Here is a 72,089-nt window from a genome sequence, read left to right on the forward strand (position 1 = left end):
CCAGATTGCTCTCCAGAATGGTTGGATTCATTCACAACTCCACCAACAATGCATCAGTGTCCCAGTTTTTCCACATCCCCTCCAACATCCATCATTATTTGTTCCTGTCATGTTAGCCAATCTGACAGGTGTGTAGTGGTATCTCAGAGTTGTCTTAATTTGCATTTCTCTGATCAATAGTGATTTGTAACACTTTCATATGAGTGGAAATAGTTTCAATTTCATCATCTGAAAATTGTCTGTTCATATCCTTTGACCATTTATCAATTGGAGAATGGCTTGATTTCTTATAAATTAAAATCAACTCTCTGTATATTTTGGAGATGAGGCCTTTATCAGAACCTTTAACTGTAAAAATGTTTTCTCAATTTGTTACTTCCCTTCTAATCTTGTTTGCATTAGTTTTGTTTGTACAAAAGCTTTTTAATTTGATATAATCAAAATTTTCTATTTTGTGATCAATAATGATCTCTAGTTCTCCTTTGGTCACAAATTCCTTCCTCCTCTACAAGTCTGAGAGGTAAACTATCCTATGTTCCTCTAATTTATTTATGATCTCGTCATTCTTCATCTTCAATCCATCACTTTTCAACGAGCAAATGGGCAGAATACTTTATCTTTTGTCTGCTATGTCATAGAACTTCATTCTTGACTAAAATTTCCTTTTTCTATTGAAGATATCACTCTTCTTCCAGACTTGCACCTTCACAACCTTGGGGTTTTTCTTAGTTCCTCACTTTCATTCACCTCACAGCTAGTTACCAACTGTAATCATTTTTACTTCCATAATACCTGTTGCCCATGCATCCTCTCTGTTCACATGGGACCACCTCCTCCACCCCAGATTAGGTCTACATCAACTCTCACTTGGGCTATTAGAATAATTTCTTGCCGGTCTCCCTGCCTCAAGCTATCTCTTTACCAATCTGTCATCTACACAGCTATCAAAGTGACATTCCTAAAATGCACATTTGACAAGGTCATTCTCCTACTCTACGAATTCTAGAGGCTCCCTGTTGCATCTAGAATTATTTTATTTTTTATTTATTTTTTTGAGGCTGGGGTTAAACTCCCTTGAAGTTATTTTGTTTTTGTCTTTGCATCCCCAAATTCCAAAACAGCGCCTGTTTTATTGTAAGGTGTCTAATAAATATTTTTGCATTGATTGATTCAAGACAAGTCATCTCATTTTCTCATGAATCTGGTTCCTTTTCTGTAAAATGGGGATAATCATGTTTGTACTGCCTACTTGACTGGTTCCTTGTGGGAAAAGCTCTTTGTCAATTTCATAGAAAGGTGTATGATGGGCATGATCATGGTCATGTCCTCATGGCTAAAGATTTCATCACCAAAGGACCAATATGTATTGGGATGTGTCTCTTTTTATTTAGCTAGGCTTGCTAGTTAAGACAGGAGATTCAAGTCTGCTGATGAAATCATGATCACACTAATAAAGAGGGGAATCTTTACATTGATGAGATTATGAAGTTAGCCAAGAATGACTGTTTTCAGAACTATGGTGGATAGAAAGAGATATAAAGATACTTGATGCATTATCCTTGACCCCAGGAAGCCAGTGGTCTGCTGGGTAGGACAAACCAAACACAAATGAAACAGACATAATAATCATTATGTCACAGTGTGGGGCCAGGAGTACAGAAAGGACAGTGTGCTAGAACTGGCTTCGAGACCTGAGTTCAATTCTGACCCCAGATACTATTTGTGTGACCCTGGGCAAATTACTTAACCTGTTTGCCTCAGTTTCCTCATCTGTAAAGTGAGTTGGAGAAGGAAATGGCAAACCATTCCAGCATCTTTACCAAGAAAAGCCCAAGTGGGATCAGGAAGAGTCAAACATAAGTGGAAATGACTGAACGAAAACCTCAAAATAGAAAGATTCCAGGCTAAGAAGTTGGGAGAAGCTAGATTCTGGTCCCTGATCTACAAAGATCTAAGGTATATTCATCTCTCTGATTTCAGTTTTCTTGCATATGGACTAAAAAATGAAATTTCAATGACCAGATTATGTTATTAGATACAAATTCCATAAAAAGTTCATGAAAGATGGAGGAAACTGGAATGCTCAGGGAGTGTCACGGAGGAAATGAGAAGAGTTGAAGGGATAGGGGAGGAGGACATATCAGGCAAAATCCAGAAGGAAATGGAATGCATAGAACCAGGGCCAGTAGGAAGCCTGGAGTGATGAAAAAGTCCGCCCTAAGAATAATGAGACATACGAGAAGGTGGAAACTCCTCAAACGCTAAGCTGCCCGTACACTTTACCCCACGGAAAGAAGGGAGCCATTGAAAATACCTGAGGAAGGGAATGCTAGGACAAAGCAGCTTCTTAGAGGGGTAACGACGGAGTAGATGAATGATAGACTGATGGGGGGAGGTCAGGGGGAGGGCAAGCCCAGGCTCTCCCCCAGTCATTTCAGACCAGCTGGAGATTGTTGATGTAATCCAGGCACCGGGTGAAGGGGGCCCGACTAGAATGCTGGCAGTCGGGATGGCCGGGAGCCTGATTCTTAGTCTACAGAGAAAGTCATGCCCAAATGCAGTCACAGGACTCTAGAGAAAAAGGTTCCTGGCTTCTCGGATTGGGTGTAGTCCAGGTTGGGGGAGAAGGGAAGAGGCGCCACCCCCTCGAGCTAGGGGAGCGCTGCAGCTCGGAGCAGAGCTGCTACTTTTGTTTGAAAAAACCCAAACAAATCAGGTCCCTGTTTACATTAGAAGGAAGGGGGGGGAAAAGTGTGTGGGAAGGGGCGGGGAGAGCCTTAAAGAGGGTGGGGGTGGGAGGGAGGAGCCGAGGCGGAAAAAAACAAGAGGCCGGGCTGCTGCTGCGCAGAGCGCGCCCTTGGGAGGCTCTGGGGATGTTAATGAATGAGAAAGCGCCCTCCCCACCCCCCTCCACCCGGGGCAGCCTGTGGACTGCGGGGCGGAGGAGGGATGTCAGAGGAGAGGTTTTTTTTTTTTTTTTTTTTTAACCCTTTCAAGGATATTCATGATCAGATATGGGTCTTTCCTGTTTACTTAAAAAGTTTACTTTAAAAAAAAAAGGCGCCAGACTTACCGCGTTAATTTCAAGGAGCAATTGAAATCAGAGCCAAAGAGTTAGTCCCATGTGACCCAGAGGGAGCCTCGTGCCTAGGGTGGTGTCGGGACGTGGCGCGTATCTCCCTTCTGTACTTCGGAGGAGAGAAGCCGGCACCTTGCCGCCAGTCTCCTTATAACTAAAGTCCTGGTACTGCGTAGGTCTCCTTAAGCGGGAGCTGCGGCTCTAAGAGGGGAAGCGAGGTGAACCCGAGCCCTGGGATTCTTAAGGGGATAGCGGGCAGGTGGCTGAGGCTCAGAGGCGGGGCGGGGAGTCGTTCTCGGGTTGTCACCCCAGCCAGATCTCAGAGCTGGAAAAAGAACACAGGTGCTCAGGCCCCCGACCCGGACCGCCGCCTTTAAGGGCGGCAGTGCCTGGCGGCTGCGGGCCCCGCAGGGAGGGCCCCCCTCACCCCTTCCACGGGAGCCCATCCGCGAACCACCTGAGAGCCTTAGTTGCCAAGCTTTCGACTTTCGGGGACTTGTTTTTGTCCGTGATACATAAAAACAGGCAGAAACGAGGACAGGAAGGGTGAGAGAGGAAAGAAGCTAACCGATAGGAGACCCGGCATTCCCGGGGCGGGGACGAGGAAGGGAACGATTCCTCTTCTCGGCCGGGGAAAGGGCGAACCTGTTAGCGGGAGAGCCCACCTACGACCCGCGTCTTTTAGCCTTAGGCTTTGGGCGGCACGGGAGGAAGAGTGGGGTGAGGGCTCCTAGCCCACTTTCCCGTGGGAAAGGACCCAGTGGCGCGCTTCCCCTTTAAGAAAGTTCATCAAAGTTTTAAAAGTTTTCGTGGAAAAGGGGAAGAGGAAAAGAAAGGAGAGAGAGAAAGGAAAAAAACCCACCAGAACCCAACCCGGCGTAGTCTAGGGGGCCGGGGAAAAGTTTGAAGCCGGAGGCGTGGATTGGCTCTGGGTTCCCCAGGAGACGATGATGCAGGGCGGGCGGGGGGAGGAGTTGGCCCGGCCCCAGCTGTGGCCGGTTCTCGGCCCCCGCCCCCCCGCCGCCCGCCCCGGCCCCCGCCCCCCGGCCGCGGCCGCTGCCGGCGCACTCGCCGGTTGCTGTGAAAAGGCACAGGCGGCGGCCGTTCCGGCTCCGCTCGGGTCCCCAGCGCCTACCCGCGCCCGCACTTCTCTTTCTCTGGCTGCCCGCGCCCGCCAAACTTAATGTGACCCCATCCCAAGACGGCGGCTGCCCCACTCACTGCCCCGCACACCTCCCCCACCCCCTCCACCCCGCACTCCCCGGAGCGCACGGGCCACTGACCACCCCCTCCCCCCACTCCACTCGGGGCCCCGGCGCCGCTCCCTGCCCCCTCCTCTTGCCTCTCTCCCTCCCTCCTCCTCAGCCCCCTCCCACACCATGAGCAACCTGAAGCCGGACAGCGAGCACAGCACCAGCACCGGCACCGGCACTGGCACCGGCACCGGCATCGGCGGCAGCTTGGAAGAGGAGGTGAGTGAGAGGGCTACGAATACTTGGGCAAAGTGGAGAGGGAGTGTTGGGGCCCCGAGCGCGCTGGCAGCCCTGGGATGGAAGGAAGGAAGGGAGCGGGCTTCGTTCGCACTTCTGCTCCTCGGGGCCAGTGCTGGAGGCCTCTGAGTTGGGCCGAGATGGATGGGCGGGTGGGAGTTCTCTGGGGAAAAGATGGAATTCAGTCGCTCCCCCTGGTGTCCTCCGTTCCTTTCTTTCTTGAAAGCCTCTCCGTCCCGCGGGAAGGGGCAAGGGAGAGATGCCGGTCTCTCCGTGGCGAGGATAGCCCTTCCCGAGGAACACGGGGCGGACGGGACTCAATTCCCTGCAGGTGGGGCAAACGCCTCAGCTGGCGTGGTTCACCCTCCAAAGAGTCTCCTTCCTCCTTCCCCACTCCCTTCCCCCCTACCCTTGTTCGTCCCCTGTGGTGCTTCCCGGATGGCCTGGGACTGTTTCAGTTTGCTGGAAGGAGCTGTAGGGATTAGCCAGTTGGGCGGGTCTCCTGCTTAGGGCTTCCTTTCCTCCTGCCCCTTCCACGCTGACCTCTCCCTGTGACCTTGAAGGAATAGTTTTAACCTCTGCCGGTACCCCCAGAGTCCGGACTCCTTTACCACCGAGGGCAGTTCCACAAAAGTATGATTAGCTGAGGGACTAGGGAACTGGTGGCCTCTGTCCCTGTCTTTTTCTCCTGCCCCAACCCCCACCCCATTACCCAGCCAGTTCTGTTCTGGACAATTATAGAGACTGTTTAGGGGACTCCTGGAGGGAAACTAGTGAAGGGGAGTGGGGGTGGATATTAACTTTGACCAATGATGTGCTAAAATCCATAAGTGTGAAGCAGTTTTCTGGAACTACCAGAAGCTGAGTGGTTAATGGGATGGGGAGACTATGGAATATATGTTACAGTGGGGATAAGATAGGGCAGTGAATAGCAGCACTGGGCCTAAAAACAAGCTGAGGAAGAGGATGGGTCTTACTTGTCCGAGAATAGACTTGTCTCCAGATAGCATGCTTTTATCACCCTAGCCTCTTGCTGTGTCACTGGAGGGGAAGAGAGACTTTCCTGTCCCCATGATCTGCCAACATTCTGACTCTGACCACAGAGGCATAGGCTGATTATCCACCTTAGACTCCTTTCCTCTTGGCATAAGGGATGACCACAAGACTCTCTGGAAAAGGGGGTAGAAAGTATGTATATGGCCATCACTTTCCTCCAACTGAACTGCATTGGTTCTCCCTTACTCCACCCAGCTTACCTCTAGGGAGAGAGCATCATGTGGTGTGTTTGGCGCAGAATGGCGGCAAAGGTCCCACCCCACTAGACTGGCTTCTGCAATGTGGGAGGGACATGTAGGGCAGTGCCCACTCTTTCTTGGGAGCTAGTCTAGTCATTCTCCTTCCTTCCCCAAGATCTCTATACCGTCTTACAATAACATTCTTAAGTATCTAGGTCTTAGGGCTGTGAGGGAAGGGGGCAGAGCTTTTACACTACCCAAAATGAAGGGAATGAAATCCTAGATAATATAGGCACCTGTGATTATAAAGTAGGATGCAACCAATTTACCTTTTAACATTGCCTGCTTCTTGTCTGGTAGTAATTCATTCTTGCCCAAGTCCAGAGTTGCTTTCCTAATTCCCATGAGGCCAGAGGTTGGAGGGGGTAGTTATGTCCCTTCTGTCTCTTGGTTTATTTGGAAAGTGTTTGAAGGAAGGATGCAATGTCTCCATGGAAGCTGGTCAAATTTCCACTTTTACTGAGCTCAACAGGGGACTTTAAGATAGTCTCAGCCTTCTTTTGGCAAGAGAGACCAGTCCTGAATTCCAGCACTTTGTTGGGTGTGAGGTTAGATGAATATAGAGAGGTTAATTAAAGTGACCTTCTTGAGGTCACAAGCCAGTCTGTGGCACCCTCAAGATTATTCCAATTTGGCTGAGCTTTCCAAGAGAATAAACATCTTCGCCTGTAGATTTGTAGGATCCAGGAACCTCCTCTAGCACTGAAGAGGGTCCTGGCATCCTGGCTGGTCCCAGTTAACTATTGAGATGATTGTGTCACAGGACTACAAAAAGAAGTGGACCTGGTCTAGTTTAGTCGGGGAATTAGTTACATTGGCAGTAGTACAAGATACAATGCAGTTGTGTTGTGGAAATAGAGAGGAAAGGATGCTTTCATTTGAGGATATGGAAATACTAGATGGTTTTGTGGAAGAAATGATCTTATCAATGTGGAGATGTCAGAAGAAATGAACAGTACAAGCAAAAAGTATAGCTTCCAGCTATTATTATTATTTAGTTATTAGTATATATACTATAGTATTAATTATATAATATAATGGGTTATTAGGTAAGAGAGACAGAGAGGTTGACATCTATTTGGAGGCTGATGACTCCAAAGTTTTGTCCAAAACTAAGTAAAACATCCAACCAATCAGAGCCTCAATTTCTGTGTCTTTAAATGGAGATAATACTCACAGATCCTGTATCCAAGTTTTGGAGCTCAAATGAAACAATGTATGTAAAAATTTTTACAAAGATTAAAATGTCATTTTGGGGATATATGAGGAAGCATGGGGGACAGGAGAAGAGACTTCTGCAAAGTTAAACTGAAAATGTGATTATGACCTTTTGGAGTCTGTTACCCCATCTGTAAATTGAGGATAATGTTTATAATACCATGTCAGTTGTGAGACTCAAATGAGATAAAATATGTAAAGCATTTTACAAAAGACAATACTGTACAAGTTAATTATTGGGTACGTGAAGGAGAATAGAGGTGAGAGAAGAGAAAGTTAGCCTGAGACCACAGCATGAAAGGCCTTGAATGTCAGATTGAGGAGTTTGAAGTTCATTCTTTAAGCAATAGGAAACTCCATAGATTTTTAACTAGAAGAATGACATGATCAGAATTGTGCCTTAGGAATCTTAGCTGTGTGGAAACTGGAGGCTATCATAATGGCCTGGGGTCAAGGGTGCTAGTGGGAATGAATGGTATTAGTAGTTTTAATGTATGATTAGGATCCTAGGAGAGGGAAACTGAAGTGATTGATAAAACCTGACTGAGTGCTCACTGGCAGACACTGAAAAGGTCTCTTCAAGGTTTTCAAAGAAAACCTAGTATAGTATAATCCAAGAGTTGAGGAGACCTGATTAGCCATCTTTTGGTCCCACTCTTATTTAATGGACAAGAAAGGAAAGGCCAGAGACTGAATAGCTCAAGCTTCTTCTGGCTCAGAATTTTTCTGTTAAATCTTGCTGCTTTATGTTAATTAAGATTCTAAAGCTCCTTGGTATCACCATAAAGAAATATAATTAACTTCTATCTTAAACCAAAAAACCCAAATGTATGCAAAAGTTATTAGGAAGATGTGTGGATGCCAGTGAACTATGGCATCCTTGTGTTGCTGCCATTGAGAATGTTCAAAATTTTGTCATGTGAGTAGATTTAATTTTTGGAAACCTTGAAATCTAGTGAATAAAAAGCATGACCATGCTGGGGGATTGCTGTCTGGGCCCTAAAACAAGACATAACTATGAAGTAAAAAGAAGATCCCTCCTCTTTCCAAACTGGTTCTGGAGATACTCATAAAAGTTTTTTTATTTTTTTATTTTTTTTAAACAATACTTAGTAACCTTGGAATTAAAAAAAAAAAAAGCATGGATATATATAAAATCTAATTTGCTTAAAACAAAGGTTTTAATAAGTCCATGAACTTAAAATTTTTCTAGATAATTACTAAATATAATTTAAGTCTCTTATAATCTTGTGAATTTTATCCATTTAAACACATGATTCTGAGAAAGGGGTCCATAGAATTTAGTAGACTGCCTGAGATCCATGACATATGAAAGGTTGAGAACCTTCTGCTTTAAAGTAAGCACATTGCATTGGTGTTTGTTAGCAATATTCTGTTAGGATTTCCTTGTCACTGACATTGAAACTAGGGTTCTGGGAAATGAGGTCGGGCACACTCAGGGCCCTCCTCTTCCCTCCCACTTCTAGGCAACACTGATGGAGAGGCTCTCCAGCATATCAGAAGGCAGGATACTAACTAGCTTAGTGTTCTGTTCTTCTCTAAGAAGTAAAGGGATGGGTGAGAAGGGGAAAGAAAAGAACTAAAGCAGCAGCAATCAGAGTGTGGCCTGGGGGCCCCTGGGTGGGTCCTCTCAAAGGGTATGTGAAGACAAAACTATTTTCAAAATAATTCTAAGACATTTTATATATAGTAAATATCAATAGATAAGACTCATAAACAAAAGCTCTTTGGAGAGATCCCCAATAATTAAGAGTATAATGGTCTTGAGACCAAAAGGTTAGAGAATTGCTAGAAAGAACCAAGTCTCACAGAAGATGAAGCTCTCATCTTACTCTTTGTAGCTGACTGAATCTCCCTTGGATCAAGAGTTCATCTGTGGCTCTTATAAACCACCAGAGACCATGTGGGACTGTACTTGGAACAGGAAAACCTAGATCAAATCTCCAACTCTGTGAAAGGGGACAGACCTCTTAGTCTTTAAAATTCATTTATTTGTGATAGGTACTACAGGTATCATTATCCCCATTTTACATATCTCCCATATCTGTGGTGTGGCTTGAATGTGATGATGTATAGAATGGACTTGGCAAACTTGAAAGCACCCCAGAGGGTATCCCAGAAGTCTATAGTGCAGTTTCAGCTTATTGTCAATTATTATTGTTCCGTCTTATAAAAAGAGCCCTAGATTTAGATTGGAAGACCTACTGAATTTCAAATTCGGTCACTTAGTACATCTGTAATCTTGGGCTTTTAGGGCAGTATGCCTAGAATGGCTGAGCCTGGAGTCCAGAAGACTCATCTTCATGAATGTCAGATACCTTATTAGTGTGACCCTGAGCAAGTTAGTTAACCCTGTTCATTTCAGTTTCTTTATCTGTCAAATGAGTTGGAGAAGGAAATGGCAAAATACTCCAGTGTCTTTGCCAAGAAAATTCCAAGTGGGGTCAGGAAGAGTCAGATACCATTGAATCACCTAAAGTTACCTTAACCTTAAATCTTCCTTCTTGAGACAACCCCCGATTCAACTCGTCTGTCTTGTTTGTTCTTAGTTGTTGTCTCTCCAATTAGACTTAGCTCCTTGGGAGATGGGGGAGACTGTCTTTCGCCCTTCTTGTTATGCCTAGTGTTTCACATGGCATATTTTGTTGTTAATAGTCGTATCCTACTCTTTGTGACCCTAGAGATCATAGCACACCAAAACTGCTCATGAGATTTTCTTGGCAAAGATACTGGATTGGTTTGCCATTTCCTTCTGCAGTGAATTAAGGCAGAGGTTAAGTAATTTGCCAAGCTATTATATACCTAAGGCAGGATTTGAACTTGGGTCTTCCCCAATTCCAGCTCCATTACTTTATCCACTGAGTCATGTAGCTTCTCCTCCTAGGACATAGTAGGTGCATAATAAGTGTTTATTGACTGACTCATTTAATGGTCCTTTATACTACTCCAACTAGTAGAACATTAGGAAAAGCATTGGTGAAATGGGAAGAAGAAAGCCCAGAAATGTAGCACCTGGAGCTCATTCTTTGATAGAGGGAATGATGAGGACAACAGTGACCATAGTCCAAGTTAGGACTATGTCTGTTCATGTTAGAAATATGGAAGAGATGAAGAAAGAAGAAAATGGGAAGTCAGGATATTTGAGAGGTAGAGGGGATGGTCATGAACTGGCACTGAACTTACTTTTGTTATAGAAGGAGAGTGACTTAGAAATCCATAGATCATGATGGAGCAGGATGAAATAAATCTTAAAGATAAAAAAATGGTTGCTGGTAGAGTATTGGTGACTAAAAGGAAGGTTTGAAAAAGGGTAGCTAAAAACAATGAAAATTGAATTTTTCTCCTGATCCTATGTGCAGGAGATGTGAGGAGCAGCTGGCCTTGGAGATGGTGTGGTATCTCCAGGAGCTTAACCTCCCGTAGGCACCAGATAGAAGGGAGAAAACTTTTAAAATTCCCAAGTCTTCCAAATCACAACTGATCAGAGAAATGCAAATTAAGACAACTCTGAGATACAACTACACACCTGTCAGATTGGCTAAGATGACAGGAACAAATAATGATGAATGTTGGAGGGGATGTGGGAAAACTGGGACACTGATACATTGTTGGTGGAGTTGTGAAAGAATCCAGCCATTCTGGAGAGCAATTTGGAACTATGCCCAAAAAGTTATCAAACTGTGCATACCCTTTGACCCAGCATTGCTGCTATTGGGCTTATATCCCAAAGAAATACTGAGGAGGGGAACGGGACCTGTATGTGCCAAAATGTTTGTGGCAGCTCTTTTTGTTGTAGCTAGAAATTGGAGGATGAATGGATGTCCATCAATTGGAGAATGGTTGGGTAAATTATGGTATATGAAGGTTATGGAATATTATTGCTCTGTAAGAAATGACCAGCAGGAGGAATACAGAGAGGCCTGGAGAGACTTAAATCAACTGATGCTGAGTGAAATGAATAGAAGATTCTCTGTACACTTCAATGCTGTATGAAGATGTATTCTGATGGAAGTGGATATCTTCAACATAAAGAAGATCCAACTCACTTCCAGTTGATCAATGATGGACAGAAATAACTACACCCAGAGAAGGAACACTGGGAAGTGAATGTAAATTGTTAGCACTACTGTCTATCTACCCAGGTTATTTATACCTTCGGAATCTAATAGTTAATGTGCAACAAGAAAATGGTATTTACACACATATATTGTATTGTGTATTGTAAAATGTATGGGAGTGCCTGTCGTGGGGGGGGAGTGCAGGGAGGGGGAGGATAATTTGGAAAAATGAATACAAGGGATAATATTATAAAAAAAAATTCTAAATAAATAAGTAAATAAATAAAAGTTGTAGGGAAGATATAAAAAAATCATCTTTTGTTATTTCAATACTTATGCTAAGATGATTTACAAATAGCACATTCCAACAAATAAATTCTTCTGAAAAAAAAAAAAAAGATTCCCAAGAGTCATCTAATCCAATTTCTTATTTTATAGATAAGGAAACTGAGGATTGGAAGTGAAGTGCCTTGTCCAGGATCACATAACTAAGTAGTAGATAGCTTGAACATTAGGTCCTTGGGATCAGTCTATTTTTTCACTGCAACATTCTAGAGTAGGGTGCCAAATGATCCAGTAAAAATGGAGCATAGAGTAAAGCTGAGTTTATTATGAGCGCAAAAGAGCAGTAATAGTGCATGGTTTGACTATCTTGACTTTGGAATTCATTCTTATTGGGGATATTGAGAAGGAAAGGAGCTCAGAAGCTGATCTCTCTCTCTGGAAACGTATTGTAGCTCTGCAGGTACAGGTAGGTGTCTGTTTGGATCAGTGTGCCTTTTTCCAGTAAGAAGGTACCCTAGGAGAGAAGTCTGATAGTTAAAGGACCTTGGGTTTGGGTGAGGAAACTGGCAAGGGATCAGGTCAGGAGAGCTATAGTCAGTGAAGAAAAGTGTCCATGCTCTTCCCCCAGAGGGAAGAATACTGACCTTTAGCTGCTTTTGCCTTCTTGGAACTAGCATTAGAGTTGGAGTCCCAGGACCTGGCTATACAACTTAGTAGCTGTATGACTCTAATGTCCTTGCGACTCAGTTTTCTCATTTGTAAAATGGGTTAGGACTAGGTATCTTTGTAGTTGAAAGCTATGGTCACTCTGGCTTTTTGAGTTAATTATGTATTGGTTATAAGACCTGTTCTGGTTACATGTGATAGAAAATGTTGGACTCATAATTAGCTGATGGAGTACTACTGCCCATGTTACCTTGGGTTTGTTAATTATGTCTCCCTAACTCTACTCTCTGCTGGGAATGTAAGGGCAAAGAGAATGGCAGCAGATACAAAGATACTTCTTTGTGTCCTAATTCAGTAAGTGTTTCACTATAGTATTTTGAGAAAATGCTACTTTATTTCAAAAGTTCACTGAAATGAATATATTTGCTTCTGAGTCCTGACTTAGAAGGACTCTGCCTGTGTGTCTGTTGTCTTCTTCAGTGTCCCAGGGCTCCAAGCCCCTTAGTTGGGGGAAAAAGGGGCAATTAGCTTTCATATTTCAGACCCCCTAACTGATGATAGCCACCTTAAGCAGCTGCTTATCCAGTATAAGCAGGGATGGCTCAGTGATGCCTGCAGCCTTAATCCCCTCTCTTCCTGGTCAAATACCACAACTAGCTGAGCTGTGACTAGATCTCCTCATCCCTACAAACTCTTTTCTCAATTTGGGCTGATTAGGAAGAACTTGTGGGCATGTGTGCACACGCTTCATGTTATAGTTTGGGCCAGAGTAAGACAGATAGCATGAATTAATTTCTCAGAGCCTGGTACAGCCTCCCCAGAGCTTTAAGGTGTGACTCAAAACAGGCACCTTCCTTGGCTTAAGGCAACTTTATAGCCTGCTGGGTGAGTGCCAGTCGCACTTAAGGTATGTACAAGAAGAGGTGAATAGGTAGGAACACAATTGTGTTGGAGGTCTAGCCTTGCCATCAATAAACAATATGTTATTGGACTGTGTCCTCCTTAGTAAAAAGGACTGTCTTCTATAAGCTTCTATAAGCTATAGGACTCTCAAATGAGAGTGGATATAAAAGTACTTGGAAAAGTCCAAATCCCAGGGTAGACAGAATTAATGGGGTGCTAAAATGCAAATTTATCCCTTAACTTCTCGTGGGCTAATAAATCCCAGTAGCTTCTATTATCTTCAGGATCAAATATAAAAATCTTAGTTTGGCTTTTAAAACCCTTTACAACCAGGTCACTTCCTACACTTCCAATTGCTCCTTCTTTAACACCCTTCTCCACACTCTGATCCGTGATGCTGCTTTCCTTGCTCCTCATACAAGACATTCCATCCCCCAACTTAGTGCCTTTTCCTTGTTATCGACCATACCTAGAATTTTTCTCTTTGCCAACCTCCAGACTTCCTTCAAAACTCAGTTCAGATCCTATCTTCTACAAGGAGGTCTTTTCAGATGTTTTTCCCCCATTCCATGCCTTCCTTCTCTGAGATTACTTTTTTTTTTTTTAATCATATATACACATATATCATGTGCAATTTTTTTCATCTTATCTCCACTAGAATATGAGCTCTTTGAGATTGTGTATTTGCCATTATTTGTATTCCTGTTGCTAAGCTCAGTGCCTAAAACATAGTAACTGTTTAAATGCTTGTTAACTAACTATTAAAATATATATAATTCAAAAATACAATGCTAAATTTTTCCTATCTAGGTGACATAACAGAAGTGAAATAAATACTAAGCAGTGAGCTTCCTCTCCTGGAGAAAGAGGAGGAGGGTGGGATCCTACAAAGTTTGAGGTGCTTAGGGTAGGAATTGGACTCTTATCTCATTGATACAGGGAACTCCAAGATGAGAATTTTCTCCACCAATGTAGGTTGACATCATCTCTGCCACTTAGTCTTAGAAGTTGTTTGGCATATGGAAGCGACACAGATAGTATGTTACTGTAGAAATCTAAGAGAGGGTTTGGGGTTTTGTTTTGTTTTGGGGTTAGGTTTTTTTTTTTTTTGTCTTGAAGTCTGACTTTACCTGTTATGGTAGCTGCCTCTGGACTTTGAGGCAATATGGATATTGAGGTTACCTGGGGGACATTACAGAGGGATCCTGACTTCACCAAGCCCCTTGTGGTCTGGTGCAAGGAAGGACTTAGTGTTCATCTGAATTCAGTGAAGCCCTTTTATCCCCTCCTGAGGGAGTTTGATATACAGGATATTCTTATTCCAGTTCTCAAAATGGCCAGGTTCTCACAGGAGAGAAAGCAGTGGTGGATTAGACCAAAAACTAAGTTTCCTACAGCCCGATGGCTTGATTTGCAATGTGAGTGAATGAATTGTTCTGTGCCTTAGTTTCCTCAGCTCCTAATGGGCTCCGTCATGATGCTGTGTTCTGAGATTGATCCTGCTTCTTGTTGGCCTCTGCTTCCCAGGGACCCTATTCTTCTCCCCTCTCAATCACATAGACATTAAAGACTTTGGATTAGGGATTAATGGGAGAGTTCCCGGAAGTTAAATACATCCAAGGAAAGAAATGTGTTCCTTTGTATCTTTGTTGTATTTTGCACTCATTGGTCTAAAGGAGGTGATACAAAATCGGGATTAGAACTCTATGCTGGATCTCTGGGTGTTAGACCACAATGCTGCCATTTTACACAATTATTAAGCAGATAAATGGGGTAGGGAAAGCTCTGGTGTACCGAAGAGCTCTAGCCTGGCAGTTAGGTTCATGGGCCAACTGTCATGTGACTGTGTACACATCTTAACCTCTCTTGATCTCTTTTTTCCCCCATCTGTAAAATTAAGGGGTAAGAGTAAATCTGAGGTTGTTTCTAGCTCTAAAAATGATAAGCCGACACCTCATCTCTTACCTCAGCAGCTGTAGTACACTCATGACCAAGTTTCAGGTCTTTCATTTTCCTAGGAGAGTCATTCTATAGAACTGGATGGGCCAGGGTAAAAGCCCAGCCCAAATCACCTGTCTTTGAGGAACCAAGTTGACACTGAGGATCAAATGGTTGCTAATCATGAGCTACCAGTCTCTAAATTGATCATCTGGAATGTTATATAATCCTTGATGCAAACACCTAGCCTTTCTCTGATTCTATCCTGGGCCTTGCTTCAGGGACCATTTCAATCCTTTTCTTGCCTCCTTTTTCTTTGTTTCTTTCCTGTCCTTTGGGGAAATGATTTGTACATAGAGGATTTTGAGAATTGAATCATCAATACAGTTTGAATCATCAAACAAGTTAGAAATCCCTTCTATCCCTGCCACCATTGTACAAGGATGCAGTAGTAAGGTATGTTGCACTGTTTCCAGAGTGTTCCAGACCTGAGATGCTGGACTGAGAACCTCTTTTGCTGCTCTTCCCTATGATCTGGGAAGATGTCATTCACGGCTGGCTAAACTGAGAAGCTTGACTGTCAGAAACCATCAAAGCAGGATAGGCAATACTGCAAGCAGAGTTAGACAAGACACACACCTCCCTCCCTATCTCCCTGTGTGTGTGTGTGTGTATATCTATCTGTCTGGAGCCATCTTCCCAGGAAGTGTTCCTTTTTTCCCCATTCTAGTTGCCTAATTTCATTGCCACTAAACTAGTCCAACTCTTCTCCCCTGACCAGAGGCTCTGGCTTTTTTAGCTTCTGAGGCTGGCTGACATGTTTGCTTCTTCTAGTTGAGTGATGATACAGAAAAGCTCCCTTCCCATAAGCGGGGGTGGGGGAGGCACTGACTCCAGCAGCTAGCATTTCCTGACTTTAGCTCTTGGCTACACAACCTGGGACTCTTGAACAGCTTGGAACTAGAGGCAGGCAGGTTCTTTTTTCCCTCTCCAGCCTCTCTGGGTCATTTTGGTTTCCTTTCCTCAAAGCCAGTCTCCAAAACCCAAAGATGAGGTCCTGCCTCAGGAAGACAGTTCACTACTCACCTTGTTAACAAAGTTTTATTCAAGCATCTTAGATGTTGAGCTGGAAGGGAAATTAGAGGCTCTCCAGCCCAATTTTCTTAATCTTAGAGATAAGGAAACTGAGGCTGACAGAGATTAGGAGATTTGGATAGTGTTAATTGCTAAGTCTCTGAAGCAAAATTTGAACCTTACTCACTTCAAATTAAGCCTTCTATCTACTAAGTCATGTATTCTCTGCCTTTGTCCTTTTTGAAGGATCTTAACTGACAGAGACAGGACCCAAGCTCTTTGATTCCAAAACCAATATGCTTTCTACCCTCCCATGTCGCTTTGTGGCAGAAGATAATCTTGCAGAGAGTTCAAGATTGGGTTTTGGTGGGTTAAGGGGCTACATTGCTCTACAGGAGTAGGTATAGGTGGGAGGCCAGTGCATCCAGTCCTTTTTTGGTCTCCAAGGGCCAGGGTGGGGCTGTGCATGTTGGGAACATTATGGTCCCATAAAGCTATAGGACAGAAGTTCTAAACCTTTTTTGTGTCATAGACTCTTTTAGCAGACTGCTGAAATCTATGACCCTCTTCTCAGAAAATGTTTCTAAATGCACGTGTGTGTGTGTGTGCCCACACACACACATAAAAATATGTGGGAAACCAATTATATTGAAACACAATTCACAAACCCCAGTTTAGGAATCCCTGTTTGGTGCAGGGAAGGTGATCTGTTACTTACTAGCCTTCATTATGGTGTTGTGAGACTGATATTAGACTTGGTTCTAATTACTCTGTCTCTAATTAGTTGTATGGCCTGGACCAGTCCCTTAACTTCTGATCACCAGTATTTTATTGTTCAATCTGTCCAACTCCTCTGTGATCCTGTGAACCATGTTGTCTGTGAGGTTTTCTTGGCAAAGATATTGAAGTTGTTTGCCATTTTCTTTTCCAGTAGATTAATGGAAACAGGGGTAAGCCATTTGCCAGTGTCACATAGGTAGTGTCTGAGATTTAAACTCTGGTCCTCCTGACTCTATTCATTGAGCCATCTAGCTACTCTGATAACCAATTGACTCATCTATGAAAGGGGAATATTCCTGCTCTATTTATCTCTTAGGATTATTGACTGGATCAAATGAGGAAATGGATATGAAACTTCATTCAAAAGTATAAAGTATTTTACTATTATAAGATGATGGTATTGTGAACTTTTGTCTTGTACTAACTAGTTTGTATAATCAGATTAATTATCTGATGTATAATATTATATATTTTATATATTATACATATAATATATAAAATATATATTTTATATATTTTTTATATATTATCTATAATTATCGGATGTAATGTATAATCAGATTAATTAATTGGGAAAGAGAGAAGAAAAATAAACATCAAGGTATTTTATTTTTTTCCCTCTTTTGAGGATAGTTTGCTACAAACCAGAGATGGGACCCTCAACCTTGACTGTAGTCTAGAGGAGCATCTGAATAATACTGAAACCAGGATTGCTGAATATCCCTGTTCCTTTCCCTAAGTCACCTTTTCCCTTGTTGAGACAGCAGAAGCCTCCTTTTTTATCCCTTTGAGTGGGGAGAGGAAGTGGAATGAGATTTCACTGCTCATTGGCCCTGTGGGAGTAACTGGGGTAAGTTAGTTGAGGGCTCAGTCTTGGTGGTTAAGATGCCTGTTTTGTCCCCTTCATCCACCATTACCTCTTTCCCTCCCTCCCACCTCTTCTCTTTCTCCACTCTTCTCTACCCCCCTTCTCAACCTCCCTCTCTCCCCACTTTCTCTGCCTCTTTTTCTTGCTTACACTCAGTGCCTTATAAGTCCTGGGTTTTGCAGGCTTCATTGCTGCATTCCATCAGCCTGGCGTCAAGTGGACCAGCTCTTGGGGGAGGAAGGGGAGAGTAAAGCACAAGTAGGCAGTCTGGGACATGTCAAATATGGGACCTGGGGGTGGGGAGGGAAGAGCAGGGAGGAAAAAGGATGGACTGTTTTGTGTGTGTGTGTGTGTGTGTGTGTGTGTGTGTGTGTGTGTGTGTGTTTTCCCTGTCTTCTACAATGGTTTACTGAATAAAGGGATGTCAAGATATTCCCAAGGGATTCTGCTTTAGGACTTCTGAGGCTGATCAAGACCACCTCTCTATTCTCCCTCCCTTACCCTCCTGACACCCAAAAGAAAATGTTATAGTTTCAATTCTTCTCTACATTTTGGGAGGTATATTTGTAACCTGCTGAATGACAGATTTCTAGATGAAGCGAACTAAGGAAGAATTGGCCTTTTCCCCTAGGCCCCATTCTTGTTTTTATTCTTTTCAACAATCCTTCTGGGTGCAAAGTCATAAAATTTTGTTCTCTAGATATCTGTAGAGACTAGAAAGGTGAATTAATTCCTTTTCCAGCCAACATATGTACATACATACATACATACATTGTTAGTTCTGTCTGATTCTTCATAACCCCATTTGAAATTTGCCTGGCAAAGATACTGGAGTGGTTTGCCATTTCCTTCTCCAACTCTTTTTATAGATGAGGAAACTTGAGGCAGACAAGCTTAAATGACTTGCCCAGGACCACAAAGCTAGGAAGTGTCTGAGGCTGGATTTGAATTTAGGAAGATGACTCTTCCTAACTCCAGGCCAGGCTGTCCATTTCACCACCTAGCTACCCACTATGTGCATACATATATATATGTGTATATATTTAATATATATACACAGTGCATAGTATATAAATATAGAGTGTATGTGTATGTATGTATATGTGTGTACGATGCTTACCATATTTTACATATAGTATTATATAATATATAAGTATGTTATACATATATTATCAAACTATATAGAACATGTTTATCTTTACCTGGAAGGGAGTTTGACTAATTCTAGTCCTATCTACCTCTTGTGTCAGATTCCATGAGATATGAGAAGGGGAAGAGGGGGGAAAATTTAGAACTAAAAAAATTTGTAATGTATGTTAGAAATTATCTTTATCTGTAATTGAGAAAAACAAAAAATTTTGTTTGTTTTTCAAAAGTCAGTGTGAGAGACTTGAGAACACTGAATTCAGGAGAGCTAAGCCTCATCAAATCCAGGCTCCCTCACTGGCAGGGACTGGATCCCAGTCACTTCCTGTTGAAATCTTAATTTAATTCTGATCTGTATAATGTCTAATACTTGCACTGTCCCCCTCATAGGACCGGATTGAAAGCAAACATTAATTAAGTGTGTGTCAGATGTTGTGCTTGTAGGGAAAAACCTCTGAAGGTATTTTGTGTGCTAGAACTTTGAACTATTGTAATCATTGAGGAAGAAACCACATGAATTAGGTATGACACCAGCCTCCCAATGCCCTGGGTGGTGTTCTGCTTACACTGCCTCTGTGCATGTAGAAAGGGAATTCTGGATGTTGGCCCCCACACTCAAGCCAGTGGCCAGTGGAGACAATTAGGTGTAGAGATAAGAAATAGAGGTACACTTTTATGTAAACTTGTGGCTTCCAGAGAAGTATTTTTAAGTGGAGAGGAAGGGATTCCTTCCTAGGAAGACCCAGTAGTGGTTCCTCACCCAAGCAGGGGAAAGAAAATGCAACCCATATGATATGGGTTTTTTGTTTTTAATTTTAATTTTTTTATTTTATAATTATAGCTTTTTTTTTTAACAGTACATATGCATGGGTAATTGGTTATTATTATTTTTTTTAACAATATTATTCCTTGAACTCACTTCTGTTCTGATTTTTTCCCTTCTTTCCCTCCACCCCTTCCCCTAGATGTCAGGCAGTCCCATACATGGTAAATGTGTTATAGTATATCCTAGATACAATATATGTGTGCAGAACCGAATTTTTTTGTTGCACAGGAAGAATTGGATTCAGAAAGTAAAAATAACCTGGGAAGAAAAACAAAAATGCAAACAGTTTACACTCATTTCCCAGTGTTCCTTCTCTGGGTGTAGCTGATTCTGTGCATCATTGATCAATTGGAACTGAGTTAGATCTTCTCTTTTTCTAAGATATCCATTTCTATCATAATGCATACTCATACAGTATTGTTGTTGCCATGTATAATGATCTCCTAGTTCTGCTCATTTCACTCAGCATCAGTTCATGTAAGTCTCTCCAAGCCTCTCTGAATCATCTTGCTGGTCATTTCTTACAGATTAATAATATTCCATAACATTCATATACCACAGTTTACTTAACCATTCTCCAGTTGATGGGCATTGATTTATTTTCCAGTTCCTTGCCACTACAAAAAGGGCTGCCACAAACATTTTGGAACATACAGGTCCCTTTCCCTTAGTATTACTTTGGGATATAAGCCCCGTAGTAACACTGCTGGATCAAAGGATATGCAGTTTGATAACTTTTTGGGCACAATTCCATATTGCTCTTCAGAATGGTTGGATTCATTAATAACTCCACTTACAATGCACCAATGTCCCAGTTTTCCCACATCTCCTTCAAAATTCATCATTTTTTCCTGTCATCTTAGCCAATCTGACAGGTGTGTAGTGATATCTCAAGAGTTGTTTTAATTTGCATTTCTCAGATCAGTAGTGATTTGGAACACTCTTTCATGAGTGGAAAATAATTTCAATTTCTATATGATATGGTTTTAATGACTTTTTCAGGATCTCTTTTCTTCCTTCTGTGCCCCACATTTTATACAGCAGTTCTGTTTGAGATTTGGGCATTGAGGAAGGATATAGGAGGAGCTTACAAGAGGATTGTTTTTCCCTTTTCTGATGATCTTCAGTATGTCTTCTTTCATCCTAAGAAATGTTTCTCATTCAGATAATTCACTTCAGCCTACAGTTGAATCCCTGGCTAGGTTAAGATGAGGGTGACAGTTTGCAGGGGGGGAGGCATGTTCTTTGGCAAATCCAGACTTTCCCTCTGAGTAAACTCTTGGAAAGGTTCTATATTTTCCAGATTGATTTCCTGGAGGATTCCTCAAAATGGTGGACATTTAAAAATAGTCAAGTCAGCAAACATTTATTAAGTCCTTTCTATATGCTAGTCGTGTTCCTGATTACCAGGTATGCAAAGAAAGGTTCCTGTCCCAACAACTAGATGTCAGGGTCCTTATCTGCCTGACTCTAGGACACTGGTCCTAGAGGATAGGGCATCTGGCCCTATCTTTGTACATGTTAGCCAGCAATCCTGACTCCCTTTGGAACTTCCATCCTGTTCCTTTTGTTCCTCCAGACCAAGAAGGCTATAGAAAGATCAATGGACTAAATATGACACCTGGCTTCAAATTTTTAGTTCTTCTGCTAACTAGTTTTGTGAACTTGAGCTAATAATAACTAGTATTTTCTGTAGTACTTAAAAGTAGGTTTGCAGAGCACTTTATCACTCTCTCATTTTATCCCCACCATAACCCTGGTACTATTTTTAATCTTTAAATCTTCATTTTACAAATGAGGAAACTGAGGCAAATGGGTGAATGACTTGCCATGGGCCACAAAGCTAGTAAGTGTCAGATCAGATTTGAATTTGGCTCTTCCTGACTCCAGGCCCTGTAGCATTCTATTGTCTTAACCCTATCCAGCTGCCTCTTTTTTTTTTTTTTTTTTTTTTTTTTTTAAATTTCTTAAATTAGTAGAGCAGGAATGACTACATCGGTCCTATAAACTGTTCTTACTAAGAGATAGACAAGATAGAGATCTCATAACAATAGACTTGCTTGTCTGATGACTTAATTTATTAAGCATTCACTCTGTGTTAGGTCCCAGGGGTGCAAAGGTAAGCAAGAACATTGTGAAGCTCTTAGGAGATAGGGACATTCTAGCATAGACAAGATGTAAGGCCCTGACCTAGAAGTGAGGAGACTAGGAAGGCCTTTTGCAGGAGGTGGGATTTGAGCTTTTTTAAAATTAATATTGTTTTCAGTTAACAAGCATTTGTTTTCTCTCTGTCCCTCCCATCTCCCATCTACTTTCTAAGCAAAACAAAACCCTTATCACAAGATAGGGTAAACAAACCCCCTTATTGGCCATGAACAAAAATGTCTCGATTCTGCATATTTATTTAGTCTATCACCTCTCTGTTAGAAAGGACTAACATTCTTCTCCATCAGTTCCCTGGAGTCATAATCAACTGTTGTTGATCAGAATTTTTACAACTTTAGAAGTTGTTCATTTTCTACAATGTTATATACTCTTCTTGTTTTGATTTGAGCTGAATCTTGAAGGGAGCCAGGGAAACTTAAGAGATCAAGAAACATTGAATTAAGCACCTATTCCAAGCTATGCATTCTACCAAACACTGGGGATGCACAGCAAGACAAAAAAATAATTCCTGCTCTCCAGGAGCTTGATCTAATTAATGGAGTGGTGAGAAGAGAACCAATTTGAAGCATGGACACAGCAAATCAGAAAATGGGATAGTATAGGAATGAGTAGGTAATTAAACGTTAACTAGAAGTGCCTGGATCTTAGAAGGGAGTAAAGTATGAAGGAAGGAAGGGGTCTGTGCTCGTGCCTGCTCCAGCAGCTGAACTCCCCTCTGGGAATCTTCAACAACCCGTCAAAATGCTCCAACCTACGACTAAGAATGATAGAGGGGACTTCAAGATTAATTATAGATCCAGAGCTGGAAATTGAGCCCAATTTTATTCTCTAGATGGGGTGAAAAGTACTGAGTGAAATGAGTTTATACCTTTGATGGTATAGATAGTATGGCAGAATTTGGATTTGAATCCAATTTTTTAGCCTTTAGTTCCAGTGCCCTTGCTGTGTGGAGTACCACAGCTGCAACTCTCCTCGGAGACATCAACCAGTGATCTAGAAACATGAGTGAGACAGCTGGAGTCTGATGATCATGAGTGTGGGCACGTGCTGGGGAAGAGAGAAGCTTTTAGTGCTAAGAGCTTTAAGACATTGAGTAACCTAAGAGTTAGCGCTGCTCATTGAACTGCCCAGCCTGGATTAGCTGGGTGCAGGCAACCCTCTCTCCCTCTGCTTCCAGCAGTTTTTCTAATAGATATATCCAAGTCATCCAGGCATGATCTCAATCAAACACACACACACACACATCCCCTTGCTGTGATTTGAGGATCCCATGGAGTGACATTTCCTAAACCGATGCTCGAAATCCCATTTTTAGTCATCCTTTTGGGATAATTGTCTTTATCCAACAAAATTTCTTTTAAAATGGATAGTCTCTCTCCCTCCAATCTGTTATTGATACCTCAGTGTTTTAATTGCATATCTGATGACTTCTGTTCCTGGTAGAGATAGAAAGGTTCTAGGAAGAAGATAGTAGCTATTTTCTCCTCTCCCCACCTTCAAATTAAAGATCACTGTTAAAGAGAGGAGTGATCAACTATTTTTCCCCTCTGCCTGGAGGCCTTTGCTGATTTGGTTTTGGTGGGTAAGGCAGAAGGAAATGAAGGAAGGGATTAAAAAAGCAGAGGTGGAAAATACCACAGATGTTCCAGTTTTGAGGAGATGGCATGTGTGACCACCACCTTTTCACCCTCTCCTTAAGGGTCTAAAATAGGTTGGGGGGATGTTGGAAAGCGTAGACCATGCAATTAAAGACAACAAATCTGGTCCCTCCTAGAGCCTGAAGGTAAGAGCCATTTTTGCCCTAAAGTGGTCCAATTTAAATACTTCCATCCTCATGGTGGAAATGAGAAGATACCTGGCTGGTCTCACTGAAATATAGAAGTTAACTGGAAATTCCTAGCCCCATAACTATCCTTTTCCTATTAGCCTTTTTGGGCCATTATTCATGGACTCAAAACTGGAAGCGGCCTTAGGAAGTCTTAATAATCGACAAGATACCTTCATTCCAGGGAGGTAATGATTGCCCAAAATTCATTAGGGTGGTGACAGATCCAAGAATCAAATTTAGGATTCTGTAACTCTGAATTCAGTGGTTTTTCTACTGTACCATACTGTCAAGATCATCCTTCCTTTAATGTTCTATTAAATTCAGTAAATGTTCATTAAGAGCCAATTCTACATGTTAGGTTTTTATTTATCCTTAATGAAGGATCATTGGTTTAGGAGATGACTTGGGCTCTTGTTTCAGTTGGCTTGTGACTTTATTCAAATCACGTCATCTCTCTTAGGCATCAGTTTCTTCTTAGATGAAGGGTTTGAATTGAGTTCTGAAATCCCTTCAGTCTTGAACAAGTCTATTTATTCTCCTGACTGTTCTCCAAGGAGAGACCGTTTTGGGTTAAGAGCTAAATGTTTGTCACTCTCTTGAAACTAGGTTTCTGTTGTGGGTCCTTCAAGCCAGCCTTTCAGGTGGGTGTTGCAGTCTGCAAGCATAAGGGGCCCTTAGGACCAGCTCTGTGAGAAGGCAAGTCTCCTGAGATTGGTTTCCTCCCCACTGCCACTTTTTGGATTAGGGGACTGAAGAGTGGGGATAGGTATTTGAGATAAAGACCAGCATGAATCTATATTGTTGACACCCCTCTCCCCCCAATACCTACCAGTAAAGCAATCAAGTATGTGATCTTCATGATTGTATTGATAGATACCCAAATCTCCATAGTTTACCTTACTACTGTTTTGCTAGTGGCAAAAGATTGCAATCTGAACTACCTAGATGGTTATTCTAATAGTCACTGCTTCCTGTTTCCACACATAAAACATACGGTTTCCTCCCCAAACCCCTCCTGTGAATTCAGATCTGTCATTCATTCTGAGACTTGGCCTCCCAACTTTTGCACCTACAGGATATTGTAGTAGAGCAGCTTTTTCCTCTCCCCTTTATGGGCTCTGCTTAATCAGATCCTAAGAATTCCTCTTCCTGCTTCCTCTGGCATGTGTGGTATCTCCCACTGTATTATATGCCCCTTTACTCTCCACTACACACACCTTAACAGCATCTGTCACAAGGACTTAAGTCATGGACTTGTCCTTTTTGCTAAGTTTTGCCTATTGCTGGGCAGATAATGCTCCATAAATATTGAATTGGGGAGCAGATGTCTTCATGCATCTATCATATGGCCTTCCAAGTATACAGGAGACTGATGGCCAATGGGAACTGCCAGCCCTGCTTCATGGATCTGAGCAGACTCTTCAGCCCACTTGCCCCTTAGTGCTCCTATGGCCCCCAATAAATGGGTATGGGTTGGGTGGGGGAAGGTGTGCACATGAAAGTAGCGTGCTCTGTGACTAGTGCATGAGGAGGCATTGGTCACCTGACTCTATTGCTTTGCCAGTGTGTTTTACTCAGCTGTTTTTGGATTCCTGAAGGTATTGGGGGGAGGGGGCACACGCACCTTTGGTGATAGAAGGAAATGACTAAAAGTGATTTTAGAAGAAATCTTTTCTACTGAAAGCATCAATTTACAAAACCACCACTAGAGAAAAAGGGAATTTTATTTAAATCCCAGCTCAGACACCTCCTGAATGAGGTTCTGGTCATTTCACTGATGGATTTCTGTTTTCTTATCTCTAAGAAGGGTTGACTAAATGGTCTTTATTGTCTTTTCTAGTTATAATCTAAGATACTGAGTGTTTGTCTCCTTCCTGGACATTATAGAATATTCCAATTTATGCAAGATTTCTGCTTCTTAAATTTTTATCTCATCCATTTTCATTGGGGACTCCTAATCTCTTGGTGAGGGAAGCAGTATTGACTTTATTATCCCCACATGACTGGAAGGGTAGGGGGAGTAGTGTGCCATTTGTCCCTATTTTTTGTGTGGCTAGGTTTTTAGTACAGGGATGAATAGAATTCAGGCAGTACCTAGATTCCTAGTCCTTTGCTCACTTTACTTTTTTTTTTTTTATAACATTTCCATATTAGCCCTGGTGCCTTTATTTTTTTAACTAACTCTTATTATTTGTATCACCTTTATTTTCCTGCTGACCTCGAACTTAGAAAACTATCCCTATGACAAAAAGATAAAAGGAAGAAAAGGTAATTCAGCAAAACTAGCACATTCATTTAACTGAGTCAGATGATAAATACAGTGCTTTGTACCCATAGCCCCTCAACTCTGAGAAGAGGGGACAGGGATGCATTTTCTCATCTCTTTCTCCAGAGACTTGAAGCATGGTAATTATAATCAGTATTTTCCTCTGTCCCTTTCCTTCCCCCCTCTTCATATATTTTGTTTTCTTAGTTCTTATTTCACCCTGAATCGGTCCCTATTTCTTTTCAAGTTTCCCCTGTTTATATTTATTACTTCTTATGGGACAGCATGTGTCAAATCCCTACCATTTCCACCTTGACCACCATCTCCCCATATACCCTAATGGAGGTAGCCCAGGATGCTGGAGAGGGCCCTGGAGAGAGGAACAGTGCTTCCAGCCAGAACCCATAGCATATCATGGACAGCCTCACTCCTGCTACCCCCACTGCTCCTGAAGACAACCCAGAAAGGAAAGTTCTTGGCACCAAAGCCCTTGACAGTGTTGACAAAAGTCAAAATTTGATATGATTTCTTTCAGTGGAAATGATATGAAAGAAGCAGCAAGACCACCTGCTTCCCTGCAGCAAATGCTTTCCTGTGTATTGTCTCTTTGGAATGGAAGCTTGATAACAAGTACTCTTTTTGTAGCACAGAGTAAGCACTTAAATTAAGTTCATACTTATACCACAGTTTTTTTGAGTTATTTCTCAAACATGAACATCCATTTTTTATTTCTAGTGACTTGCTACCTCTAAAGGCACAACTATATAAATAGTTTTAGTGTATATGGGACCTCCTTGGGGTCTAGCACTGGGATGGATCTCTGGGTTAAATGCAAGAGTGTGTTGGACTCACTTCCAGTTGATCAATGATGGACAGAAATAACTACACCCAGAGAAGGAACACTGGGAAGTGAATGTAAATTGGTAGCACTACTGTCTGTCTACCCAGGTTACTTATACCTTCGGAATCTAATACTTAATGTGCAACAAGAAAATGGTATTTACACACATATATTGTATCTAGGTTTTATTGTAACACATGTAAAATATATGGGATTGCCTGTCATCGGGGGGAGGGAATGGAGGGAGGGGGGATAATTTGGAAAAATGAATACAAGGGATAATATTATAAAAAAAATTACTCATGCATATATACTGTGAAAAAAAAATTCTAAATAAAATAAATAAATTTTAAAAAGAGTGTGTTGGAGTCAGTTCCAACTAGCTTGTTGAGAGCTTGTTAAGTTTTCATTGTGAGCATTTATACCTTGGAAGTCTGACAAATCAGGGTTTGATTTATTGTTTTGTTGATTGCCTAGACTTAAGAAGGTGATGGAGAAGATTTTAGTACTGCAGAATAAATTGAAAAGTGTTAAGAGCACACTTTTTTGTTTTGTTTTGTTTTGATCCCCAAAGAACCAGCTGTTGAACACTTATCAGCACACCACCAAAAAGGTTATGGGTATTTTAGTCACATTGTTGGTCTAATTCCAAATTGTTCTCCAGAATGGCTGGATCAGTTCACAGCTCCCCCTTATGGTATGTTAGTAGTTCTAGTGCCTTTTAGCAATGGAACTTATATTTCCCTGAGGAATTCCATTAGGATCTCAAGAGGCAGCTTGACTTACTTAATAATAGAATACTGGAGTTGGAAGTCAAGAAGACCTGAGTTTTATTACCACTTCCTTTATGTCCTAGCTATGTGACTTGGACAAATAACCTAATCTCAGTTCCCTCCTGTAAAATGGGGATGATAATTTACTCTATAAGAATCCTATGAGCTCCATAAAGTAGTTTGGTCCCATGAATAAAGATGATAATGATTAATATATCAGATCCTAGATGCCAAAATACATTTTTCAGCAAATGTAGAAATTCAGACTCGTTATTTTATGAATTCACCCTTGAGAATGCGTAACTTTCAATTCACACAAATTGTTTAACAACCAGCAGAGAATTTGAGGATAAGGGGTATTGGCATATATAGGCAGGGTTGAATTTAGGGGGCTGTCTAAAGATAAAGTCTAAAATCCTAATGTTTTCCAAAAATTAGGAGATCATAATTTGGCATGCTAGGAAAAAAGTAGCAGATACTCCCCAAGATACTTCCCAAGGGCTAGTCACTTGTGGCACATTGACCCTCAATAAACTGAAATCTATTTCTTGCTATATGGCCAGAATACCTTTCATCTGGCTTCTAGATGTCTACTTAGTTATTTGTCTATCTCTTCCTCTATTAAAATGTGAGTTTTTCTGGTTTTGTCTTTGTAACCTCCTGTGCTTTAGGATAGAGGGTCTAGGTGACAAAGTGCATGGAACTTTGGGCTGAATATATGGAAGGCTTATCTTCTTGAGCTTAAATCAGGCTGCTGTATGACTCTGGTCAAGTCACTTAACCCTTTTTGTCTCAGTTATTGCATCTGTAAAATGAGCTGGAAAAGGGAATGGCAAACTACTCTAGTTTTTTTTGTCAAGAAAAGCCCAAATGGAGTCGGGAAGAATGAGACAGGACTAAACAAGTGCTTTAGGGGTGGGGCAGAAAATTGATCTCTTATGTAGGTGTCACCTACTCCTAGCTGAAGTGTTAACAGATAATTATTAACCTGTAATAAATAGCTCTTGCTAAGGATTTCGGTAAGGGAGGAGGAAGTGTGGGTTAATGGCTAAGGTGGTGAACTTGGCCCAATTGAGGGTTTAGTGCCTGCTGACTTCATGAATTTGGGGGTGGTTTAGATTTGAATTCCAAATCCACCTTTAATCTCACCTCTGACCAAAGATCTCTCTGAGCCTTGGTCTTGTCTGTCTTTGGCTTAATATATGTGACACACTTATTTGTTGACATACTGCATAGTGCCATGGAAAGAGTCCAGATAACCAGCCTCCTTTTTTTTTTTTTTTCATTTAGTTCTGATTATGGAGTGAATAAATGAATTATAATAACTTGTATTTCTATGATTCTGAAGGTTTCTTACAATAATTGTGTGAGGGTAGGCAGCATAGACTCGATTTGTCCCCATTTTAGAGGTCAGCAAACACCTCCTGAGTCCAAAGGACTTTGCTAGCATTGTTCCTAAGTAGCAGAACCAGTAAACAAGCCTATGAACTCTGATTCTGACATCATGCTTGCCTAATATGTGGTGTCCCAGGTGGGATACAGAATATGGAGACAAGTAAGTCTGATTCTCCCTCATGTCAGTGGAACTCTGCCAAAGATAGTTTTAAATTGAAAGGCTGAAGAGGCAGCTACTCTAACACAATGAATAGAGCGCCAGCTCTGGAGTCAGGAGGAACTGAGATCCAACCTTAGACACTTGACACTAGCAAACTGTGACCTTGGGCAAGACACTTAACCCAATTGCCCCAACAAGACAAAAGAAAAAAAGGCTAACCCTATGATAGGAGAGGCCTTGCCCTTGCCCTCTCCCTTCAAGGACCTCGAGTTCCTTAGACTAACTTGCTTAAGATTATCCTAAAACAGTATGACATAGTAGTGAATAAAAGGCTATCCTTGGAATAGAGAAGACCTATCCAGATTGAAATCTCCCCTCTAATGCTTTACAACGATGTGACCCTGTACAATCTTTATCCCCCTTAAGTGAGAAAAATATCAGTGATGACCTCCATCTAGGGGTTGAGAATCAAATGAGAATGAGAGGAATCTTTCTCAAACTTTTTGTTCTCTGGACCCCTTTACACTCTTAAAAAGAGTTTTTGGGGATTGGTGTTTACCTATTGATGTTTGCTATTAGAAATTAAAATGCAGTCATATTATAAATTTAGATTTAGATTGGGGGGTTGCTTGTATAGGGCTCAGGGAAGGGGATTGATGACCCATGGAAGAGCAGCATGGTATATTGACTAGAAGGCTGGCTTTGCAGTTGAGCTCTTGTAGTAACTGTGCAATCCTGGAGCAGTCATTTATTTCTCTAGGCCTATTTCTTACTCTATAAAAGGAGGAGGGATAGATTAGATCTCTGACATGTTTTCTAGTTCTAAAGCCCATGAACCTATGAACGTCTCTTTTCCTCTTTGTAGTTAGGACACAGCTGCCAAGCCTCTCTGAAACCTGACCCGGTATTGGAGAAGGTGCTAAGCAGAGGGATTTGTTTGGGGCAGGAGGGGGAAGTGCTAAGCAAGCATCAGTGGAGAACCTTAGATTGATAGACACAGGACGTGTGTGTATGTATGTATGTAAGAGGGAAAGGGGAAATATCTCTTTAGGCAGGTTTGGTAAGGCCATATGGGTTCCTTTTTCTGGGATTTTGGGGTAGCAGTCTGGTATTTATGGGATCTTGGGAATGAAGCAGAATCAGCAAGGCTTTATACTCTTGTTCACAGATAGGATTATATAAAATCAGTGCAGAATGATAGGTATTTCTCTGTGCTGAATGGGGAAGAGGGTAGGGGCTGTCTCTTGGAGACCGAAAGAAGCAGGCCATGTTATACACAAAATTCAAAGCATTTCCACTTCAGAAGAGGTTCCCTTACAAGAAAATGTGAGCGGGAGGGAATTCTAGGAAGCCCTTGACAGGTCCTATGCTCTGTAAAGCTTACAGTTTATTACAGTGATTTTACTCATAGACTCCATAGTAATGATTACAAAATAATAGCTGCTAAGTATCCTCAGCATATGATATGAGAGAGGGGGAAGGAAGAGGTCACTCATTATGGGAAGAGGGGAAATCGGGGAAGTCTTTCTGGAAGAAATGACTTTGGAGTTGGGCTTTAGAAGATGCATAAGAGGGACAGAAGAGAAGGATAGAGGGGATATGTTGAACAGAGGCAGGGTGTTAAGTAGACTAACTTGGCAGATTAAATGTGTGAAAATAAGAATCAAAATGTTCCCTAGAGGTTTTGATTTTTGGACAGCTGAACTATGAAGGATACAAGAAGCCTTGAAATCATCAGGGATACCAATAATTCTGTCAGTACCTTTGCTTAAGGTGGGTCAGAGGAGGGAGAGAGCTGGGCCTTTGTTGAATTTGCATGAAAGGGGCCATCAATTCCAGCTGTCTCATTTTACAAATGAGGAAACCAAGGCAGAGATGTTAAATAATGTGGTCATATAGTGTTTGAGGTAGAATTTAAAGTGAGTTTTTCTGGTGGTCAGTCCACTTTGCCATGCTAGCTCTCAAGTTCAAATAAAAAACTCACAGTATTATAGGTTTAAATATAGGAGGGACCTTTGAATCCAGTCAATTCACAGTGGGTCCACTTGCCCCCAGGATCACATAGGAAATAGATGGATGTGCCAGGATTTGGACTGCTCCAAGTCACTCTTTCCTGTATGGGCAGACACTCCACCAGCCCACAGCACTAGTGCCATCAGGAACAAAGAAGAGTTGGCTAGGACTAATGAGAAATGGCAAGTCTGGTTTCTCTGATGCTGCTGCTAGGTCACCAAATAGCCCTGGCTGAGCAATTTCCCTTCATCTGTAAGATAGTGTTAGACAGCTCTCTGGGGTCAGAAGCCCACACATCTCCATCTGTAAGGGAACCCTAGAGCTAAGCAAATTTGACACTCTCCTTTTACAGAAAAGGAAAATTAAGCTGCAGAGGGAGTTGAAAAGACTTGTTCCAAATTCATAGTAAATAGCAGAGCCAGAATCCAAGCCTTAAGTGTTTTCCATTGGATCACATGGCCTCTCAAGGCAAGATCTGTTGTAGCTCTCCTAGTTCTGGGGCTGGAGAAATCTGAAAACCTCAAGGTCATTGAGTCCATACAGACAAGGATGGCTTCCAAACTAAATGCACTTCTTCATGGGGTACTAGGGTCCATCCCAAAGTATCCTCCAATAAGTGACTTTCCTTCCATTGGAGGAATAGGTAGAGCTCTTGGGATTTAAGGGAAGCATAAAGGAAATCTCTTCGGACTTGGGGTTAGGAGGATAGCTTTTTTTTTTTTTTTTTTTTTTTTTTTTTTTTGTAAAATAGAAAGTGTATATGGGACAAACTATGTTTGATAAAAGGAGAAAGAGGGGCTTAGAATGTGTGTGGTTGAAAGCTTGAAGAGAAAAGAGATTTGTAATACCTTTTATGGGGATTGTAATGGTTGTAATGGTTCAGTCCTGTCCAACTCTTCATCACCCCATGGACCATAGCATGCTCTTCTATCCTTCATTATCTCTCCAAGTCCTTTCAAATTCATGCTCTTTGTTTCCATCATATTATCAATCCATTTCAAAGGATAGCTTCTTTTAAAACCCAGAGGCTAAAACAATCTCTGTTCTTTTCTTGGTTTTTTGGTTTTATATTGTTTAGAAATTGGACCTCTAGTGGGAATAAACATTTTCGTGTCTAGCTTGTTCATTTGTTCGTGTCAGACTCAGCTCAAGCTGTATAGAGGAATACATTATTGGACATGTGGAGAAATAGAACATCTACAGACCTTTCTCTTAAAGAACGTAGCCTCCTTTCAGTAGGATAAAACATACTAACCATCAAAAGCTAACTTTGCAAGACCTCATATCAAAAATGTCAGATGAGGAGCATGGACAGGAAGTGCTCTGAGGGCTCGGAGTTGGCCCAGTGTTATGAACAGACTTCACTTGCAAGATGGTGCTTGAACAGACCTTGAAGGATGGGTGTAAGTGGACAGGCAGTGGTAAGGGTAGAGGAAATATGACTCTAAGTGAATAGGTGAGCAGCAGGAGAGGGAGGTATGGTTTTATTTGGGAGTGGAGAGTGATTTGACAATCTCCATAACTAGGTAGGCAGAAGCTATAGTTCCTTGGTCTGTCAGCAGCCTGAGGTCAAAAGCTCTGGATGTCAAATTGGAGGACTGGCAGCCGTCATGTATGATACCATAGGATATAATAGAAGCTAGTAATATAAGGAATGTAAAGAAGCCTAGGAAGACTTAGAATAATTAATGCAGGATGAAGTCAACAGAATTCTGGCAAAGAAATTTATCTGACTCCCACCTGCCTTTTCATCCTTATTTGATATTCTACTCTTTCATGTGCATGGCTTCCATCAAACTGATGACATTCCTTCCATTTCCCACCATGGTACTTTTGTACAAGTGATTTCCTGCATTTCCATATTATACCCCCAAAACTTAGCTATCCTCAGCTTCTTTCAATGCCTAAACAGCTCAGATTCTTCCTTGTACATGAAGCATGTCATTATATTCTGCTTTTACCCCCACCCCCAATTATTATTTAACACACTTTCTCAAAATTAGTGTATTATTTTGTGTATATTTTGTATTGACTTAATGGCATGTGTGTATAACAGTTCTTTAAGGGGAGGGAATATATATATCTTTTACATATGTTTTTTGTCTTCATTGATTCATTTTCAAGGTAGGAGGGGGAATTGTGCCTCTTGCAGGTTGAACACTTATTTATGATAAAACAGAGTGACCAGTGACTAAATCTGATCATATTTCTCACTATTTCAAGGTCTTTATATTTATCATGTCATACAATAACTTTTCATTATCTCCTACATGCTACCTTAAAAAAAATTCTCCCAAGTAATGAATACTCTGTAAAATCTTTTGCTATCACAAGGAGTGCCACTAATAATATTTTGGTATGTATTAGGACTTTTGTTTCTGTCTAATATCTTTATTGTTGTAAATCACCATTCTGTTAGCAGTGCCTTGGGATGCCAGTTTTCTTATGGTCTTTCAAGCATTGACTTACAGAAGCAGCTATGTGGTTCAGTGGCAAGAATGCTGGGACTGGAATCTGTAAGATTTCAGAATCCAGCTTTGCTTATAACTTTGTGACCCTGGGCAAATCCCTTAACTCTTTGCCTCAGTCTCTTCATCTGTAAAATGGGGATAATAGCACCTACCTCCCAGGGTTGTTGTGGGAATCAAATGAGATAATGATTATAAAGTGCTTTGCACAGTACTTGGTGCCTAGTATTATATTAATGTTATTGTTATTTTTATTATTGTATTTGTCAGTTTGCAGAAGGTGAGATGAAACATTTTTTACTTTAGGTTCTCAATGACTTTGAATATAGTAGGTTTTTAATAAAGCAAGTATTTACATTGGCTTTGTTCAGTCAGTTTCCCCATTTCAGATTTTCTTGACAAAGATATTGGAGTGGTTTGCCATTAACTTCTCAAGCTCATTCAACAGATGAGGAAACTGAGGAAAATAGAGTTAAATTACTTACCTAGAATCATACAGCTTAAGTGTCTGGGGCTGGATTTCAACTCAAAAAGATGTTTCCCAGGTTTTTGCTGTCATTCCTAACCCATTTTCTCTTGGTCCATTTCTAGTGAAAATAGACCCCATTATTCTGGGGGGACTCTTCTGTATTGTGTCACTCCAGGATGACCCAGAGATGAGGAAGGAGGTTAGGAAATGAAGAAAATCTGCACTATTTACAAGGCTCAGCCTGCTTTAGGGGAAGGCTGCTTTTTAGAGTAAAGCTCAAGTTTGGTCTTTTTACTGGAGTGCTATCTTCTCCCCTCCCCCCAGTCTGATTAAATATAAATGGATTTACATTCCAGTTAACTTTGTTAAAGACAAGTCTTCATCTTTTTTTTTGTTTGTTTGTTTACCAGCCTCCAAGTCATACTTTGTCCATATCTAGAGTAGCAGGGCCCTTCTCTCCTGCTCCCAGCCCCTCCGACTATTAAAATTAAGTCACACCTGTTGGCAGCTGCTATGAATGAGCCCCCAACTGGGTATGGGGAGACCTGTGTTTATTCTGCTATTCTACAAAATTAGTTGAGCTCTTGGGTCTTAATTTTCTTCATATACAAGTGTAGATGGATACATTGAGTGATACATTGGAGATACAGGGGATAAAGTTTTGAACTTGGAATTGAGAAGTCCTGAGTTCAATTTCAGCCCCAGATTAACTGATTAAATCATTTAATCTCTCTGAGCCTCATTTTTACTCATCTGAAAAAATGCAGATAATAATACCATCTTCCCAGGATTGTTATTAGGATAAAATGAAATAATGTTTGTAAAATGCTTTGCAAAACTTAAGTATTATATAAGTGCTAGCTAGTAGCAGTAGTAGTAGTCCTGGATTTGGGGCAGACTTTAGGAAAATCAATTTAAAAATTTTTTTAAAGATTTATTGAATTTTATCCCACAACTGTTTTTTCTTCATATCAGAAAACTTATTTATTAAGTTTCTGTATTTGTATCTCTCTCTCTCTCTCTCTCTCTCTCTCTCTCTCTCTCTCTCTCTCTCTCTCTCTCTCTCTCTCTCTCTCTCTCTCTCTCTCTCTCTCTCTCTCTCTCTCTCTCTCTCTCTCTCCTCTCTCTCCTCTCTCTCCTCTCTCTCTCCTCTCTCTCCTCTCTCTCCTCTCTCTCCTCTCTCTCCTCTCTCTCCTCTCTCTCCTCTCTCTCCTCTCTCTCCTCTCTCTCATTTTTTGATGAGGCAATTGGGTTAAGTGACTTGCCCAGGGTCACACAGCTAGGAGGTATACGGTGTCTGAGACCAAATAAGAACTCTGGTGCTCTATCCACCGCACCACCTAACTACCCCTTTATTTGTATTCCTCAATAAGCATGTGTCTTTAAGATAAGCCCCTTGAAGGCAAGGACTATCTTTTTTCTCTTTATTTGTATTACCAATGTTTAGCACTGTACCAAGTAGTTTTTGATGAATGTTAAGACTGACAAGATTGTGCTAATCTGAAGAGAAAAGAGGGGAGGCTAGTTAATTACATGAAAATTTACTGAAAAGTCAAGCGTGAGATTTAAGAAAATCTTATTGAATCTGAGCATTAAAAGCTCATTAGTAGGAGCAGCTAAGTGGGAGAGCACCAGCCCTGAAGCCAGCTGAATACCCTGGACAAGTCACTTAATCCCAATTGCTTCAGGGGGTGAAAAAAAGTTCCTTGGTAATTTTAGAAATAAATTCCAGGTGAGTGAAATTAGAAGCTAGACTGAATAAGCCTATATAGCATGAGAATGAATATGAGGCATGGTTCCTAATCATCTTTTAAAAAATAATTATTGTTTTTTTTAAAACATGATTATCACTTTCTGTAACCCTAAGAATTTTCTCCTGCAACAAATAAGTCCTTTCAATCAAACTAATTCAACAGTGCTTCTGCCTGAAAATATAAGCCTCATTCTGTACCTCTAAACCAGCCCTTCTCTGCTCAGAAGCAGGAGGGCATACTTCTTCCGTCCTTTGTAAGTCATGATTACAGAGTTATGAATGGTAAAGCATTTATTAAACACTAGATGCTAGGTCTTATGCTGATCACGAGGGACTAAGGGGGAGTAAAAGTGGGTAGAGGAAGGGGGGAAGGTATGTATGAGGCAGCACAATAGATCTAAAGGGCCAGTGAGGAGTGGTGTATTAAATTGGATTTGGAAGAATGCTAATGCTCCCAAGTAAGAAAGTGAGATGTATGCATTGGGGGTATAACCAGAGCTGGAGGGTATAGCTGAGGTTCGCCTTTGAGAGAACATTTGCTCAGACTAGACCTCTCTACTAAACTGATAGTAGTAACTGTGCCCCCATCAAGAAGCTTGTTTTGGGTCAAGGGAAGACTGACACCTGAGGACTGGAGGTAAATCTTCCTTTCCTAAAAGATCAAAATGGAAGAAGGAAGATTATCCCGAAGTGGTGGGAGGAGGGGAGAGTATGACAAAGTCTAAGCTGGGAAGCTAGGGGGAAGGGCCTGGCTACCCCCTAGGGACAGGCGGGAAATATTTTCTGTTTCTGAGAACTTGCTGTTCCAGGGTGACAGGCTAAGAGCTGTTTGGGGAAGAGTTTAAAATTAGCCAGATTAAAGCTGGAGGCCCTGGGGGGTGGGGTGGGGGGCAACTGGGGCAGGAAGAGAAAGAGTTCAAGTAGAGGGATTGTGTGGAGCCTCTGTGGTTCTTGGTCTTTACCTCCCTGCTGGCCAGAGTGACTTCTCACCCTCCTCCCATTGAGACAGAAGAGAGAAGTAGAGGGAGAAAAAAATCTTTGACTTCTCTGTTCTGACCTAAACCCTCTCAATCTATCTCAATCTATGCATATAGAAAGGAGACTATGACCATCCACTGTTGATTTTTTTTTTCTTGTATGATTTGATATTTTGATTTTTTTTTTTTTTTTCAATTCCTCCATCTGCCATGGCCATGACCAATGACATTTTTTTTTTTTTTTTGGTTAGTGAATCTGAGATGGTAGTTGCCAAATTTAGCAATGAATGGTAGGAGGCAGAAACCCTGGGTTCTAATCCTGACTCTTAATTGCTTCTGTAACTGAGCAAGTCATTTAGACTTTTTTTCCATTAGTAAAGTGGAATTGATAATATTGATAAGTATAAAGGAACTCTGAGAGTGCTCTATGATATAAATTGGTAACTTTATTTCAACTATTTTTGTTAAATCAAAGGCAGTTTGGCATAGTGGATGGAGAGCTAGCCTTCTGGTCAGAAAGACCAAACTTTAGATCTCTCTCTGATACATTTAACTTTTTTTTTTTTTTTTTTTTAACTTCTCAGTGACCAAAACTATTCTGTTAAGGCTGGAAGTTGCAGAGAAGAGATCAAACTTAGCATGTAATAGATGCTTAAATGTTTGTTGATTTCATCTGCATTGGGAAAAGGAATTTGCTCATCAGAAGTATTCTATACTTGCCATCTAGGGGAAGGGGTGGGGGAAAGGAGGGGAAAATTTGGAACACAAGGTTTTGCAAGGGTCTATGTTAAAAATTATCCATACATATGTTTTGAAAATAAAAAGCTTTAATTAAAAAAAAAAAGTACTCTAGACCCATGATGTCACAGCTCTAGTCTCTTTGCCCACCTCACAAGGGTGAGATTAAGATGATAATTAATAATAATAATTAAGATGATTTTTTTTTAAGTTTAAAAATTTTAAGGATTTTTTTTTTGTTTATACATGTACATTCATTTTTTACATATTTCCATATAAATCATGTTGGAAAAGGAAAAAATAGAAGGGGGGAGAGAGAGAAAAGCAGAAGGAAAAAAAAAAGGTGAAAACAGTACATTTCTATCAGCATTCAGTCTATATAGTTCTCTCTGGAGGAAGATGGCATTTTCTACCCAAAGTTTATTGGAATTGTCTTGAATCACAGAATTGCCAAAAGCTTAGTGTCATAGTTGATCATCACACAATCTTCTTGTTGCTGTGTACAATGTTTTCTTGGTTCTGCTTGCTTCATTCAGCATCAGTTCATGTTAGTCTTGCCAAGCTTTTTTGAAGTCATCCTGTTCAAGATGAGTTATTTTATAACATGGGATGATCAGCTGTGAATGAAATGATCCAAGACTACTCTGAAGGATTTGTGATGAAAAAATGCTAGCTATACCTAATGAAAGAATTGTGTCTAGATACAGATTGAAGCATACTTTTTTTTTTACCCTTTATTTTTCTTGAGGCTTGTTTTTTTTTTGGGGGGGAAGGGAAGGGAGAGATCTATGTTTTTATGACTTTTATGGAAATGTTTTGCATAACTTCCCATGTGCCTTCTTAATGGGGGCTAGAGGTAGGAAGGAAGGAAAAGAATCTGGAACTCAAAAGTTTTAAAAACAAATGTGGAAAAAATTGTTTTACATGTAACTGAGGAAAATTAAAATATTAAATTTTTTAAAAGTGCACAGCACAGAACAAAAGAGAACCTACAAGGAAGCAAAGATTGGACAGTTCTGAATCTATTGTCTTCTATTATTATATATGTTTTCTTGAAATGGAAATTTATTGATACATATTTTGAATCCTCTCTGCTGTATACATGACAATGTTTTGTTTTTCTTTTTTCCATCTTTTTTTCTTTTCTAATTTTTTTTAAGTTTTTTTTTTAAGTTTTAAACAAATTCATTAAAATTAAAAAAATGATTGTACTTTTTTTTTAAATGTTATTTTAAAAGCTTTCTTCTATCTTTTAAGAAAACCATATACATTTAATCTGATCCACCAGCCATGGCCTTACTGCTTTTCAAATTCCACCCTTCCCCATTTTAACACCTAAATCAGCTGGTCCCACCTTGTCAACCTTCCTAGCAGCTTCCCTGAAAATTATCCTCTTTCATTCTAAGCTGAAGGTTCCTTGAGGATAGGAAACAAGTTCTGTTTGTCTTAGTAGCTCTGATAGTTTAACAAATAACCTGCTCCTTGCTTTGAATGAATGAAGCAGTAAACTGGAATTGGGCTCCCAAACCTCCTTGCGTGGCAGCTGAGTTCCTGAGATGCTGGCAATTCACCAGGGCTCACCTAGTCTGCTTTCCCATGCTGCTGGCCCTTAATAACTTGTGCTTGTGGTTGGTATTAGAAATCAGAGTTCTGCTTGATTCCTTCAAGGGAAGGAAAATGTACACAATATAACCTACTGGAGACCTGGGCTGGTTCTGCCACAAATGAGCTGTGTGAACCTGGATATGTCATTTCTCCTAGAATTTTGGGAATGAAAAAGAAGTTGCCTTAGGGTACCAAAATTTGGGGAGGAACATTCCCTCAGCAAATAGAGCAGTGGCAGAGTGTGTATTTGAATAGAAATCATTAGATTCAACAAAATGTTGCTTCTGTGTTTTCTTTCTCTCTCTCTCTCTCTCTCTCTCTCTCTCTCTCTCTCTCTCTCTCTCTCTCTCTCTCTCTCCTCTCCCCTTCTCTCTCTCTCTCTCTCTCTCTCTCTCTCTCTCTCTCTCTCTCTCTCCTTCTCTCTCTCTCTCTCTCTCTCTCTCTCTCTCTCTCTCTCTCTCTCTCTCTCTCTCTCTCTCCCCTCCCCTTCTCTCTCTCTCTCTCTCCTCCCCTTCTCTCTCTCTCTCTCTCTCTCTCTCTCTCTCTCTCTCTTTCTCTCTCTCTCTCTCTCTCTCTCCTCTCTCCTCCTCCCCTTCCCTCTCTCTCTCTCTCCTCCCCTTCCCTCTCTCTCTCTCTCTCCTCCCCTTCCCTCTCTCTCTCTCTCTCCTCCCCTTCCCTCTCTCTCTCTCTCTCTCTCTCTCTCTCTCTCTCCTCCCCTTCCCTCTCTCTCTGCTTTGGTTTTCCACTTGTGCAAAATGGAGCTGGAGTAGTTCTTGCAGATTATTTTCAGCTCCCACATCCTGTGATTCCAGAGGGGCTGGTATATTGACCTGGGAGCTTTGAGTTGGGGGACTTCTTTTCAGAGCCAGATCAAGCTCTGCTAGGTAATGGATCAGGGAAGGCTTTTAACTCATGATCTTCTTGGATAATTCACACCCACCTGATTCCCTTGCTGTCCACTGGAGTGAGACAGTGTGTCCTGTACTGTGATAAGAACAGACTGGTATTTACTGCAGAAGAAGAAAAGGATGCAGGCCGTGGATGACACTTTCTGTAAGCACTTAGCAGGATGGTACCTAAACTGGAAAAGGAAATGGCCTTTTGAAGGACAGTTTTTCAAGGTGACTTATTGTGCCTTTGGGCCTATGCAGAGAGATGGCCCTTGGCAAAACCAAAAGTTGTCTTAGGTGCCCAGTTCATTTATGCTTTATCAGTCACCTTAGAGGAGAGTATAGAGTGATTTGACTAAGATATCAGAGATCCCTCTCAGAGAGAGAAAACGATTTAATTTTCATGGCAGTGCTTAATCTGTTATTGTTTCATCACTACAATTTCCCTGCAGTCCTTTGTTATAACAGAAGAGCGTTAAGCAGAACAGACTGACACATTGCCCATGTCTATCAGTCAGCATATTAGGCACCTACTATGTGTGAGGCACTGTGCTAAGCTCTGGAGATGCAAAAAACGGTCAGTGCTGCCCAAGTGCTCACAACACAAGAAGGGATGTCTATAGCAAGATATATAGATTCAGGATGAATTGGGAACGATCTGCAGAGGTAAGGCCCTAGAAGTAATGGGATCAGGAGAGGCTCCCTATAGAAGATGGGATTTTAGATGAAATCTGAAGGAGTCTGGGGAAGCCAGATGAAGAGGGCGGAGAGCCACGGAGAACAGCCACAGTTGGGAGATGAGACCAGGGGTGTACATTATCCTAACGGGAAATCTGTCACAGTGAAGGGACGATTTTATTGATGAGTTTGGGCTCTGCCCAATGTGTATGTGCCCCTGAAAGGGTAGGTTCTGTTACTTTATTGCAACAACATTATTATGTATATTGCTCTTGGTTCAGTTTCATTGTGTCAACCATCTTGCTTTTGTTAATTACCTTCATTGTCTTGAGCACTGAAGATACAAAGTCAGAAAATGGCCTCTGACCACAAAGAGCATGTGTTCCCTGGCCCACTCCATAGCCTTTCTCCTCTCCTTCATCTTTTGGACCAGAAGCTCAATGATGCAGTGAGTGAAGCACCAGGCCTGGAACCAGGAAGACTCATCTGACCTCAGTTCCTAGCTCTGTGGTGCTGGACAAGTCACTTAACCCTGTTTTGCTTCAGGTTCCTTATCTGTCAAATGAGCTGGAAAAGAAAATGGCAAACCACTTCAATGGCTTTGCTAAGAAAATCCCAAATGGGTTGTCTTTGACTGAATTAGCAGGGACTGTCTATGTTCTATTTAAGATATCACGAAGAGAACATTGTTCCAATGGGGCCCTGAAGAAGAAAAGGAAAGGAGGAGGAGAACATTTTCCCTTTTCTCCAAAATTATTAGCTGAGCTGTCAATCAACAAGCCAGTCAGCAATAATTTGAATTTAGATAGCTGAACTTTCAGCAATAAAGGATATAATTGGCCACTGTTAATTATTTGTTCTCCTTTTCCATTTTGATTCAATACAAGGTCATTGGTCCTGGGAACAATTTGAAAATGCAGGGGGGGGAAAGATAGAGAGACATTGAATAATCTGTAGCCACAGCAAGAGACTGGGGAGAGAAAAGGCGGGAAGGGGAACTTTCAGCACCCCTATGGAGCGAGGCCCCCAAACTACCTCAGTAATAACTTTACCTTTTTGCTGTCTTTGTCTTGAAATGGCAGTTTCTCTAGCTCCTTCTCTATAGAAGTATCCCTTTGAGACCTCCTCAGTAAAATGATGAGGTTGAACTTTGGTATTTATGCTTTACTTTCCTCCTCCTAACTCTCCAGGATCTGGTATTTTCCATTGGGGAAGGGGAAGAAGACTGATTTTCCAAGGTGACAACTACCAATTCTGAGAAACTGTTTTGTGGTTGGCTAGAGGGCTATGACTTCTGTTGTATGATAATGTTGACTTTTTACTGGCTATTCAATAATAACTAACTCAGTTGATTATCAGGTGTCTTGGCCGTTAAATATTTAAAATAATTGGTGGCTATTCACATTCTTGAGATTAAAAAAAAGTTTATAGTAAAATAGGTGAGTTTGAAGAAATGTGAAAGCAGAAATGCTAATGACTGACTCTAGACATAAGTATCCATACCCTAGTTTAGTTGCCAGACTTCCAATGCAGAAGTAATACAAATACAGCAATAATTTTGTCTATTCTGGGTTTATTTCTCATAATCCTGATATTCCATAGTCTTGTTACAAGATTTGGCTTGAGTGGGGAGGGAGTGAGGAGGGAGCAGGGAAATGAGGAAGTGACCTAAAAATAGAGGGATAATAACAGAAAAAAAAGAGAGAAGTATTGAAAGATAGGCATTCCCTCTTACACCAGAATATTCACATCTGTACTTTTCAGCAGTAGTTAATGGACATGGAGAGGATTCTTACTGATTGAGAAATGATAGGACAAATTATGCTATACATGAATGTGATGGGACATTATTGTGCCATAACAAATTAATATAAATTCAGAGAAACATGGGTCAATTTGTATAATCTGTGGTATGGAAAGTAGAGAAAACACCACACATTATTTTTTTTTCTTCAGTCATTTTCAGTCATGTCTGACTGGAGTGGTTTGCCATTTCCTTCACCAGCTCATTTTACAGATGAGGGGGAACAGAGGCAAACAAGGTTAAATGATTTGCCCAGGGTCAGGTAGATAAATGTCTAAGCTCAGATTTTAACTCAGGAAGATGTGTTTTCCTGAATTCAAATCTAGCACTATGCTGTCCAGCTGCCTAGCAATTGAGAATACTGGTAACTTTGAAGAAATAATTTCAGATTGTTGACTATAAATATAGAATGTTACAAACGTTATCATCTGCAGTTACTGTAATTTTTTTTAAGTTAATGTTTTATCGATGAATAGTTTTTATTCGTTGTTTTCTGCTATCCAGTAAAGATTTTCTTGTAATTAAGAAAAAAACAACAAACTTGGGTCAGTTGATTTTTTTTTTTTTTATCAATAAATCTTTTGTAAATGTTTCCCGAGTACTAAATACTAAAATACAAAGATAAAAATGAAATGGGCCTTGTCCTCAGGGGGGATGAACATTTTTCTTAGTTACAAGGGAGGATTCTATGTATTGGGTATATAAGGAAATGAATAGTATTTAAAAAAGGAAAAAGCCACCAACAAAACTCTAAATATAAAATAAAATTTTCTGACAAAGGGAAAAAAAAGTTTTGTGAGCCTAAAAACCTGTATTCTTAAACCTAGTTCTGTCACTAACTTGTTACAGGAGTCATTTAACACCTTAGATTCAGTTTCTTTATTTGTGTCTTGCAGGGTGAAGTGAAATCATGTATTTAAAAAATTAAATGATGTAAAAACAAAATTCACATTCCTCCATCAATGAGATACAAACCGAACTCATAAACGTTGGAATTTCTCTTCCTAAGGTTTAGTTTTCTTCCATTTCCTCTGCCTAAGGTGGAAATTTTCTTTGATATTTCCTGCTTCACAGAAGCAGTCAAGAAGGATCTAAGCATCCTGGCATGCTGCCCTGCCCTGTCCAACTCCTAATTCTTGCTGATAATTTTGCCTATAGGTCCGTACACTGTTTGTCAGTGGTCTCCCTGTAGACATCAAACCAAGAGAACTCTATCTTCTCTTCCGGCCATTTAAGGTAAGTCTTTTGCCTGAACCGGGCCTTATCTGACTTCAGTACTGAAAGAGATGTTTTAGTAGATTATAACAGTGGGAGAAATAGAAGTTGGTTATATAATAATTGAAATTTAAGAATGAGAGATACAGAGTTCAAATGAAGGATTGTAATATGAGTGGAAAAAATCATTTTGACTATTTTAAGTACCCAAATTAAAAAAAATAATACATCCAGAGAAAGAACTGATAAATAGAAGTAGGTAGAGAATAATTTTACCCACACAAATACACACAGAATAACAACTTGTATACAATAGATTTGCAGTTTCATGTGTAGTCATATTTTTAAAATTATATTATGTAAATGTTTGTTTTATTTCATAAATTAAAAATAAGAAAAAAAATTTAAGATAAAAATAAGTTTTGGTGAAAAGAAATAGGAAGCCATGGGGGGAGAATGTTGATCTTTATTCCTGCCTTGCCCCTAACTTTCTTTTTAATAATATTTTCTTTTTCCAAATACATGCAAAGATAAGGTTTTTCAAAGGTGAATGTTAAAAACTATGTTTCAAATTTTTCTCCCTTTCCTCTCCCCCCAAAACAATAAGCAATCTGATAAAGGTTAAACGTGCAATTCTTCTAAACATTTCTATATTCATCATGCTGCACATACACAAAAATCAGACCAAAAAGGGAAAAAAAAAACTCACAAAAATAAGCAAACAATTAACCCCCCCCCCCAAAAGGTGAAAATACCATGCTTCAATCCACATTTAGTCTCCATAGTTCTTTCTCTGGATACCACTATGTTTGTGTAGCTGATTTACTCTGAGCCTCAATTTTTCAAGGCCTCAGTTTCCTCCCAGTAGTTAAAAGGACATAATAAAATATTTGAGTAGTTCAGGTTCATCAGTTCTGAAGAAAATACAACCACTGTATGCTGGGGAAGTTCAGGAAGGCTGCCCAAAGAGATGGGCCTTTAAAGATGGGTAGGATTAGTTAAGTAGAAATAAGCAGAATATTCATATGATTTAGAAAGAATATGGGGAGAGCAAGAAAAAAGCTTGTAGCTTCTCATTAATGATTGTGTTGAGAAATATGAAAAATTCCCATCTTAGTCACTATTTCTCTTTGCAGGGATATGAAGGCTCACTGATCAAACTCACATCTAAACAGGTATCTACATTCTATCTCCCCCACCCCCACCCCCAATAGCCTATAGTTCTGTTCAGAGCTTGGAACCAATCTCGCCTTTCTTGGCAAGATCTGAGCCTTGAATTTAAAAGGCTGTCTGTCCCACGTGCTCACAGGACTTTGTACCAGGCCTCCATCCTGGGCTGAGATAAGTGTAAGAAGAGGAAGTTCTAGTTTCTCGCATTCCCTACCATCAGTCAGAAGCCCCCTTTTCTTCAACCAGTCAGACTGTGTGGATCCCTAGTATATACTGCATAAGGCAAACTAAGAAAAATCTCTGCTTCTTAGTTCTCAGAGCAGCAACCCCCCAGCTCCTAGTGCCTGAAGAGATCTGGACCTTTTGCAAAGTGTGGGGAGGGACATCCCCTCTTTCTCCTCTGTGCATCTTTGCTCCTGCCTTCCTGCTGACCTGTCAGGGGTAGATGCCTAATAAATTTAACTCACTCATGATAACCATTTCATACATGCTCCCTCCTAATAGGAACTTTGGGAAGAGAGTAATCCGTAAGACAAAAGGGAGTGAAACTCAAATGGAGGAATGCCTAAGAGAAACTTTTAGGTCTTTAGATCACCTCCTAGTAAAGCTGTCTATGGCAGGGGCTCTGGGCCCTGTGCCTCTAAATGAGGAGTGAATCTGAGGGATGGGGATTAAAAGAATAATAGTAGGCAGGACTAACCTTCCCTTCTTTTCCCTTTACTAGTCATTACTCCCTTTTGAATGAGGGTATTCTCTAGAGCTGGGACTCTCGAGGGATATGTACATGGTTGGTGAAACTCAAGGGCATTTTCTTCTAGCCTGTAGGTTTTGTGACCTTTGACAGCCGTGCTGGAGCAGAAGCAGCCAAAAATGCATTGAATGTGAGTACACAGAGATGTGATCCCAGGGAAAAAGGGCTCATTCACCTGCCTTCCCCTTCCCCTTTCTAGCCCTCAGGACACATATACGCAAGCATTAAGGTGCATCTGTCTTGGGTGCCACCATAATTTTTATCTGCCCAGGATTCCCTGGATGCCAAATAATCTGGGGGGAAATGTTAGGTTAGAATGCCAGAGGGAAAATAACTTGGGTGGGCTCTCACAGAGGTATTCCTTTTGTACCTCTCTGGAAGAAAGCTGGGTATCCCAGGATGACATTCTATTACTCATCCTACAGGGTATTCGTTTTGACCCCGAGAATCCACAGACCCTAAGGTTAGAGTTTGCAAAAGCCAACACTAAAATGGCAAAGAGCAAGCTGATGGCAACACCAAATCCCACCAGCATTCACCCCGCCCTGGGTGCACACTTCATCGCACGGGATCCCTGTAAGTAGTAAGATCACTCACTTTTTTGTCTTTGGGGCATCGGCTTCAACCAGCCCAGAGCAAGCCAGAGGAGCCATTCTTGGTTTAGGTCCTGTGGATGGTCCTTAGTCTGCTCTAGTTATGACCAGGGATGTGGTGAAGGATTTTTGTACTGAGAGCAAGTAGCACACTCCCTCTGTGAAGGGGGAGATCCTTGGGGACAAGTTGTGGCTGAAGCAGCTCCCCCAAAGGAGTTGGGAAAAGCACTCCATTGAGAAGGCTAGTTTGCTGTTCTAATGTATTATTCTTGTTAAGAATAGATATACTCAGAAACCCTTTAGATTTGGAATAGTATCTTAATATTGTATCTTAGTATGGCTTTGCTAAGTCCCCAAATAATTAATTGATGTCTTTCTTTTTTCCTCTCTTCTCTTGGCTGCTCATTCTGTCCTGAGTAATATATGAGGTTCTAAATTAGACTCTAGGTGGCTAGGGGGGTGCAGTATATAGATCTCCAGGTCTGAAGTCAAGAAGATTCATCTTCCTGAATTCAAATTTGTGTGATCCTGGCTGAGTCACTTCACTTTGCTTCATTTAAAAATCTGGAGAAGGAAATGGCAAATTACTCCAGTGTCTTTGCCAAGAAATCCCCAAATGAGGTCATGAAGAGTCTGAAATGACTGAACGACAAGATGTACTGTCAATCCATAGGGTGGGGGACGTGAATCTTTGGGCTCAAGTCTCTTAATGTCTTCCATTAAGCCTTCCTTGACAGCTTTTAAAAGGGATGTACCTAGAATCCAAAAATTTCTCAGTAAACCTCTCTGCTAGATTTACCTTACTCACATTGTCCCTCCTCTCTCAGCGAGACAAGTACAGTTTGTACCAGACTGATGCTCCATTGCCTTCTGGGGGAAACTCAGAATTCAGTATAAAACCTACAAGTAGATGATGTTTCTTAAAGAACCCCATTGGAGAAGAAGGGAGAAGCCCTATTATCCCCTAGGGTCTAGTAAGAAGAGGAGACAATAAAGTATGGGGGTGGCTTGGGGGGGTCTCGTGTCTCTCTTGTCTAGATGACCTGACAGGAGCTGCTCTGATCCCCGCTTCTCCGGAGGCCTGGGCCCCTTACCCATTATACACTACGGAGCTGACCCCTGCCATCCCACATGCTGCATTCACCTACCCAGCTGCTGCTGCTGCCGCTGCTGCCCTGCATGCTCAGGTAAGGTTCTACTCTGAGAAAACTACTAATAAGATGGGGGGGGGTCACAAAATGATTGGCAAAATCACTTGATTTCATGAGTACCATTTTCTATCAAAGTTACCCCTTCCTTCTCTCTCCCTCCCTCCCTCTCCCTCTCTTACACACACACACACACACACACACACGTCAAGGACTAGCTGTGAGGCAGGATTTCACTGGAGCCTCTTTGTACAAACAGACTTCTGTAGAATTTCCAGTACAGTTGGGAAAGATCTACAGATGAAAGAGAGCCCTGCTTACTTTCTTTGGAGACCAGCTCCTAATCTGTCATGGATAAAACTACTCTGTGCCATGATTAAGTCTTTAAAAAATGTTTTCACCATATTCTAGATTATACTAGATTATCTATCTCTTGTATATGATAATTCAGCCTTAGTACTTGTAGTTTTGGAAATGGAAGTGCATAGAAGGTAATGGAATGAGGAGTAGATTTGGGGATAGGTGAAATAAATCTGCCAAGGCTTTCAGTCGAACTGGTAATGGCTAAAGAGGTGGGCATCTTTCCCTGATCTCCAAATTTCCACTGGACTTAGGAAAGTTTTGGGTAAAGAAGTTTGGAGTAGAAAGAAAATTGTTTGAGGATCTAGATTATTATCATCACTAAGAAGCTGTATGATCTTAAATTATTTCATTTCTCTGAGCTTCGGTTACTCTTTTTATAAAATGAAGACATTGGACTTATTAAATATCTACTTTATACAAAATACTGCACTTGACACTGAGGATACAAAGACAGTGCTTGCTCTTTAAAATGTGCTATATTGGGGAATATTGGCGTTTTGCTAAGAGAGGCCTCCTATCCAATGTGGTACCCGAGCCATGAAGGAAGGGAAGGATTTTAAGAGACAGAAATGAGGAGAGAGTGTCCCAGTCACCTGCAGAGGCATAGATGAGATTTGTTGGAAATGTCATTTTTGAGGAACAGTTAATGTTCTAGTTTGGCTTTGGACAGTATATAAGGAAAAAAGGGCATTAGGAAGTTACGGGAGGTCCACATTGTGGAGACTTTGAATGAGATGAGCAGTAGGTTTTGTGTTCTTCCTGACAGCCATATGAGAGCTTTGAGTAGGGGAGCAGCATGGGTAGCTGGGTGAAATAGTGGATAAAACTCTCTTTCATCTTCCTGAGTTCAAATCCAGCCTCAGACACTAGCTGTGTGATGCTGGACAAGTGACTCAACAAGTCAGTTTCTCAGTCTATAAAATGAGTTGGAGGACATGACAAACCATTTCATTATCTCTGCCAAGAAAACGCTAAATGGGGTCCTTAATTGTCAGACACAAGTGAAATGAGTAACCAACAAGAAGAAAGATATGATCATATCTGTGTTTTAAGAAGAATTCATTTTAAAGGCTATATAGAGGATGTTTGGGAGCCAGAGAGGTATTAGACTGGAGACAGACCAATTTAGCAGACTGATAGGAGAGGTGCCTGCCTCATTGGGGATGGATCAGTTAAAGCTGAATTTCTTTTCTAACCACCATCCCTTTCCCCCAATTACATTTTAATTATTAGGCAGCATTCAGGAGTGTTGAGGTACATGTTTCACACTTCTAATCTTGTCTACTACCTGTCTTAGAGAGAACACTGGTGGGGCAGCTTAGATGCCTTCATGTATAGAGCACCAGCCTTGGAGTCAGATGGATCTGAATTCACATCCAGCCTCAGACACTTAATACTAGCTGAGTGACTTGGGCAAGTTACTTAACCCCAGTTCTTTTGCCAAAAAAAAAAAAAAAAAAAAAAGAGTAAGAGACTGAGACCCTGAGATAATATCACATATAATATTCTGGGAATCAAAGTTGGACTTTTAGATCGCAAATTCAGCATTTCTCCTTCTGCCTCCATTGTAACTCACTATATCTCCTTCATGGCTAGCCAAGGTAGCTGGTCTGGTCTGTCCTAGTGACCCCATTCCTTCCTCCTTGGAGGGCCCTCTAAGCTTTCCCTCCCACCTGTGCCCTCTGCTCCCAGGCCTGGCTATTGCCTGCATCCTTAGCAGTTACAAGCTAGGCAGCAAATGGCTTACCAGTAAAACCCAAGTGGTTAAACATTACTTTTCTCTCCAGGGCCGCTTTGGGGGGTGTATCGGCTGAATGAGCTACAGAGCTCCATTTCATGAATTCCCATGTCCCCTTCAAGCTGAGGTGTCTGCAGGACACTCATCTCGTATTGAGAAGGACTATAGCCTAATATAATGTTATAATGTTGTCCAGACTATATTAAAACCTGAACTTTGAGTCTAAGAAGAGCTGTTGCTGTTTTGAGGATGTCCTTTTAAGACAGCAAGAAGTTTGAGCATCTATTAGCTAAGACATCATTGACTATGACAGGAGTTAGAGACTAAAAGTCAACTGACCTCTATTCAAATCCCACTCAGCAATAAACTGGCTGCCTGACCTCAGGCAAATCATTAAACCCTCTGAGCTGGATTTCTTCAGCTGCATAATTGACTCAGGAGCAAATGAGGTAATAGATGTACAACATTTGTTCCTTTTTAAAGAGGTCTTTAAAAATATCAGGTTATATATCACATTGCTTGTCCTCTTGAAGTGGGAGAAGGAAAAAAATTGAAACTCAAAATCTTATAAAAGCAAATGTTGAAAACTATCTTTGCATGTAATTGGAAAAAATAAAATATTATCAAAAAACAAGGCTAGGGCAGCTAGGTGGTGCAGTGGATAGAGCACCAGCCTTGAATTCAGGAGGACCCAAGTTCAAATCTGGTCTCAGACACTTAACACTTCTTAGCTGTGTGACCCTGGGCAAGTCACTTAACCCCAGCCTAAAAAAAAAAAACAAAAAACAAACAAACAAACAAAAAAAAAGACTAATGCCAGGTAGGAGGGAGGAGTGTTTTCCTTACATCTACAGAGGGAGACAGCAGGATTTAGAGTTACATGGGACCTGGAGTCCCAAGTCTTTGAATTACTACTTGTGAAATCAATCAGTTTATCAGTTTACTCTTCTGTAAAGTGAGAAGGCTGGATCAAGGGATTTCTGAGGGCTCTGTTCTCTAGATTGCATGAGCTTACATCTATTTGGATGTCTCCCTTCTTCCCAGAGATCCCGTCTTAGACTAGAGAGAATATCTCTCCTTGTGCCTCCTAATACTTGTGGGTTCATCACTGGGGCTGTCAGTATGGCTTATCTTGGAGGTCAGGGATAGAGTGGGCCATCTAACTTGGGTGTTCTTGGTGGAAGGGAGCTTCTGGGCTTTCTGAAAATATACACCCAAGGGCTTTTCAAGTGCTCAATGTCCAAGGAAATGACCTTTTGGGAGAGCCCAGCAGCTCTCATGGCACTGAGTATTAGGTGACTTGCATCTCTGAGTTCATCTAGTTTTTAATTGTAGAAGTCTGTTACACACACACACACACACACACACATTCTTCCTCAGTTTTACTATTCCATTCTCTTCTTTCTTGGCAATATCTGTCCAGTGAATTTTTTTGTCAGAACTAGAAAATGAGATCTTTTATTGTCTCTTTCTAGATTTTTATTATTTAGTTAGAAATATTTCTGGAGGTTTTTAACATTCTACTACTTCACTGAAATTTCTATTATTGAATTTCCTTTCTAGGCATGTGGATATATTTGAAATCATAATATTTTATTTTCTTTCCGGTGTTTAATCTATTTATTTTTTTATGTCCCTTTGCAGTTTGATTTCTAATATTGTGTCAGAATAGGGACAGTAGTCATCTTTGTTTTGGTCCTGTTAAACAGGATTGCCTTCTAGAATGGTAATTGCAAATAATGCTTAGCCTTGTCTTTCTAGATCGAAAAGGCCAAATTTGTTACGCTTTGTGGGGAGTAGGCTCCCAGTTACTTAGGAATCCATATTCCCTTCCCATTTCCATTTCAGGTCAGCATTGGCAGTCTGGAGCTTTATACTTCTTCTAGACAAAATATCTTGCCTTTCTCTTAAAATAAAACATTTTATTACTTTTTTAAAATTTTTTTTATTTTTCTTACTGCTTTTTTTTTAATAGCTTTTTATTTGCAAGATATATGCATGAGTAATTTTTCAGCATTGGCAATTGCAAAACCTTTTGTTCCAAATTTTCCCCTCCTTCCCCCAGATGGCAGGTTGACCAATACATGTTAAATATAAGTTAAATACAATATATGTATACATATCCAAACAGAAAATAAAGCATCTTAAATGCTTTTTTTTAAATCGTCATTTCCCAATGAACCATTGCCTCCTGCCCTATCAACAAAAAAGCATATCTAAGCATAACAAAATAATACAATGGCATAAACATATTTCATTCCATACCTATTGTCCATCACCAGTCTCTGCCAAGAGGAGCATATATATTTTGTTTTTGTTTTACTTTTCCCATTGCATCTCTCCCAGAAAGCCCATCCTTTATAATAAAGATAATAATTGGATCTGTGATTTTATTAGTATAGGCAATTCCTAGATAAGGCAAATTTTTAGTGTCAAAGAATTCTCTGAAGCACTGAGAGGATAACTCACTCTGGTTTGCACAGCCTGTATATGTCAAAGGGAGAACTTGAACTTGGGTCTCCTGCTTTCTATTATTTACAATATCCTCCAAAAAAAGAAAAGAAAAGAAAAAAAATTAAGTAAAGCTAGCTTACTTATCAGACAAGTTTGACACAAAACTGTTCTATATCCATGATTATCTTTTCTTTGGAGCCATGCACAATCATTTGAAGCATTCAGTTTTGATTTTATTTTTGTTGTTTCTGTTTTCATTATTATAGTCACTGTTACATGTTTTCCTGCCTCTGCTTTCTTTACTTTTTACCTATTCATATCTTCTCATGCTTTCTTCTCTATAGTCTTTTTTTTTTTTTTAAGCAGCAGTCATGTTGATTACATTCTTGTACAGTGTGTATAACCATCCAGTTGATGGCCATATTACTTGGTCTCCAGTTTTCTGTAACCACAAAAAGCACTGGTATAACTATTCTGATTTTATGGGGCCTTTGTTTTTGTTCTTGACCTATTGTCAATTCCCTGAAAGTCATAATTGATCAGTGAATTAATGTCTACTTTTTCCCTCTATATTATTGTGTTCATGGTATAGATTGCTTGTCTACTTTGTACTTTGGCAGTTCTTTCAGACCCTCCTTTTGTGTAGAATCCTCGTCAATAGATTTGGGAAAGTAGCTTCATTTTGTGTTCTTCCTTATTCTGCTTAAGCTGTAATTTTTTTTTTTTTTTAACATTGCCCAAGATCACACAGCTAATAGTGTGTATAGATAGATTTGAACTCGCATCTCCTGAGTTAGGTCTCGTACTTTATCTTCTCTGCTACCTGGTTCTTCTCCAGCCTGGCTTTGAGGTCTTGAAGCTGGAATGCAAAAACATCTTCATAGTCCTGGTGGTGCCCCAGCTTATGATGCTGTACTGCCTCTCCTAAAATATTTCTTTGCCTAGTGCCAGGAGCTATCCAGGGAAGGAAGCTGATGTAAGAGCCATTACAGAGTTTTTGAGTGTTCCCCAAGCTGGGTAAAAAAGAGGCTTTCCTATGCATCCACTTTTTCTGAAATCCACTCTGGCATCCAGGACCTGCTTCCAGCTGAGATGGTTCCCTAGGATCAAGGGGCATCCTATAGCTCAATAAAGGGAGAGGAAGTAGAGTTTTTTCTTGCCACACAGCTGCCAGGATGGGAAGGAACAGATCTAGATTTTGTCACAGGAGTAGAAAGAAGAAGAAGAAAGGTCTGTGTTCCCCATGATGAATTAGGTACTTAAAGCTACATTTGCAGCTGGATGGCACAGAAAAACTTCAGTGGGCAGAGGGAGAGAGGAGGGTTCAGGTAGAACTCTTGAGGGACAGTTCTTTGTTTTTAGCATCTTAAAGATACTTAAGTATTACCAAATGAAATGCTCATTTTCATATATATTTTTGAAACGACAAGGGGTATTTTATGTTAACTGTGAATCTGTTCTGTAGTTTGCTTTTTTTTTTCTTCAAGAATACAATAAATTCATCATGTAACCATAAGAGATTCCATGCTCACCCGTGATTCCTTCTGACCTCCCATTTTAAACACATACAACACACTCTTGTGGCGGGGGTGCAGGGGATAGAATTCTTCTAGCTTACCTCTTTCTTACAAATTCTTATTGACTAGAAAAATGATTCTCCTACAACGAACACATGTTCAAAACTGTATGTCTTAATTCTGCATTTTAAGTCTATCATCTATCTTTCTGTCAGAAAGAAGATAATGTGTCTCTTCCTTGGTACTCTGAAATTAGATTGGTCTTTACATGAATTAGAATTATTTTAGATTTCTTTTTTCCAGCTCTCTAAAATAATCCTTTGGTAGCCTGATAAGGTACTGAATAAGTAAATTAATTTAGGTAATGTAATTTTTATTATATTGGTTGATCTAATGCAGTACTTTTAATTAAATGAAACCAGGGCAGTACAGTCAGGTCCCAGTGTCATTGTCTCTTAGCCCCTAATCACTCTGGCTTTCGTCCAGCTATTCTTGTTCCACAAAGGTCTTTCCTTTGGGCCATGGAGAATTCTACCTAAAGGTTCCCCCTCACCTATGATGCCCAGTTTCTTTCTTTCTCCAAGACAAGGGAGTCTCATCCTGGGGTCTGTAAACATGTTTATTTTTTAAAGGGTTTCATGACTATTTCAATATAATTTAGTTTCCTTTGTGATATGTATTTTATTTTATGCATTAAAAAAATATTCTGAAGTTTCTGCATCACACTCCCAAAAGTAGCCATGCAACAAAGATTAAAGAACTTCTCACTCTAAAACCAGGCCAGGCTTCTCTGGGGACTGGGACTGATGTCCACCACAATATGAAGTCACCTCGACTGTCTTTTCCTGTAGTGCTGCTTGGGAACTGGAACAGCCTCTTAAATGATTGGTTTGGGGGGTTGGAGGGAGATGGGTATGTAAAACCCAAAACTGCTTCTACTTAAGCCCTGGAGAAGGGGATTTCAGAAGCTACACTCTTTTGTGGGAGGCCATTAGCCTTCACAGACAAGGTCTTGGTTGGGGGGAGCTAAAGCAGAAACAGCTTTCCCCTCTAGTGACTCCACAGGCAAGGACCAAACCTTGGAGGCTCCATCCCCCAGAATAGGAGCATAATCTGTGAGTCATGGTCCCTCCCAGCAATGTAAGGAAGCTTCCTTCTGCTCTGGTTTGTTGACCATATTCCATAATGGAAAGAAATGCTATATTTCAGTTAATACAGTGGTTCTCTAAACATCTTTAATCTTAGAATCTTTTTATGCTTTTAAATTATTGAAGCTTCCCCAAAGAGCTTTGGTTTATGTGGGTTTTAACCTTCAATGTTTGTTTTAGAAATTAAAACCTTTTCATATTATGAAAATAGTTTTGACCTGAGTGATCCTCAGTGGACCTTGGATCACACCAAGAAGCTCTGAGTTAGTGAAAACACAAGAGTCATTTTCCCCCCTTCTTAAGTTGACAGACCTTGAGAGAAAGGGTTTTAAGAACTTCAGGGCTAATGGACAAGTAGGTGTGGATAGAGGCACTGAGCTTGGAATCCTCAGGGCCCGAGTTCAAATCCAGATCAAGGCTTACTAGTTGTATGACCTGGGCTGATCTCCTGGGCCAGCTCTGTGCTTTTCCCTGATATCCTGAGGATTTGTCCAGCCAGCTTGCTGAAATCAAGTATCTTTGATCATGGAATAAGAACTAAAGGAAATGAAACCGAATATTAATCCTTATTTTTGTATGATGACTTTAATTTTTTTTTTTCCCCAAGGTGCTTTTTAACTATTTGATCTCCACACCTACCCTGTAAGATAGACAAAAACTCTCCATTTTAGTGCTGAGGAAACTCTAAAATAGATTAAACAAAGTTCAATAAAACTGTTTTGTATTCAGTTCTTGGTATGATCCTAATCTTTAGAAGTCTGTCTTCTCTGCCATTGATGGCGAGGGATTTAGAGGAACTTAAGATCTATATGAATTACAGCAGTGCATGGTAAAACATGAAGACAAGGCAAAACACAACTACTACAATGTTGATGAAAGTTTAAAAACAAAATGAACAATGTTCTCTGGTAAGAGGCAGGGATCTTCAAAAATGGCTGATATAACACTGTTCTGTTTATTTTTGTTTTGTTTTTGCTTGATGCTTTTCCGTTTTATAAGGAACAAGAGGGATTAATAAAGTTTCTCTTATTTTAAGCCTACCCTTCCTAAGATAATACAAAATTGGGGAAATTTGGTTAAGAGCCCTCACAACTTGCCTTAGCCAGTTTCCACTGTTCCCATTTTCTTACAGATAAATCTTGGTCAGGCATTCTCACTTGCTGCATGTGGTTTCTCTTACAGATGCGCTGGTACCCTCCCTCTGAAGCCGCACAACAAGGATGGAAATCTCGTCAATTCTGTTAGTCCTTTGTAAGTGCCAGTCCTGAGGATGAATGATGTTCTTGCTTCCTTCTCCCCCCCTTTTCCCCCATCCCAAGCCCTTGAACACCTGGTGCCCTTGATCTGTATTTATTTCACTGGATGGTTAATGAGCGGATGCTCTCCACCTCTCCTTGTGTTCAGGATCTATGGGCTGCAAATGTCCATGCCTTCTAACAAAAGAAAGGAGTCTTTGACCTTCAAACCCCAGTCGTTGGCTTAGGCTCTGAGCCTCACCATTAGAGTTGCCAGTTAATACTGGGCATTTAAATGGCTCAGGTGGCTAGAGTACTGGCCCTGGAGACGGAAAGACTCCAAATTCTGCCTCAGATATTTATTAAGCTGTATGACTCTGGGCAAGTCATTTTACTTACATTAGCCTCTGTTTTCTTATCTATAGAATGGGGATAAGTAATAATTACCTACCTCCCAAGGTTGTTGAGGATAAAATGAGTTAATATTTATAAAGTTTTTTTGCAAACCTTAATGTGTTATAGAAATACTAGCCATTACTATTGTTTTGGAGCCTCAACAGTTTCTTATCACAAAAACCAGACGTACCCTTATTTCATGGTATGCCCCCCCCCTCCATGTTTTTTTTTTTTTTTTTTTTAAGTAACCCTAGTCTCCACTCACCACCGCCCTATTTCCCTTCTCAGGTCTTGCCACAACAGCTTGAAAGCCCCAGTCTGAGTTCCCAGTGGAGCATCCAGTTGGGGAGAAAGCCATAGAGTCCATTTGCAAATTGTTTTGGTGGGCACCAGCAAACTTCTGTCACCTCTGGTGGCCCTCATGGGGTGCTACCATCTGTCCCACTCTCCAAAGACTGTGAATTATAAAACCAACTTAATGGACTCTGTCCCACTTTTTTTCTTTATTTCTTACTTCCCATTCCCACCCTGCTCTGAGGCTCTCCCAAAGCCTGGCTAGAGGGGCACAGGGTCCTTTGGCTGAGACAAGGAGGCTCAGGGCTGTGGCCAATGATGGGACAGAGCTGTTTCCAGGCCTTAGCCGCCCAAATCGTTTTGTTTCTGCAGTTCTGCTTAAAGGAAACAAGACATTTAATTTTGCATGTTTTCTGGCATGATTTAAGACATTTAAACTTGTGTATGTGCGAGTGTACAGTTTGTTCTAGCGTTAGTGTCACCATAGCAACAAGTTTTGGCCCACTTACTGGTCCATCATTCCACACCCCCTCTCTGTGTCTCCCCTCCCCCATTATCTGTGAAGAGAAGACTTGGCTTTTAAACTGAGAAACACTTAGCCCTCCTAGTCTTTCACTTCCCCTGCTTGGGCAAAATTAAGGAAATAACCTGTCCAGTGATGCGCTGGATTTTCTCTTACATTTTGCTTCAAGGTCCTCCTCTCTCTCCTCTGATGGGCTCTCCCCAGAGACCAGTTGTCAGATAAATCTGTGTCCCCTCTCCACTTCCTTATCTTGCCAGTTGCTGTCATCCTTTCTGAACTTCCAGACAACCAAAAAAGTGCAAGTATTTTTGTACCATGTGTAACAAGGCTATATTTATGCATCATAAAGGATTTTGTGTGTGTTTGTGTGCAATTAATAAAGAGAAATGGTTAGCCCTGTCAGATGAGTTAATGTTTAGTTTGAAGTAAGGAGATTCTGTTCTTCGATAAGCGTTTTTTTGTCAGGCATTAGTTTAAAAAAAAAATGAAGGAAACAAATTGTGCAATTTCATTTTGTTTTTGTGAACATATGCCATATTACTGCTTGGTCCTGAAGTGCTTTACCTATTACCTACAGCCGTCTTGCTTGTATTCAGACTTTGGAGAATAGATTGCTGTTATTGCTGATCCTATGAGAATGTGAAACTGGATAATATATGAAATGCAAAATAAAGTATCATCCAAGGTGACTGCTCTCGCCTCTGATCTTTCTCTGCCTCCTTGAGTACAAACTATCATCCAGGATGAGACTGTCTATTCCAGGATGGAGGGAAGGGAAAAGGAGGTATCATATGCCCAGCCTTGGGAGGAACCACACTGAAATGTAATTGGGAGATAGAACAAAGAAATAACATAAAATAGGACATGTAGCTCTATTATTACCTCTATAGGGATTCTTATTTACAGTCAGTGGTCCCATTTCTGTTTGAATTGGATATCACTGGTATAAAGTGTTTACTTTCCTGTTCTAATGCTAAATCTTTCTTCTTACACCGTATTCTGCCTTAATTGCTTCTTGAATCTCAAAGGCCTTGTGTAGCAGTGAATATCACTGTTAGGAATTTATGTGGAACATAGTTCATTTTTTTATTTTTTTCTCCACAGTGCCTGCCATGCAGTAGGAGCTTAATAAATGCTGACTGGTTGGTTGATTAAAATAAGAAACCCTAATGAGGTTTGATGAGGCTTCAGATAAATCAGTGTTCTTTTCCAAACTGCACTGCTACAGGTTCAATATGTGACTCATCAAGTAATTAATATTAAAATGTTAGAAGACATAGTATAAAATTCACTGAATTGTTGAGAAAATGGCCTTGAGTCCCAGATCTTCCCCTTACTAGGTGTGGGAAATTGGGAAAGTTCTTTACCTCTTTAGTTAGGTTTCTGTTTACTCGTAAAATAACGGTTAAGGATAATATTCTGTAAGGCCCTGTAGAACTCTAAATAGGAAAAATGTTATGTTTTAACTCAGATTAGGGTTGTTTTGTTTTTTTAATTAATTTTTTAACATTGACTCTTGATCCTTGCAAAACCTTCTGTTCCAAAATCTCCCCTCTTCCCCTCACCCCCTCCCTTAGATGGCAGATAATCCAATACATGTTAAATATGTTAAATCCAATAAATGTATACATATTTATACAGATATCTTGCTGCACAAAAAAAATCTGATCTAGAAAGAAGAAAAAAAAAAAAAACCTGAGAAGGAAAACAAAAATGCAAGCAAATAACAGAGAATGAGAATACTACCTTGTGGTCCACACTCTGTTCCCATTGTCTCTCTCTGGGTATAGATGGCTTTCTTCGTCACTGAACAATTGGAACTGGTTTGAATCATCTCATTGTTGAAGAGAGCCACGTCCAGCAGAATTGATCATCGTATAGTCTTCTTGTTGCCATGTGTAATGATTTCCTGCTTCTGCTCATTTCACTCAGCATCAGTTCATGTAAGTCTCTCCAGGCCTTTCTGAAATCATCCTACTGGTGGTTTCAGATTAGTTTAAAAAAAAAAAAAAAAAAAAGTAGGGAGGAAGTTTCTTCTTTGGAGACTTATGGGATATCAGTTTTTTGTCTCAGTGATTTGTTCTGTCACTTCCTCAGTTTATAGTTTCCATCTCATCAATTTGGAGCTAAAAGAAATGCTCACTAAATCCATCCCTTGGTTTTATAGCTTAGGAAACTGAGGCCTAGAGAAAGTGTTCTTGTTACAGGCCAGAAGTTGAACCTAGATCCTGTGGCTCCATAAGCTTTCCACTACCCTTTAAAAGTAGGACTAACTTGATCTCACTTGCTGCTGGCAGGGAGACCAATACATGTTAAATATGTTAAAGTATATGTTAAATACAATATTTGTATACATATCCATAGTTATTTTGCTGCACAAGAAAAATTGGACTTAGAAATAAGGTAAAATTAATCTGAGAAGGAAATCAAAAAATGCAAGTGGACAAAAACAGAGGGAGTGGAAATGCTTTGTTGTGGTTCACACTCATTTCTCTGGGTATATTCTTTTTCTTCTTTGTCATATCGGTAGCTTCTGTATATCTTCTAGCAGGATGCTGATTTCTCTATCTATCCAGCTCTTGCCAAAGTTATGCCCAGATTGGTTGACTCCTTCCTGGGAGACTGGGAGAAAGGACTCTTTCCAGAGACTTCTGGAAGAGAAAAAGTCAGCAAACTCTCCAGCTCCCTCGTTCCACCTACCTTTACTGAGGTTTAACTCGGAAGTGACCGGGAAGGGTGTTTTGATCTACAGGTGAACTTAGATTGTCAAAGGTAGAGTGCTGTTGGGACATTCCATCTCCCAAGAATTACCTACACTATGTCAGCTTTTAGTTCCTTCACCAGGGGAGAGCAATTTGGCCCTGAGAAATCTGAAAATGCAAATAGCCATGGAAAAGGTACCAGAAACTTAGTGCCTTCTTGTTTATCATCCTTATTCTCTCCCCCATAGGGATTTCACACAGACATATCCCTCCCTGAACAACATAGGGAAGGAAGGTTTTTTCAGTTACTTAACTTACTTGCAAGTTTTGACTAGGAAGAAGGCCTTCCTCAAGCTGAGGAGAGGGAAGAACCTTGACATACATACAGAAAAGTTACAGAAGCCTGAAAGCACTGGGACTAGACTGGGACATTGAGTTTAGATGGCAGTCTGGAAGGAGAGAGTCTGGATTGGGGAAGGACAAGAGCTGGAGGAGATTCAGAGCCAGGATTCAGGAAGAAGAAGAAGAGGCTGGCTGGAGAAGAAAACCAAGAAACCTACTCACAGAGGAAAAGATTATACAGAAAAGAAACCTCCCAGAGAAAGATTACAATTGAGAGATGATCAGAACTTTACAATTTTGACTTTTGACTAAGCTAGACCACTTAACCCCTACTGCCTTTGAAGCTACCTGAACCACCTAGCCAGTTATGTTTTCATGGAGGGCCCAGGGGTTGGACAGTGTGGACATCATTGATTTGTTGACTCGCTCACACACAAGTTATTTTTCTTTGTTTTTCCCACAGAATATTACTCTCCCTAAGGGACCATTCTTTGCAGTCTGAATCTCTCAGCTGAGAATCCCACTTCCTGAAGACCCAAAAGGGAACAAACTATCCAAAGTTTTAGTTTTGTTTTCTCTTTCCTCTCATAATTTCCTATTAATACCTTAGCTGTCAATGAAGATGATGACTATTAATATCATCTTAACTCTGGGGAGAAAAAACTCCAAAGAATAATAATAGAGTCATGGTTCATCATCTGAGGGAGATACTTTTGAACAAGGGGCCTTCAGATGACACCACCCATCAAGATGCTCTGCTTCCCCAAAACTTGGAGATGAACTGAATTGTGATATCTGTCCATAAGCTAGGAGAAAGGCTGGTAGGGGTACTAATGAATATCCAGAATGAGAGGAGGTTAGAACCACAGTGCCCCAGTGATATGGAAAATCCACACACAATTTTTCAGCTTCTCTTCCTCGCACTGAAGAGAGGATCTCCTATATGAGATGTCCCCTAGTTCATTTGCTGAGGATCATAAAGTCATTCCTTCCCTCGACTTTCCCCATTGTGGTTTCAAAATATAAATCGGCATTAGAAATTAAAAGGGGATTTTGTTGAGTTCTGTGGAAGCTGCAGATAACACAAAGTTTATAAACTCAGAGATGCATTAGTATTGTATATCAATATTTTAATCGTTTAATACCACAATAATTCAGATTTTTCTGGAAAGCTGAACTAACAGCTCTCACCCTGTTCCAGCGGGGAGGAGGAGGAGGAAGAGAATTTTTGACCTACTTTAACTATGTTCACTACCGACAGACAGGCCTGGTTTAGGGTGTGAATTATTTATTGAGGCCCCTGGAGCTGCCCAGAGCTGGGGTGGGGGCTACAGAGAGCTTCTCCATAATTTAAAACTGTACATTTTTGCAGCAGCATCCCCTACTTTCCCTTGGGGAGGTACGCCTTCATGCTCTGTTGAGCAGAGCACAGCCATGCTTCAGGGAAAGGGAAGAAAAGAGGCTTAGCTTAGCTGGGTCTGCAGAGAGGAGCCCTGGAGGCCACAGAGCTGAGTAAGTGACCTGAGGCCTGAGCAGGATGCAGGTGGAAGATGAAGTGGAAAGGGCTTCTCAAAAGGAAAGTCATGGGAAGACCAAAGCAGGGAATTAATCTTGGCGGGAAATCATGGCGGAACTATGGTAAGGAGCCTTTGGTGAACTGAATCTGAAGAAGAATTTTATTTTATTTACATAGGTTTGGGAGTTGACACATTTTTTCACATATATTTTTGGCATTTGATCCTCCAAATGGGAGGAGTCACAGACATCTTTATTTCACAGAGAAGAAAATTGAGGCTCATAATTATGATCTGGCACACGTTCAAATAAGTATCTGAACTGAAAACTGAGGTCAGTGTAATCTTTCAATTAATTTTACCACAGCTGAAGTCATCAGGTCCTGGCTCCTGAGAATCCTAGGGACTCCACCTTCACACCTGTTCTTAAATACTCACAATGCCCTCCTACTATGTCCAAGAAAAAGAACAGTCCCAGTTTCAAGGAAAGCAAATGCTCTTTGAATTTAGCTCCCTGAAGGAGGAAGAAATTTGTGATCAAAGAAGAACTAGAGATCATTATTGATCCTAAAATAGATCATTTTGATAATATTAAGTTAAAAGGTTTTTGTACAAATAATGCAGACAAGATTAGAAGGAAATAAACTGGGAAAACATTTTTATATCCAAAGGGTCTGATAAAGGCCTCATTTCTAAAATATAGAGAGAATTGATTCAACTTTATAATAGTTCAAGCCATTCTCCAATTGATAAATGGTCAAATGATATGAACAGACAATTTTCAGATGAAGAAATTGGAACTATTTCTAGTCATATGAAAAGGTTCTTCAAATCACTATTAATCAGATAAATGCAAATTAAGACAACTCTGAGATACCACTACACACCTGTCAGATTGGCTAAGATAATGACAAATGTTGGAGGGAATGTGGGAAAACTGATACATTGTTGGTGCAACTGTGAACCTATCCAACCATTCTGGAGAGCAATTGGGAACTATGCTCAAAAAGTTATCAAACTGTGCATACCCTTTGACCCAGCAGTGTTTCTATTGGGCCTATATCCCAAAGAAATCTTAAAGAGGAGAGAAGGACCCACATGTGCAAAAATGTTTGTGGCAGCCCTCTTTGTAGTGGCCAGAAACTGGAAACTGAGTGGATACCCATCAATTGGAGAATGGCTGAATAAATTGTAGTATATGAATGTTATGGAATATTATTGTTCTGCAAGAAATGACCAGCAGGATGAATACAGAAAGGCCTGGAGAGACTTACATGAACTGATGCTGAGTGAAATAAGCAAGACCAGGAGATCATTATATACTTCAACAGCAATACTGTATGATGATAATTCTGCTGGACGTGGCTGTCTTCAGCATTGAAATGATTCAAACCAATTCCACTTATGCACTGATGAAGAGAGCCATCTATACCCAGAGAGAGAACATGGGAACAGAGTGTGGAACACAACATAGCATTCTCACTCTGTTATTTGCTTGCATTTTGTTTTCTTTATTTTTCGTTTTCTTCCTTCTTGATCTGATTTTTCTTGTGCAACAAGTAACTGTAGGAATATGTACACATTTATTGGATCTAGCATGTATTTCAACATATTTAACATGTATTGGACTACCTGCCAGCTAGGGGAGGGGATGGGGGAAAGGAGAGGAAAATGTGAAATAAAAGGTTTTGCAAAAATTAATGTTGGAAAAATTACCCGTGCATATGCTTTAATGAAAAATAAAAAAGAATTTAGCTCCCTGAGAACAGGGATTGTCTTTTAAGAGAAGTCTCTGGCACTGGAGGCAAGCTGAGGTGGAAGAAGGATTTGGGGGAATCTCAGTAGGCTTTCCCAGGAAGCCCTAAGTCATGCCAGTAGACTGCTGCCTCTATGGTCTATAGATAAGGCTGTTGCTAGGGAGGCTGGTAGAACAAAAAATCAACTTTCTTCCCCAGGGAAAGAAATAGCAGGGGCAACTGACTGGACTCTAAATAGGAACTTGGCACAGAGGCAGGAGGGACCCTAGTTCCTTAGCAGGCTAGTCCAAGGCTTCTTAATATACTATTGGTCCTAGCAATTCAGATAGACTGGCTTTGCTGAATTTGGGATTTTCATCATAAGAAGCTAATAAAATAGAAACCACTCATTCCCACTGCCAGGAACCTTCACTAATCTCATCATGTTTCTTAGAACTGGTCCTACTACCCTTCCAGTTCAGTCCTACTGTCTGCTGCTGGTGATTGGGTCTGATATGCAAGCAGGACAAGCAGATGACCCCCCCAAATGGCCAAATAAGAGTTTATTACAATCCAAGGGATCCCTCCAGTGGACAGAACCCTGCAGTGCGAGCCAAGACCATTGCCATTGCAGTCACTCAGAGTGGATCCTGTCAGGAGGTGACCACTGGTTTGCCACACAAGGAGAGAGGGAACAGAAGTGATGGACAGCTGTCCTGGGAGTTACTGCCAGGTTCTGAGAGAATGAAGAGTCAGCTCTTGCCCCAAAGAGGCCTGGTTCCCTCAGCCTGCCTGCCATTCACTTCCTGGGTCCCCTCCATTACGAGTCTCACAACAGTTTAGACATTTCAGGAATCTGCTCGGGTCAGCCCTCTCATACTCTGCTCTCCCAGCCTCCAGGAGGGGCTCACCTAGCACTGTGCATGGCACCCAGAGCCAGGATGTGGCCTCCTGGCTCCCATCCCTCTTCTGATCCATTAAGTCAGATTGCCTGATCTTCTGTTAGGAAATTCTGTGTAGAAAAGGTGGCCCCCGTGACCCTAGGCTAAAGAGAAACCACCTTGAATTGAACAGTAGCCTGGTCACACTACATTCTCTCTGGCAGTAAAGCAGTGCTGTGGATAAAGTACAGGACCCAGAGTCGAGACTACCTGAGTTCCAGGCCAGTCTTAGCTGTGTGACCCTAGCAAATCACTTAACCCTGGGTGCCTCAGTTTCCCCATTCACAAAATGAGTCGCTTTACCAAGAAAACCTCAAATGGGATCACAAAGAATTGGACGTAACTGAACAACAGCAAAAGTGTTACGTGTGTGTGTGTGTGTGTGTGTGTGTGTGTGTGTGTGTGTGTGTGTTGGACGCTGAAAGGAGCAGAAGCCCACATCCAGCACCCCATTTAATATCATATAATTTAAAGGAAGTTAAGACAATTCATAACTATGGCTACTAAAATACAACTTCAATGGCAACTTCTTAGATAGTTGCTTTTCTCTTCATATGTCTGTCTCAGTTCTTCTCTGTCCCACTTCCTATGTGCTTTTGTCTGTTTTACTCATTGTTCTATATACTCTTTGTCTTTGTGTCCTTCTCTGCCTAAAACACAATTGGGTTGGGGGAAATTGTCAGCAGACATGAGACTCTGTTCCTATTGTCCTGTAGTTTCCAGGACAACACCAGGAACTCTACCTGGCCCTCTGCCCCTCCTCCCATGCCAAGTCAGAGGTTGGTAACCCAGGGGCAGCCAATGAAGTATGAGTACAAAGAAGTGCCCAGAGTCACTGAGTCACACAGCTAGAAATACCTTTTATGAGCTGCCTGGTGTAATCCTCTCAGACGTGATCTACTGGCCCCCTGAGCTTTGCTTATCTAATAATAGAAAATAGACCTACTGCCCCTCCTGAGGAAGTTAGCAGTTTTTCTCAGCCAATATTATCTGGAAAATGTTATTTAAAAACCAATCTCAGTAACTTTAGGACCCTACAGTCCCAGGGGAGCTAAGCTTAGAGACTTTCCATACCAGCTGAAATGAAATTATAGATCTTTTGTATAGTCACACATGCCTCTAACTCTGTATCTTCACACATGCCAAGCAGTTGTGATTTATAGAATACAATAGCCTTATAAGAATTAAAATTAATTAAAAATTTTAAAAATAATTAAAAATTAAAATTTGGAGGCAGCTAGATGATGTAGTGGTTAGAGCACCAGCCCTGAAGTCAGGAGGACCTGAGTTCTAATGTGACCTCAGACACTTAACACTTCCTAGCTGTGGGACCCTGGGCAGGTCACTTAACTCCAATTGCCTCAGCAAAAAAAAAAAAAAAAAAAAAAAAAAAAAAAAGAATTAAAGTTGTGAATAACCCAAATATGTATTACAGATATAAAGCTACAACATTTATCACTGAAAACTTATATGCAAGAAGTTGGACAAGGAATAAATATTATTCTGTCAATGTACACATAATCTCCCTAGTGGTTCAGCCTGCATCCTAGCTAGGCCACCTTGCAGCTCTTGCCAAAGTTGTCCCATATATTTTTCATATTAGATTTCAAGCCCAGTATTCTGGAGGCTTGTGACATTACTAGGATACCAAAACAGCACTACGTGATTGACTCCTTTTCCAATCAGTTTTCCTGAATAATGTCTTTCATGCCCATAATGCTGCAAGTTTCATTCTTTGGAGACTGTGGTTCCATTCTTTGAAGATTTGTGGAGATTGTGGTTCATGACTGAGTCATATGGTAACATCTTTGGGTTTATTTTTTTCAAATACCTCATTTTTATTCTGACCTTAAACACTAAACAGAATGAGTGTCTATATAGTAAACAAACAGGATTGTATGTGAAAGTACAGGTTTCAACAATTCACTTTTATCCCAAGATTAATTTTGAAATAATTAGAAATTAATTCAAAGCTTTCCTGCTTGTATTGGCATTAGCATTATTTTTTTAAAAAGGGAGGGGACTTTTGTTTCAGGAAGCAGCTCAGTATCATTCAAAGGGATGTATAATTTCTTTTTTTAAAAATTATAGCTATTTACAAGATATATGCATGGGTAATTTTTCAGCATTGACCCCTGCAAAAACTTCTGTTCCAACTTTTCCCCTCCTTCCCCCCACCCTCTAGCTGCCAGGTAGACCAATACATGTTGAATATGTTAAAGTATATATTAAATACAATATGTGGTTACATATCTATACAGTTACTTTGCAGTTATTTTGTTTCCAAAAATCAGACTTAGAAATAAGGTAAAATTAACCTGAGAAAGAAATAAAAAAATGCAAGCGGACAAAAACAGAGGGAGTGGAAATGCTATATTGTGGTTCATTCTCATTTCCCATAGGTGTAACTGGTATGTAATGCCAGAGAAAGTGAGGCAATTTAGAGATTAGAGATTATTTAATAATCTCTTTCCCTGGGTGTAGCTGGTATGTAATGCCAGAGAAACTGAGGCAATTTAGAGATTAGAGATTTAATAATTTATTTTAAAGGGTGAGATTTACTGGGACGAAATGGATCCATGGTTTGGTCCCAGGGCTGAATGAGGCTGTCCTCTCCAAGAATCCAGCCAACAATGTGAGTTCTCAATGACTTATGTACACATGGCTCAGACTCAGGGGGTAGACTGAGGCAGAGGTGGAATCAGGATGCTGAGAAGGGGAACGGGACTCTGACAATCCAGTTCTGATAGGGTGAGGGAAGGCATGGGGGATATCTGATGATTGGGATTACAGAGTGGGGAGATCACCCAACATTCTGATAATGCCTAAGATAGGTCTTTCTCCTTATCTGGATCATCATGATTAGGAGGGAGGGGTGGTTGAGCAAAACAATTAGGGAAACTGAAGCAGGACTGGGTCAGGATGATTAGGGAAACTGTGTCAGGACAATAGAGAACTGTGGCATAACAGATTTTCTTCATTATTGAACAAATGGAATTGATTTGGTTCATCTCATTGTTGAAGACAGCCATGTCCATCAGAATTGATCCTCATATAGTATTGTTGTTGAAGTATATAATGATCTCCTCCTGGTCCTACTCATTTCACTCAGCATCAGTTCATGAAAGTCACTCCAGGCCTTTCTGAAATCATCCTGCTGGTCATTTCTTATAGAGCAATAATGTTCCATAATATTCATATACCACAATTTATCCAACCATTCTCCAATTGATGGGCATCCACTCAGTTTCCAGTTTCTTGCCACTACAAAAAGGGCTGCCACAAACATTTTGGCACATGTAGGTCCCTTTCTCTTCTTTAAGCTCTCTTTGGGATATAGGCCCAATAGAAACACTGCTGGGTCAAAGGGTATGCACAGTTTGATAACTTTTTGAGCATAGTTCCAAACTGCTCTTCAGAATGGTTGGATCCATTCACAACTCCACCAACAATGTATCAGTGTCCCAGTTTTCCCACATCCCCTCCAACATTCATCATGTTTTCCTGTCATCTTAGCCAATCTGAGAGGTATGTAGTGGTATCTCAGAGTTGTCTTAGTTTGCATTTCTCTGATCAATAGTGATTTGGAACACCTTTTCATACAACTAGAAATAGTTTCAATTTCCTCATCTGAAAATTGTCTGTTCATATCCTTTGACCATTTATCAATTGGAGAATGGCTTGAACTATTATAAATTTGAGTCAATTCTCTCTATATTTTAGAAATGAGGCCTTAATCAGATCCTTTGGATGTAAAAATGTTTTCCCAGTTTATTTCTTCCTTCTAATCCTGTCTGCATTATTTGTACAAAAACCTTTTAACTTAATATAATCAAAAATCCCTTTCCCTTCTTTAAGATCTCTTTGGGATATAAGTCTAGTAGTAACACTGCTGGGTCAAAGGGTATGCACAGTTTGATAATTTTCTGAACATAGTTCCAAATTGTTCTCCAGAATGGTTAGATCCATTCACAATTCCACCAACAATGTATCAATGAGGTATATATAATTTCACACTTACAATGGGAAAATGTTGTAAAAACAAAAATCAGTAGTTTATTTCATTTAAAACACTTTTTAAAAATACTATCTGTGATATTTACCCTATTGTTTGGGTATATTTCTCTTTCATCTGTATCAGAATCAAACTCTCTGGCAGCTAGGTGGTGCAGTGGATAGAGCACCAGCCCTGAATTCAAGAGGATCTGAATTCAAATGTGGCCTCAGACACTTAACACCTCCTAGCTCTGTGACTCTGGGCAAGTCACCTAACCCCAATTGCCTCAGCAAAAAAAAAAAAAAAAAGACAGAGAGAGAGAGAGAGAGAGAGAGAGAGAGAGAGAGAGAGAGAGAGAGAGAGAGAGAGAGAGAAGAATCAATCTCTCAATGCCCTCACAATTAAGGTATCTTTAACATAGATTTCCTGTATGTGTATCAGGTCTGGTCCACTGGTTCTTCTCAGCTTTATCTTCTGTGCAATATTTCATTTCTTCTTTTAGTATATACTTGTTGGTTTCACTATCTAGGGATAAAATATAGTTTGTTATGAAAGTCTAATGTATTTTTTTTCCCTCTATCATACATTGCTTTACAGGATGACCTAGCTTAATTGGGTCTCACAGAAAGTTTTGTGAAAAGCCATAAATTTCCATATGAAAGGAAATCAAGTGTTTGTAGATTGAGCTAATTCCTAGGCTATCCTGGCTTTCTTGTGGTGGGTTTTTTTTGTTGTTGTTGTTTTGTTTTGTTTTTGTTTTGTTTTGTTAGATTAGGTGTAGGAAATAATGATTATCTTTACTATGTTTTCCTTTCTTTAAAAAAAAAAATCAGATTCACTACCTTATTTGAACAAGTTAGACTGAAGCTGTCTTATTTCACATTATATCTTGTCCTGATCTTTATTCTTATTTTGAGTTAATTTTGATTTTCATTCTAACAATACAATAGTTCAACTGTATAATTCCCATATTGGTAACTCATCATTTCCTGAATGATTAATAGAAATTAATTTCATTTTATGATATTGTTTGATGTTTGCTACTCCTAAAACCTTTTTACTCTAGTGAAGAATTTAGAGTTGAGATTTTTATGTAGAATTTTGGCCTGTGTTGTTTCTTAATTTAAACTATATTTTCCAATATATTTTCCTCCTTCTGCCCAGTGATCATCTTAGTTCACTGATATTACAATTGAAATTATGTAAAGCATACAAATGTTCACTCACAATTGCGTGGAATTCCTCTACTCATTTTTTACAATAATATTGGTTCATCAATTGCAATTTTCTAAGAGGTCTGTTTTGCATATGTTCATTATGAACACTGCAAGGCATAAGATATCCAAGTATTCCAGAGAATGATGCTTTTTTCATGTTTGGACATATGATGAAATTGCTTTGATAATTAACTTATATGCTTCTCAAAGGAGAAACTGTGGATCATCCTTACATTAAACTGCAACCTCCTTAAGTCTCCTGGTTTCATTTGGCGTGAAAATATCAAATCCCTTAATAATAAGTTGACTCATTGGGCATTGGACTAGGATCTCACATTTATAGTATGCACACTTAAAACTAATATTTATAGATGCCTCTTTCCATCCCACTTCACCACTAGAGACATTGTGGCCCATGGGATAAAAAATCTGCATAGAATCTGAAAAACTTGGATTCACATCCCGTCACTGATGACACTTCCAAATTGCATGTGTGACCCTGGGCAAATCACCTAATTTCTTTGCACCCCAGACAACTCTCAAACACAATATAAATTGTGGAATAGTTTCCAATTTTCATTTTGTAGAGGGAGTTTCCTTTCCAGAAAGCTCCATCCGACAATGAAATATTGTATCTAGACAAAAAAATTGTAGAATCAGAAGCTGACTGTCCAGGGCTAAAAAGGAAATTTCGTATTTTACTTTGTTTCATGGCCTGTCATAGCCCAAGAAAAGCCATTACTTAGTGGCCACTCTATTAATGAAGAGTTTCTTCATGCTTAGCTAGCTGATCTTCTAACATCCATAGGGATAAGGAATATCATCCAGAAAATAACAGCAATAATAATAATAGTGATAGGTCAAATATATAAAATGCTTTACAAACATTCCATTTGATCCTCATAGCAATCCTCAGAGATAAGTCTTTGTTATTCCTATAAAATGAGAGAGGATCACAGATTGAGAATTAGTAGGTACCTTCAATAAACTCCAGTTTTACAGATGAGGGAACTGAGGCTGAGAAAAAGATAGATGACTTGCCTATGATGGTGCAATTAGTATATCAGTTGGGATTTGAATCTAGTTTAAGTTCCTGGACAGAGCCAGGCTTGGAATCAGGAAGACCTGAGTTCAAATCCAACCTCAAACACTTAATATGTGACCCTAAGCAAGTCACTTAACCCTGATTGTGTTCCCCAAAAAATTAATAAATCAGAATATACATGATAGAGTAGACAGAAGATAATCTTCTATAACAATAACAATGATAGTTCAAATATACATAATGATTTACAAACATCCCATTTGATCCTCATAAAAACCAACTGAGATAGATGTTATTATTTATATTTATTATTATTATTCCTATAAAATGGGATAAGATCATAGATTACCACCAGGTGGGAAAAACAAGGAGGAAGACCAGGAAAGACCACTTGTAGGACACAGTAGTGTTTCAATAAAGCCTTAAAGGAAAAGAGGATTTCTAAGGCTGAGAGATTAGGAAGGAGAGAGAATAGTGATGAGAAAAAGATATGAAGTACAAATTAAATAATCCAACTATTTAAGCCAGTAATTGAAAATCAAAATTGGAAAAAAGATAGCAGAAACAAGATGGGCATCAACTATCATAATTTTATCCTTATTAGTATAAACTAATTGCCACAACAAGGATTCAAAAGTACTGAGGAAATACTTTAATCAACAAACATCTGACTTAATAATAATGCCAAATGGAGGGGAATGGCTGCCAAAGGCAGTACTGGGTTACATTCTTAACTTGTTTGTAAAGTTTTACAAATAAGAATGATGGATTATTATAAACAGTTTCATAAAGATAAATGGTAGAGGATAAAACCAGTTTAAGGAAAACTTGGCTAGATAGTCAACTAATCAATGGCATCTCCAGGGTATTGAAAGATAAAAACAGAATAAGGGCTACAAAAAGAAGAAAAAAGGGAAAGATTTGAGTAACTATTTAAAAATCTCTTTTCTTCTCTAAGGACAGTGGAACCACTCCCCTTGGACCCTAACTTGGAAGTTTTGGGTTTGCTTAGAGATGAGGAGGAAACAAATGGGGGGGGGGGACAAGTGGATTGGATCAAGAGAAGTATATAGAGGACATCACTGCTAGAAATGATTCAATTATAAGGACTGATATCCAAGGTATCTGAAGGAGGGAAAGTCATAAAAAGTTTAGAGAAAAATTTCAGAATTTATAAAAAAATAAATTACATGAGGCAGTTAGATGGATAAAGTCAATGGAGCACCAGCCCTGAAATCAGGAGGATCTGAAGTCAAATCTGGTCTCAGACACTTAACCCTTCCTGGCTGTGTGACCCTGAGCAAGTCACTTAACCCCAATTTCATCAGGAAAAAAAATTACTTAATATCATTAACTATTTCCCTTTATACCTACACAAAATCTTTTTTAAAGAATAACCTGTACATGAATTGATGGTATCCTTAAGGATATTAGAATGGAACAATCTTTTGTCAGCTATTCTGGCCAACATGGACTTCCAGAGACTGGCAATAAATGTTTGAGCCCTCTGAAGGGAGAAGGCAAATTATAGGTGCTGTATTTCTCCTGCTATTAATTTGTTTTGTCTTATTATACTGTT

General features: G+C 40.3%; 1 protein-coding gene across 1 annotated transcript; it reads left to right on the forward strand.

The window, feature by feature from the left end:
- Positions 1-4,098: 4,098 nt before the first annotated feature.
- Positions 4,099-57,705, forward strand: RBPMS2 (RNA binding protein, mRNA processing factor 2). The gene is made up of 8 exons (XM_074294834.1): positions 4,099-4,551; positions 43,630-43,707; positions 44,823-44,861; positions 45,675-45,737; positions 46,033-46,183; positions 47,239-47,387; positions 55,751-55,819; positions 56,488-57,705. The coding sequence occupies exons 1-7, from the start codon at positions 4,459-4,461 to the stop codon at positions 55,811-55,813; spliced, it is 636 nt and encodes a 211-aa protein (XP_074150935.1). The 5' UTR covers positions 4,099-4,458; the 3' UTR covers positions 55,814-55,819; positions 56,488-57,705.
- Positions 57,706-72,089: the final 14,384 nt, after the last annotated feature.

Source organism: Sminthopsis crassicaudata, chromosome 2 (genome assembly GCF_048593235.1).
Source record: "Sminthopsis crassicaudata isolate SCR6 chromosome 2, ASM4859323v1, whole genome shotgun sequence".
NCBI classification, from domain to species: Eukaryota; Metazoa; Chordata; class Mammalia; order Dasyuromorphia; family Dasyuridae; genus Sminthopsis; species Sminthopsis crassicaudata.

Excerpts from the sequence above, each read along its gene's own strand:
- RBPMS2 (XM_074294834.1), top strand. The coding sequence starts at position 4,459 with ATGAGCAACCTGAAGCCGGACAGCGAGCACAGCACCAGCACCGGCACC. Across the intron at positions 4,552-43,629 it reads GCGGCAGCTTGGAAGAGGAG|GTCCGTACACTGTTTGTCAG; the intron begins GTGAGTGAGAGG and ends TTTTGCCTATAG. Across the intron at positions 46,184-47,238 it reads CTTCATCGCACGGGATCCCT|ATGACCTGACAGGAGCTGCT; the intron begins GTAAGTAGTAAG and ends TCTCTTGTCTAG.